Source organism: Chlorocebus sabaeus, chromosome 1 (assembly GCF_047675955.1).
Source record: "Chlorocebus sabaeus isolate Y175 chromosome 1, mChlSab1.0.hap1, whole genome shotgun sequence".
Classification (NCBI taxonomy): Eukaryota; Metazoa; Chordata; class Mammalia; order Primates; family Cercopithecidae; genus Chlorocebus; species Chlorocebus sabaeus.
This window is the reverse complement of record NC_132904.1, coordinates 32,375,611-32,447,305: the sequence shown is the minus strand read 5'-3', so window position 1 is coordinate 32,447,305 and position 71,695 is coordinate 32,375,611. Positions and strand designations below refer to the sequence as shown.

Here is a 71,695-nt window from a genome sequence, read left to right as displayed (position 1 = left end):
AGCCCAATGCTAGTGGGATCTCGCTGTTCTGTGGTTTGCAGGGGAAATGTGGGGTGTTTCCTTTTCTTTCTTTTTCTTTAAGAGGAGGAACATCTCCAGAGATTATGGGGGAAAAAATACTGGAAAAATTAAACACATGGCTGACTCTCTCATTCATGTTCAACAACAAAGAGAATCATGAAATCAACCCTAGCCCAAGGGAACACGGCTGGCAACAATGAGAAGTGAACCTACAAACCTGTATGTCTCCTTTGGTGTCTTTTGAGCTGGTCTGAACGAGAAAACCTTCGCTCACAGTCCTTGAAGTCACACTGGTATGGTTTCTCACCTTGGGGAAGACACATATTCTATTTGAAAATGACACTGGAAAAGGGGATCTCGTTAAAGGTAACCTCTCCTACTAGGACTGAACAGATCCCAAAATGCCTAAAGCACTTTGTTGGAGCTTTTTAGGGTAGGATGATCCCCAACCTGCAAGTTAGAAATGAATGAGAGCTCAGGGGCCAGAGGATTCCACCCCGAAGCTGACATCTAGCTCTGCCATTAAAAAAAAAAACAAACCCTGGGTGAGGTGTGGTTTCTTTATTATAAAATGGGTCCAATAATCCAACAACTTCAAAGGATTTATGACCCTTGCATAAAGGGCTCAGCCCAGGGCCTAGCACAGAAGGAGTGCTCAAAAAAATATTAGCAAATAAAAAACAAAATACTTAACTCCCAGGCAGAATCTGAGGCAGAATTCTGGGATGCATGTGCCTTGAGGTCAACCTCATGAAATAAGAGTTTTATGTTTTAAGGCCCAAAGATGTGGTGTTCTGTGCTACGACTCCTTGTTCTTGAGTCAAGCAAATATGACTCCATGGTTGTGAGATCCTCGAGATACACCAAAAGCACTGAGAAAGTTTTTGGTGTGCTTTATCCAAGAGAAGCCAGTAGTGGGATTACCCAACCTCCTGACTCAGAATGGAGAAGCCTCACCCCGTCCTCACTAGAGAAAGTTCAGCCAAATACTGGGACCTGAGCCCCAAGAGAAGTGAGCAACCCCAAGCCTTCCCACCTTCCTAGGAGAATCCTGAGTCACAGGCATCTGGGATGGAAACAAGCCATTCTGGAATCAGTCAGGTCCTGTTACCTTTCCAGCCTCAAAGCCTCTGCTATTTCCCTCATGAATCTCTATTCCCCACTATGCCAGAGCTCACATCCTGAAGTCCTCCTTGCAGTCTGCTCACACTAAATGTCCCCTATCTCCACATCGAAAAGTCTCCTGTATGTCTCCTTCTTCTGCAATGCCTGCTTGGAAACTGCATGGGTCAATTTCCCTTCCTTCCCTCATTACAACATTTATTCCAGGGTGTCTAATGTGGTGAGCTATGTCTGGGTCTACAATTCTACAATTCTTCCATGGCCTGGAAAATCCTGAGGACTGGAGCCTTTTTATTTCTCTTCTCAGAGACAGAGTCTCTCTCTGTTGCCAAGACTGAAGTACAATGGTGTGAGCCTAGCTCACTGCAGCCTCGAAATCCTGGGCACAAGCCATCCTCCCACCTCAGCCTCCTGAGTAGCTGAGACTACAGGCATACACCAACACACTTGGCTAAATTTTTTAAAATATTTTTTGTACAGACGGGGTCTCACTATATTGACCAAGCTGGTCTTGACCCCCTTAAGCAATCTTCCTGCCTATGCCTCCCAACATACTGGGATTACAGATGTAAGCCACTGCGCCTGGCCCCTTTCTTTGTATTTGTATCCAGCTTGGTGCCTTATGCTTCACCTCTGCGCGCTGGAGAACACAATACCCCTATTGAGTCTGATTTCCTTCCCCTGCCTTTGAGCTTCTGCTCATCTATCACTTTCTCTGCCCAACCTACCAGCCTTCACTGTTAACCCAAGCCCTTCTTCCTCCAAGAAACTTTCTCAGATGACCCTAGTCATCTGATATCCTCCAAACTCCTCGGTGCCTCCTGTCTCCGATTTAGTACATGATCATGTACTCTCTTAGTCACTTTTCATTTGTTTATATCCTCGCTCCCAAACAAACCACCAACTCTTTGAGAAGGGGGATTATAACCTGCAGTAAAAAAGCAGGAGCCTGAGTCCTCTTTCTGTTATATCCTACCCTCTTAATAAATGTTTTGTGAGTGAGGATTAAATGAAATATACATGTAGAGAGCCTGACACCCAAAAAGTACTTAATATAATAGTCCATACTGTTGTTATAAATAAATAAGAAGATATTGCTCTCTTTCAAGGGGGGCTGTAGGATTGTTAAATACCAACCTGCCCTCATCTTCTGCAAGGAAGAGTTTCTTAAAGGCTCCAGTGGGTCTGGGGTTCTGGCTATCCTGTTCACTGCCTTCCCTTCACACAGTTGTCTAATCCTCACTGCATTCTAAGTGCTTCTCTCCCATTAAAAGTTTCCACAACCATATTGCCTTCATTTATTCCTTTGCATTTTTCAAGCAGGATTTTACTTTTTCGTTTTCCTTATAACCTTGACAGTCACTTTTCAAATGATCCCATTTGGGGAAATGTATAAAAATATAACATGCCACTGGTCCCCTCCTCTTTAGCCTCAAAGTCTGTGGCCCACTAAGTGCAAACTCGGGTTGATACCAGAATTCCATCCTCTGGATACAGTGAATTAGCAAAATCCAGTGGTCTAAGGAAATCTGAATGCAGCTCACTTTTTTCTCCAGCTTCCCAAGAGCAAAATCAGCAGTAATATTACAGTTGTAACAGTCGTCTTATAATTATGCTGTTCTTTGATTGTGGAAAAGGTAGCAGTAGCTCCTCTGTAAGAAAACCTGGGTTTCACCACACTCCTACACTCCCACCTAGTGCCCACAAGGCCCAGAGCAAACATTCTGTGACATGGCTGTCCACATTCAAGGTGGCCAACACCAGACAATGCCAGTTCTCTGTTTCCCAGAAGCAGCCTCCTTGACCTGGGGGAAAATCCAGTTTCATTGGAGTATCTTCAAAAATCATCATCTCTCTCTCTCTCTCTTCTTTCTTTCTTTTTTTTTTTTTTTTTTTTTTTTTTTTTTTTTTGGCAGATTCTTGCTCTGTTGCCTAGGCTGGAGTACAGTGACGAGATCTTGGCTCACTGCAACCTCTGCCTCCTAGGTTCAAGCAATTCTCCTGCCTCAGCCTCCCGAGTAGCTGGGATCATAGGTGCGTGCCACCACACCCGGCTCGTTTTTGTATTTTTAGTAAAGACAGGGTTTCACTTTGTTGGCCAGGCTGGTCTCCAACTCCTGACCTTGGGTAATCCACCCACCTCAGCCTCCCAAAGTGCTGGGATTACAGGTGTGAACCCCCACGCCTGACTTTTTTTTTTTTTTTAAAGTGATCACAAAAAAAAAAATCAATTTTCCCCTTCCTGTCTGGTTGATTATTACTGACCTAAGCAGGTAAGTTTTTCTTTGGACCATCTCTTCCAAAATTTCACAACGATCTTGCCCATCGACCTTCTAAAACCACCTGATGACTATATTCCCAGGCTAGCTCCTCTCTCTTTAGAAATGCTAATAGTATTCTAACACCAACACGATTCCCACACAGGTCTCTTTAATTCTGTAGCACTTTCTCTCTACCACTCTGCTCTGCGCTTCTGGAAGACAGTTTGCTGACTTCTGTAATAAAGGATGGATAATCAGAATGCAAAATGGCCTCACAGCCTTTTTACATCACCTGGATCAGACCTTTCAAAGCAGTGCTTACTTTCCATCCTGGAAATGACCTGGGTCCTTAGCGGCGTGACAGCCTGGAAAAGGAGCTCTTGAACCATGTTTGCCCAAGGCTGGACAGTGGGCACACTTACCAGTGTGCTTCCTGCTGTGCATCTGTAAGTGGGACAGCTTAAAATATCTCTTATTGCAGCCTGGGTAAGCACACATGAAGGGGCGTTTCTCACTGGTCTCAGATGCCGACCGCACAAGAGTCGGGGCTACTCCAGGCACACGCCGCACATCCTGCAGGCAGAGAGTAAGAGGCAAGGAGGCTTTAAGCCATATGTGAACATTCACGTAGGTCTTGAGGGAGAGTAAGCACTGGAATATATTCAAAGAAGGGGTGGCAGGTGCAGACCTAAAACCACTCCCATTCACACTCCAGATCGCCATGGCAGACATCACTAATGGATGCTAGATCAGGACATTCTACAATGCAGTGCTCTAAGGTCATCACTACTGAGCAACCAGAAGTGGCTCTTGAGATGAAACCTACATGAAATGGCTGTCCCAGAGTCTCTGCAAAAGAAATCCTGGTGCCTCGAAGAGCTCCCAATCCATTCTATCTCTCAGTTTCTCCTCTTGAGGTAGTGATGTTTCCAAGTCCAAAGTCCCAAAACCTAACTACTCCCTCCCGCTTGGAGACATGACCACATGACCTAGAGCCAATCTGCAATGGGTGGGGGCATCCTTATTTGAAAAAAGTGGGATAATGAATGAGCCCCAAACTGACCAGATCGTCCAAGTATAGATAAATTACAAGGAAGAAGGAGCCCCTGGATATGGTGGTCCCATCTGTGAAAGGAAGCAAAACCCACCAGAAGGCCATGGTGAAGCCAGCACAACCTTTAATAGTGACACCAGAAAGCACTGGAATCCGTCTGCCTTCTGTGCACTGTACACATCCTTTGCAAGGCATCTGTTGCTCCTCTTTATCTTGTGGAAGTGCAGTGTGTGTGTTGTCAGTCTTCCAAGAATAAGAACTGGAGGAAAACAGAGAGGCAAGCTCCCCTTCCTCTTCTTGGGGTCAGGGAGTCATAAATGGGAGCTGAGCAAGTGCCCGAGTGGGCATTCAATTCTCCTCATTCCTTTACAGATGTGCAAATCAACCCCATAGAGGGTGAGATGCTGACACTAGAGTGCATCCATGTTTTGGTTTTGCTTGTTCTTAAGACAGGATCTTATTCTGTTGCCCAGGCTGGAGTGCAGGAGTTGCCCAGGCACGATCGGGGCTCACTGCGGCCTCGACCTCATCAGCTCAAGTAATCCTCCCACTTGAGCCACCTGAACAGCTGGGACAACAGGTGAGAGTCATCATGCCCAGCTAATTTTTTTTTGGTAGAGATAGGATGTCCCTATGTTACTCAGGCTGGTCTCGAACTCTCGAGCTCAAGAGATCCTTCCACTTTGGCCTCCTAGAGTGCTGGGATTACAGGCATGAGCTACCATGCCTGGCCTAAAGCGCATTCATGTTTTGTGCTAAGACCTGGAACCACTTCTGAGTATAACCAACTTCTTGCCCCGTGCATTTTCCACTCTACCCCATGCTTGTGTTCTAGTCCCTATTTCACATTACCCTGCACTGAAAGGTCACTTTCTTTTTTTGGTAGAAAAATGCTATAGTGACATACCACACAACATTGATGTTAATAGGCCGAAGTGTCTCAGGGATAATAGTGGCATAAAATTAAATGGTAAGCCAGTTGTTGGATGGGAATACTCAACACCTGTCCAGTCTGGAGTTTTTTAGAGGCCATGACAAGGGAGCTTGACAAACTGGGCTTGATGGGAAAGAAAGCAAAGGAAGCATTTTCCATTTCCCTTAATTCATCCTAGAAGCAGTGCACATGGGAACAGTTGTTAATCTCAGTAAGGGACCTGGTGAAGGATTCTGATGGTATTCGTCAGGGGACAGGCTTGATGTCTCCCCAAACCGTCGTCAGATTTCCATATTTCTGTAACTCTTGCCTTTATTCCTCTCCATTGAAAGGCTTGGGAGTAGGGAGCACACTGTTCTCTCTTTGTGACACTTCTGGAAACATTAATCAGAACATCTCAGAGCTACTTGCCCCACATATCCTGTGGGGTCTGGCCCGGATACAATTTATTTCTAGAGTACTGACCATTCTGGTGAAAGTATCACTGCTGTTACTCATGTTGCAGCCATGGATTGATGTTTATAAGCCATAAATGAAACCCTTAGTAACTGCGTGTGCTTCTGACCACCCAAAATAGAGACTCTGCAGGGAAGGTAGGCTGAAGGTCTATGGAGGTGGCAGACCAAAATGTCTATTGAATTCTCTGAAACTTTTACCTTGATACTTTACTTTCCTCATGCTCGTTGGAGACCTCTCCCTCCCCCAAAACTGTTCACCATCCTCTGCCTCCCTAAGAAGCAGTATCAGGAGGTAGGTATAAACAGGGGATCTGAAGTCAGGCAAGACCTGTGTTATTAGCCTCGGCTTCACCATTTACTAGCTAGGTGATTCTGGTCAAGTTATTCATCACCTCTGGGCTTCAGTTTCCCCACCCATAGAATAGAGAGAATAACAGTACCTACCTCATCAGGGTGTACTGCAGATGAAATGAAGGGTGAAAGGCCACATATAGACACGGAGAAACCTTACATGCATATTGCTAAGAGAAAGAAGTCAGCCTGAAAAGGCTACATCTAGTCTGATTCCAAATATATGACATTCTGAAGAAACACCAGTGATTGTTGGGAGAAGAAGAGGGAGGGAAGAATAGGTGGAGTGTAGGGAACTTTAAGGGTAGTGAAACTATTCTGTATGATACTAGAATAATAGGTACATGGCATTATGCATTTTTCAAAACCCATAGAACTGTACGATACAAAAAGTGAACCCTAAGGTAAACTATGAGCTAACAATAACTTATCAGTATTGGCTCATCAATTATAACAAATGTACCACATCAGTACAAAATGGTACTAATAGGGTAAAGTCCATTTTTTTTAAGTCTATGTATAAAACTTAGCACAATGCCTAGTATATAGAAAATGTCCAGCCATAGGCGGTACAGTTAGTATGATTATCATCAACACTTGCCAAGATGTGTCTACCTGTGGGCACTTTACGATGTAAACCAAATCTTACAAGTCAAAGGCCCAGGCGGTTAATTCAAACCCAATTAGCTCAAAAGCAAAAGCCACACAGCCCGCCCTGGAGAAGTCAAGTGGAGCAGTAAAGGCAGAAAGGAGAAGATTCTGTAGGACGCATCTTGGGCTTTGTCAGGCAGCGCGGCAGCCTCTCTGGGAGAGGACACAGCCGCGTTATCAGACCCAGGGGATGAGCAGGGGTCCCTGATGTTAAAGGAGCCTGCAATGAAGAAGAGGCTTGCCAGGGCCAAAGAGTCCATCAGTAAGGAACTAAAGGGCCGGTAAGCAGGAAGAGGCAGTGCAGCCCCCTTCCCGCTAGGGCCTCTGCGTGCTCACCTGAATGCCTCTGAAGACACCGTGCGTGTGTATTCTGTACTGGGCGCCGCAGAGGATGGGAGTGGTGTGGTTATCGCTCTCGTACCCTGTGCCGTGGCTGCAAACACAAAGAAGGGAAAAAAGGCTCAGGGTGGCTCACAGGCGACATTTGGAAATGCTTATCTGCAGTCAGGAGGGAATGATTGTTTTTACAGTTCACAGAACAAAAATAGTTGGTTTTTGCCTCCCTCCATGGGGCCACTTTAGATGCAGGGTTCTGCGGAGGGCGAGGCCGCTGGATCCTGGGGCCGCCACCTCGCAGCCCCTCCCTCATCCTCCGATTCTCGCAGGCGTGCACCGTTCAGGTCTAGGTCTCGCTCAGACAAGCCGAGGAAAGCGAGGAAAGCCGCAGTGGCAGGGTTTCATCCTCGGCAAGTTGTTTACCATCTAGACGGCAGGGCTGACAGCTGCAAGTATCTCAGGAATGAGCAGAATGCCTCAAGCTTCACGTTAAGTGCACTGAATTTTTGTCAGCACCTCATGACTCAGTTTTTACCAGATAACACCAAAAACGTGATGACGCAAGAAGAAATGTCGTGTCCTCAGAAGTGGGGATTACACATTTGTGGACCCATTCTTCTTAAACGACAGGTCACTTTTCCAGATCAACTTAACTCTTGGTAGCCTGCCTGTGCTATAGGTGGGCACTGGAGAATCTTCCTCCAACATTCGACCGACTAGTCCCCTAACTGGTGCTCAGGTCACCTTCGACTACATAGGAAGAGCTGAAAAATGTGCAATGCTGAAAAGGACAACTTGGAAGGGCTGGATGTTCTTCTCTAAAATTATTCTCTCCTTCAGATACAATGCCGCTATCTGCTCTACAGTTACTTTACTTCCAGATGAGATGAGGCGGACTGAGGTTTTTCACCCACACCAGCAGCACATTAGAATCACATCTAAAAGCACCGAGCAGAGCTCTTATGAAATAGTTCTGTGAAATGATGCAGCTGCTTTGCAAAATATCTGGCAGTTCCTCAAAAGGTTAGACATAAAGTTAACGTATGACCCAGAAATCCCACTCTTAGGGATATTCCCAAGAGAAATGAAAACAGATGTCCACACAAAAGCTTGTATACATGGTGCATTAGCAACATTATTCCTAAGAGCCAAAAAGTAGAATCAACCCAAATGTCCATCAACTGATGAATGGATAAACCAAAGAGAGTATCTGCATATGATGGAGTATTATTCAGCAGTGAAAAAGAACAAAGTACCAATACATGCTACAATATGAATGAACCTTTGAAACATCATGCTAAGTAAAAGAAGCCACTCACAAAAGACCACATGTAGTATGACTGCATTTCTATAAAATGTCCAGAATAAGCAAATCTATAGGGACAGAAACTAGATTAGTGGTTGGGTGCCTTGAACTGGGGGAGTTGGGAAGACATAGAAAATGACTGCTGAAAATGTCCTAAAATTGTGGTAATGGTCATACAACTGTGAATATACTAAAAATCATTGCATTGTACACTCTAAATGGGCGAATCACACGGTCTGTGAAATCCATAAATCTGCTTTTAAAAAATTATTGGTGGGGGGGTAGCCCAAGAGGGATGCATCAGTATATTTATTTATTTACTTGAGATGGAGTCTCACTCTATCACCCAGACTGGAGTGCAGTGGGGTGATCTTGGCTCACTGCAACCTCTGCCTCCCGGGTTCGAGTGATTCTGGTGCCTCAGCCTCTGGAGTAGCTGGGATTACAGGCGCACGTCACCACGCCCGGGTCATTTTTGTATTTTTAGTAGAGATGGGGTTTCACCATGTTGGCCGGACTGGTCTCAAACTCCTGGCCTTAAGGAATCCAGCCATTTCGGCCTCCCAAAGTGCGGGGATTACAGGTGTGAGCCACCAGGCCCAGCCGCATCAGCATTTTTAAAAGCCTTCAGGTGGGATTAAACTGGCTGCCAGCACTAAGAATTCCATTCTCTGCCTCCATTACTCTTAAGAGTTGGTTCCAGGGGTGCTGGGCAGGGAGGCAGGTAAGCTGGTGGGCGGATCAGCCCACTCCATCTGCTGTAGCGTGGGGAAGCCTGGAGCTGACCCACTACTCACTCAGCCAGCAGAGAGAGCGCCTGGACAGGAAGAATGTCTGCCAGGACAACTGAAAAGTCCACACCTCCTAGGGCCACAGAAGCTGTGGGGTTTCACATTTACTTCTGCCTCTAAGCATTTTAGAAAGAACTGCCTGCCGCTCTAAACTACCATACCTTGTCTCCACATCCTTCAAGTAATTTTTGACTTATCTGGGACAGGGGGAATGTCTCAAAGAAGTAACCCCAGGGTCAAACATGCAAAAATTGGGCAAAAATGCCAAACCAAAAGAACATATGTCCTTCTGACCCTTAGAATGTGTTTACCAGGAGAAAAAGGCTATGTCTGCCTTCCTTACAATTACTTGGTATAGACAGTGGGAAAGTGAGAGGTGATGACAATGGCCATGTGGCAGCAGAAAGAGGGCAGGACCAGAATGGTGCCATGGTGCTGCCAGAACACTTTGCCTCAAAGGTTGTGAAGAGAAGCTGCCTTTGCTTGCTTCAGTCATCTGCATGGAACCACAATGTGACTTACACATTTTCTTTCTTTTTCTTTTTCAGACCTTGCTCTGTTGCCCAGGCTGGAATGCAGTGGTGTGATCATAGCTTACTGCAGCCTTGAATTTCTAGGCTCAAGTGTTCCTCCTGCTTCCGTCTCCCAAAGAGCTGGGACTATAGGTGTCCCACACCATGCCCAGCTGATTTTTATTTTTATCTTTGTAGAAACAGGGTCTTGCTATGCCCTCCATAGGATGGTCTCAAACTCCTGAGCTCAAGTGATTCTCCCACCTTGGCCTCCCAAGATGCCGGGATCACAGGAGTGAGCCACTGCACCTGGCCTACTTTCCACATTTTCTAGGGCTGAAGGAGTTCTAGGGACACGACATTAAAGTTCTGCCATTGAAGGGTAAAAATTAGAAATCTGTCTTGACAGCTAAGCTCTGGGTGTTAGCTGGATTCCTGAAGGGTGGGGGCACGGGAACAGACTTTCCTGAAGACAACTGTCTCATGAAATGAAGCGCTGTGACACTCAAAGGGAACAGCAATCTGCAGAGCCAGATGCAAACCACAAACAAAAGAAGCAACAAGCAACAAGACTGTGCCTGCCAAATATGCCAGCAGATTCTCCTACCAGGTCCATGAAGAAAAAAAAAACAAAAAACAAACAGCCAGTCCCCTGCCTATGGGGACTTGGGTCTCCAAAAGACAAACACACCAATGCAATTCCACACTGTGGAAACCTGCGATTCAACACTTCCCAATGTAGTGTGCCCAGAACACCAAGTATAATGTACTGGCATTTGACGTGGTAACAATTCTCTCTAAATAAGTTTATAAAAAGCACCTCGGTGGTCTGGGAACCACAGACTAATAGAGATAGAAAGTACCTAGAAAGGCCATCTACACCAACCCCCCTTCAAAGCAGAAATCTCTTCTAGCTCATGCCCAACTGTTGATCAACATGACTGGTGACTAGTTTTCAAGAGAGCCCATTCCATTTTAGGAGAGCTTTAAAAACAAGCTGAAATCTGCTTTCTCGTTTCTGACTCCTGGAGAACCACTGAGAGAATATTACTTTTTAAAATATTTTTATTTTATTTTTTGAGACGGAGTCTCACTCTGTCACCCAGGCTGGAGTGCAGTGGCATGATGTCAGCTCACTGCAACCTCCGCCTCCTGGGTTCACGCCATTCTCTTGCCTCAGTCTCCTGAGTAGCTGGGACTGCAGGTGCCCGCCACCACAATCGGCTAATTTTTTTGTATTTTTAGTAGAGACAGGGTTTCACCATTTTAGCCAGGATGGTCTCAATATCCTGACCTCAAGATCCGCCCGCCTTGGCCTCCCAAAGTGCTGGGATTACAGGTGTGAGCCACCCCGCCCAGCCGCGAATATTACTATTTTACAGCCATCTGTGTGTATCTCCTCTGCCCCATTGTAAAGTTGGCCTTGAATACAAAGACTCCCTGTTCCTCTCTGCATCCTCTAAATTTAGTGACTGAGGCCAGGCGCGGTGGCTCACGCCTGTAATCCCAGCACTTTGGGAGGCCGAGGCAGGCGGATCACGAGGTCAGGAAATCAACACCAGGCTGGCCACCATGGTGAAACCCATCTCTACAAAAATATAAAAATTAGTTGGGCACGGTGGCACGTGCCTGTAATCCTATCTACTTGGGAGACTGAGGCAGGAGAATCACTTGAACCCAGGAGGCGGAGTTACAGTGAGCCAAGAGGGTGCCATTGCACTCCAGCCTGGGCAACAGAGCAAGACTCTACCTCAAAAAAAAAAAAAAAAAAAAAAAAAAGGTTTCAAACAGTTTTCATGTTTTTCTGTTTTGTTTCCTAGTAGACTTCCTTTTGAAACATAAGATAACTGACCCTGCTGAATGACAGGGAGACGGGATTTGATGAGTCCTTAGCCAAGATATTCAGGAAGATCACAGGAATTTAAAGGTGTCATAAGGCTATGGTTCCAAGTGGGGAAAAGAACGGTGAGTCTGAGGCAGGCAGGTAAAGACATGCGACAGGAGGTTCAGGGTAATATGACTGTTTCTCCTGTCCTGCCACAGAGGCCACTCTGCTAGAAGCCACTCTCCAACTTAACAAAGATACTTTAGACAACTGTTCCTTTGGTTTTATTGTTCAACCAAGCACAAATCATCCATTTAAGTATTTAGCCCATCATCCCCTTTCTTGTCCACAAGGACACCAAAAATATCAAATATTTTTTGCAATGAAGAGCCACTATATTAGTAAACTTCCACTATTGGACTGGTAATTCTACCCAAAAAGAAACGGACTTGGGCACGTGTCTTGCATACCACTAACCAATGTTGGTAATGATCCCTGTTTTCTCCCCAGCTTGTTCTCAAAGATCTGGCTTAATAACTTATCCAAGAATTCATGCTAACTCTGTGGTTTCCAGAATCCACTGGGTTTTTTTCCTACTTGAAAACTAAGACATTTATCTGTCTCAACTCTTCGGTCACCTCTCTTATTCTCCATGAATTTCCAGGTTATTGGATGAGGAGGCAGTTATTTTATGTGTTTGCTAAATTGGTCAGAATATAGATTTGACTCTTTTTAATTTAAAACAGAGCCACGAACTCAAATATTCCTACAGGGGCGAAGTAAGACAAGTAAAATGAAGGCAGCCCTAAAGAATGAGATGACATTGAACTCACAGGGACGGCCACCCTGGCCACACCACCCTCTGACCAACAGAGGCGGCCACGACTCAGCTCTCCCAGCCAATAACTGTAAACAATGTGAACCCAGCATTGCTATAGCTTTCCATTCTCAAAGAAAAGCAGGAAATCTGGACTGTTTTGAGAGCACCTGAGTTATAAGTTCTTGTAAATAATTGAAGTTTTAAAGAATCACTGTCAGGTCAAATAAAACACACATCTGGCCCAAGGGCCACCAATCTGCAACTTATTGCATGTATCTCATGAGCCTGGTGATTGAGATCAGTAACATTTAAGTTTTTAGGGCATGTGGGTGGCTCACGCCTATAATTCCATCACTTTTGGGAGGCCGAGGCAGGAGGATCACTTGAGCCCCAGGAGTTCAGACCAGCCTGGGCAACATCATGGTAAGACCCTGTCTCTACAAAAAAATTAAAATTAAAATTAAAATTAAAAAATGCTGAGTGTGTTGGTGTGCACCTATAGTCCCAGCTAGCTGGGAGGCTGAAGTGGGAAGATCACTTGTGCCCACAAGTTCAAGGCTGCAGTGAGCCATGATGGCACCACTGCACTCCAGACAGAGTAAGACTCTGTCTGTAAAAAAAAATATATATATGGCCAGGCGCGGTGGCTCACGCCTGTAATCCCAGCACTTTGGGAGGCCGAGACGGGCGGATCATGAGGTCAGGAGATCGAGACCATCCTGGCTAACATGGTGAAACTCCGTCTCTACTAAAAAAATACAAAAAACTAGCCGGGCGAGGTGGCGGGCGCCTGTAGTCCCAGCTACTCCGGAGGCTGAGGCAGGAGAATGGTGTAAAACCCGGGAGGCGGAGCTTGCAGTGAGCTGAGATCCGGCCACTGCACTGCAGCCTGGGCGACAGAGCGAGACTTCGTCTCAAAAAAAAAAAATATATATATATATATATATTTTAATATATGTGTTATATATATTTATAAATGTATAAAATATATATTGAATATATAAATATAGAGAATATATACTCATACATATATATATTTTTTTCAATCCTTAGCAGAACCCTAGGAGTCATTCATTAAGTTGTATCACCTTACACAAATGACATAACTTCCTCCCTGTCCTCAGCTTCATGTAAATGAAAATAACAGCACTTCCTCCCATCAGACTGATGCAATAGGTCAGGTAAGTAAATCACAGTACCTGGTATGCACTCAATAAGTGTTAAACTATTGCTTATATAGTATTATCCCCATTTTATAGCAAAAAATACTGAGGTTTAAGGAGACATTGCATTATTTGCCCACAGTCAAACAGATGGCAAGTGGCAGACCTAGAGTTTGAGTCCAGGTCAGTGCTTTTCTTCCTATCGAATGAGCTGGACAATCCTGGTGGTATTAACCCCACCCTACAGGTTCACTTTTATTATCATGACACTTGAATGACTCCTAGCTCTTTTCTCCAGGGGAACGAATGAAATTAGACATGTTGAAGGTTTTAAAGGTGAACTTGGCTAGAGGGAAAGGACTGGGGTAGAGGAGAGTTGGGGGAGTGGGGAGGGACGGGTTTGAAACATTCCCTCTTTAGCCTTCTTCAGCTTCTATTGGAGGCACAACATGTCGTTTTGTATAAATCAGTGGTCCCCAATGTTTTTGGCACCAGGGATCAGTTTTCTGGAAGACCATTTTTCCACAGACCCGGGGTGGGGAGGGGTGGTTTTGGGATGAAACTGTTCCACCTCAGATCATCAGGCATTAGTTAGATTCTTATAAGGAGCGCGCAACCTAGATCCCTCACACACGCAGTTCACAATAGGGTTCACACTGCCATAAGAGTCTAATGTCACCACTGATCTGACAGAAGGTGGAGCTCAGGCAGTAATTAGAGGGATGGTGTGGCTGTAAATACAGATGACACTTTGCTACCTCGTCTGCTGCTCACCTCCTGCTGCGCAGCCCAATTCCTAACAGGCCACAGACCACTACCGGTCTGTGACCCCGGGGTTGGGGACCTCTGGTATAAAGAAAGCACAAGGCTAACTGATGGAAATAGCTGCTTATGTGCAATACAGCACGATCTTTATCCCCCACCAAAAAAAAAAAAAAAAAAATTATTTCTATTGCACTGGGAAAATAAGCAGAAGCAGTTATCAGCAGAACATGCACTTTGTCACTTCACTTCTGGCAGTGGCCTGGACTGTACATTTTCCTAAACAGTTTTAAGATGCATAAAATGTATGCTGAGAAAGTTTGCTTTTCCTAGACAGCTTTAAAATGCATAAATACGGCCGGGTGTGGTGGCTCATGCCTGTAATCCCAGCACTTTGGGAGGCCAAGGCGGGCGGATCACCTGAGGTCAGGAGTTCGAGACCAGCCTGGCCAACATGGTGAAACCCCATGTCTACTAAAAATACAAAAATTAGCTGGGTGGGGTAGTGGGCGCCTGCAATCTCAGCTACTAGGGAGGCTGAGTCGAAAGAATCACTTCAATCTGGGAGGCAGAGTTTGCAGTGAGCTAAGATCGCACTACTGCACTCCAGCCTGGGCAACAGAGCGAGACTCCATCTCAAAAACAAAAACAAACAAGCAAACAAACAAAAAACGCATAAACACTTTCCTTAGGAAGTCTGCAAAAAGAGAAAAATGTGCCTCATATAATACAAATTATGAACCTTTTTACACTAAAAACACGTACATTGAGATTTGGCCCAGGAAAAAAAACAAAACAAAAAACAAACACTTAACATTGCAAGAGTGGCTTCTCTAGAAATGATTAACTTTGGTATTCCACAGGCACGTGAAAATTAATAAAAAGGAATTGAAGTTTTACAGATGAGGAAAACCAGAGCCGCCCTGAAATCCCTTATCAACAGAAGAGGTAAAAGAGAGAAAAGACAAAGAGCCTTTGGAAGGCAATTAGTATTCATATGAATATTCAAAAAGGGGGAACTTTGGCCTGTCATTTCTCTCTCCCACCTCAGTTATTGGCCAGGCAGGCATCCCCCCATCTTCACCTCTGTCTTCTCCCCTCTGCAGAGTTAATCAGATTGAAGGGAAGCACCTGGGGACATTCAAACTCTTGTGTCTCTAAAACATGCAATTTACCCATCAACCCCTCTTCTCTCCCCACCCTTGATACTCAGGGCTCATACATGAGATGCTGAAATGCCTGAAACTTTTCGATGTTGACAGTGAACCCCACTGCAAGCCTTGAGAACCATCACTCCCTTGTTTAAGGATTTGTGCTAAGAAACTATGCTTCCTTAAAGTTCAAACACAAGAGATGAGGCTGAACACAGCGCCAGTCATCAATTACATTTACCTAAAAAAGAAAGAAAGAAAAAGGAAAAAAGAAAAGAAAAAAAGAACCCAAATTGAATCAAGCCTCTAGCAAATACAGGGGAGGCCAGGCGTGGTGGCTCATGCCTGTAATCCCAGCACTTTGGAAGGCGGAGGCAGGTGGATCACTTGAGGTCAGGAGCTTGAGACCAGCCTGGCTAACATGGTGAAAACCAATCTCTATTACAAATACAAAAATTAGCTGGGCATGGTGGCATGTGCCTGTAATCCCAGCTATGCGGGAGGCTGAGGCAGGAGAATCGCTTGAACCAGGGAGTCAGAGGTTGCAGTGAGCCAAGATCACGCCAGCCTAGCAAGAAAGAGTGAGACTCCATCTCAGAAAAAAAGCCTGGGCATCGTGGCTCACGCCTGTAATCCCAGCACTTTGGGAGGCCGAGGTAGGCAGATCACTTGAGGTCAACAGATCAAGACCATCCTGGCTAACACGGCGAAACCCCATCTCTACTAAAAAATACAAAAAATTAGCCAGGTGTGGTGGCACGTGCCTGTAGTTCCAGCTACTTGGTGGGCTGAGGCAGGACAATCGCTTGAACCCAGGAAGTGGAGGTTGCAGAGAGCCAAGATGGCACCATTTCACTCCAGCCTGGGCAACAGAAGGAGACTATGTCTCAAAAAAAAAAAAAAAGAAAGAAAGAAAAAAGAAAAGGAAGGCAGGGAGGGAGGGAAATAATGAAAGAGAGAGAGAGAGGAAGAAAGAGAAAGAACAGAAAAAAAAAAAAAAGAAATACAGGGGAGAGAGGCCCAAGTTTAAAAGACTGTAAGATAAAGCAATCTGCCAAATCCAGATTGTGGGATATTCTACCAGACAACTGACCTGCTATTTCCAATAAACCAATAGCCTGAGAAGAAAAGGGAGGAGGGGGCTGTTATAATATAAGCTCGACTTAGGAGAGGACTACTACCAAATAAAACAAAACACAACAAAACAATAAACCTCTGCATAAATACTGTACTCACCGTGTAGTCGTATGAACCATAGACTGCTGGACTTGAATTAATCAGCCCTAAGGGAGTTAGGGCCAAAAGATCCAGGAGCGTTCCCTAGGAATTCTCAGTGGTTATGCCACAATGCTTAGGTTTAACACTTTACTCAATGAATATCCAATTTCCCTGTAGTCTCAGTAATTTCAAAAGTCACTTTCATATGCACTTATCAGATCTTATTTGGGCAATGAATAAATATGGATTATTCACATTCAGAGCTGGTGGCAACCTTGCACAGATGCCACTAGATCAACAAAAATATTATTTTATTATTTGCTTGAGTGTGACATGTTCCATCTCTTTATTTTAAAGAATAAAATTTTAAAAATACCAGAAATAATTAAATATTTTAAAACACTTGGGATGGGAAAAATCTAAGCATGATCCAAAAGTCAAAAACTTGAAACTGTAAGACAAAAACTTACTATTTTTACCATAAAATTAAAATATCTGACAGAAAAAAACCCATTAACAGAATTAAAATACAAACCAGAGAAAATATTTTCATTACATATGACAAGCAAAATAACTCTTATAAAAAAAGAACTCTTTTTCTTTATTATTATTATTTTTAGAGAGATGGTGTCTGTCGCCCAGGCTGGAGTGCAGTGGCATCATCATAGCTCATTGCAGCCTCAAACTCCCGGGCCCAACCAATCCTCCCACCTCAGCCTCCCAAGCAGCTGGGACTACAGGCATGCCACCATGCCCAGCTAATTTTTTAATTGTTTTGTTTTCTGTAGAGATGAGATCTTGCTATATTGACCAGGCTGGTCTTGAATTCCTGCCTCAGCTTTCCAAAGTGCTGGGATTACAAGCATGAGCCACCGAGCCTGGCAGAAAGAACTCTTATAAATTAATATTGTTACTAGATGAACTATCCCAGCTTCCAGCTAAAGCCAGCCCCACCAACTTATCTATGGAGCCCCTTCTTTCCCACCTCCTTCAAGGACACTGTTCCAGTGATTCCATCCCCTCCCAATGACCATTTTTTTCCTTTTGTTTTTTTCTTTTTGTTTTTTTGAGACAGAGTCTTGCTCTGTTGCCCACACTGGAGTGCAGTGGCGTGATCTTGGCTCACTGCAACCTCTGCCTCCTGGGTTCAAGCAATTCTCTTACCTCAGCCTCCCAAGCAGCTGGATTACCGGTGTGTGCAACCATGCTCAGCTAATTTTTTGTATTTCTGTAGAGACATGGTTTCGCCATGTTGGCCAGGTTGGTCTCAAACTCCTGACCTCAAGTGATCCACCCGCCTTGGCCTCCCAAGGTGCTGGGATTACAGGTGTGAGCCACCATGCCTGCCCCATTTTTTCCTCCTCTTGATCATTCTCATCAGCAAAAAACATACAGACACTTCTATCTAAAGATAAATAACTAAATAAAAACAGAACAATTTAAAACAAAACCACTCATTCTCCCGACCTTCTTTCCCCAGCGAGCTAGAACCCATTTTTTTTTGCTCCCTTTGCAACAGAACTCCATGAAAGCATGGTCTTTACCTTCTCTCCTTATCTCTTAAACCCATCTGTTTCATGCTTTTGTCTCTTCCCTCTAATCTATTTAGAGGTAACTGCAATTAATAGTCTGATAAATGTTTCCAGAATTTTTTCTCTGAAGATATAAATACACCTCAAAATGAAAAATTTTTTTAAACAGTTATCTCTGGGTGGTGAGACGACAGATGAATTTTCTTTTCCTCTTTATAATGTTTTGGTCCAGTCTGAATTTTTAAAAAAATGATAAGCCTGTGTGACTTTTATAATCAGGAGAAAATAGCTGTTTTCATTTTAGATAAAGTCACCATCTAGGCATACAGAACTACATCTGTTGTTTTAAAAATGAAGAGTTAGAAATAAAGCTAGAATAAATAAACTTGTTCGCTTTTAATAGAAAAACTCCTACTAAAATATGCAGTAGCTCCTCGTTTCGGAGAAACACTTATCTGGATAACTTTTTATTAGTGTAGCTTCTAGATCAATGTTCTTCTACCTAGAGGTTATGATCTTTTCTTGGGCAGATGACAGGCAGAAGGATAAATGGTGAGTACAGGGTCTCAAAGAGGTCAGAGATAGGAGAAGTCCAAATACTGCTTTGGATCATTAAGGTATCCTCAACTTATCTGATGTAACCTCTCCCTCTCCAATACACACACACACACACACACACACACACACACACACACACACACACTTTTTTCAATCCTCATTAACCTCACTTCACCTCCCTGTGCTACGATCACTGTGTTCCTCATTTCCAACTTGGCCCCCTTCTCCATCCCAACCTTTCTTTCCTGTCTTTCCCATTCAGCTCCTTTCTTCTCCAGATCTAAACAAACCTAGCATTTTTCCTCACCTCCACCAGATGAAAATAATTCCTTGCTTTAAAACAAAATAGAATCATGGTATGGAGATAAGTCTGCAGAGCCCCCAAAATTTTTTTGAATATGTTTTAAGAGGCTGAGAATATTTTCAAGAAGTCAAAGCTATCGTGACAACTTCGCGACGGCCTATAAATATGCATTTGCTGAATTCAATCTCACCTGAAGCCAATCATTTTTATAAGAAAGAAGATGATACAAATGTACATGCATGAACAGGAAAGGGTCTAAAATTGTGTGCAACATCTTTATCACCGTAGTTTCATCTGGGCTTTCGGAGGGAGTTTTAATTTCCTTCCCTGTGTAGTTGTATTTTCTAACTATTCTATAATTTATACACATTACTTACAAATGAAAAAATTCAATACATTCATCAAATGCATGTCCAAAAATAAAAGGATAGAAAAGGCCAGCAGCCAGGGAGGGGAAAGAAGAAGCAGAAAAGTGAGAAGCAAAGGAAAGAAGCTTCCGAATCAGTCCACACTAAGTGAAAGGGACACAGAGCTAAGTCACGAGTCTCCATCTTTATCAAACCCAGGAGTCCCATTCTTTGTTCTGGTTGGCAGGGTTAACAGACCCCAGGCCAAGTGCAATGCAAGGCAATAATAAAGAAAAAAAAACCTCTTTAAACGGTATTAAATGAAACTGTTTAAACGGGGGAAAATTAATAACTTGTTGCTGGGGGTGGAGATGAAGGAGTAGGCTCGGAAATGCTGATATTCACAGAACTGAGGCTCCCCACCTTCACTTTGCATCTCAGGCTCCAGGAGCCACTTAAAAGCAAGCTATCTATTTCCAAGAAGTAAATCTCTTGGACGGGTACCTTATGTTCATAAGCCTGCGAGGGAAGGTGCTGGGCTGTGTATTGGCGCTCCCAGCCAGAGAAGACAGCTATCTCTTTTGGCACAGGTTCTCAGGGATGAGACCATGTCTAGCGGGGATTTTCTCCAGATTCGACAGCCTTGGCCCTACCAAAACGCACAGCTTTGTTTTCACTATACATCACTCATTGTTGAGTCTTTTTTGTTTTTCCTCTCAAGCATCCACAGGTTGAATACTGCATGTTCCCAACAGCCTGTGAACTTCTTGGACCAGCAAAGGGACATTCATTTTGCTGAGCACTCCTTTCACATTTCTATTGTGTTCGATTTCCCACTCCCCCTACCCGAGTCCCCAGAGAATAACTTCTTCCTTGTTTTAATAACTTGGATCACAGTCAAGGTTGATGTGTTTCTCCATTTTGCAGGATATTTTCTTCAGAAGAGACAAAACAGAGGCCAACAGGGTAGGAGAGGCTTGTTCGGAAATCACCAGCCATTGAGAACACACAGAAAATGTTTTCAAAGAAATAGAAAGCAGATAACACAAGGCACCATCAATAGAAGGCTTCAAAATGGTGGAGTCATACTCAGAAAGATTCCCCAGCAACGTTTTCTCCCAGGGACCCACTTAAAAAATCTAATTTCATGTAATCCCAGCACTTTGGGAGGCCGAGACGGGCGGATCACGAGGTCAGGAGATCGAGACCATCCTGGCTAACACGGTGAAACCCCGTCTCTACTAAAAAATACAAAAAACTAGCCAGGCGAGGTGGCGGGCGCCTGTAGTCCCAGCTACTCGGGAGGCTGAGGCAGGAGAATGTCGTAAACCCGGGAGGCGGAGCTTGCAGTGAGCTGAGATCTGGCCACAGCACTCCAGCCTGGGCGACAGAGTGACGACTCCGTCTCAAAAAAAAAAAAAAAAAAAAAAATCTAATTTCATTTGTTTGTGGCTGAGGGAGAAGAAGGTGGTTCTTTCTATAAAGTACCTTCTCATTGACTTAAATTGAAATACCTTCTCCCATTGGAGGTCATAAAAGTAGCTGTGATCCCAGTGGGTATGCAGAAATTAGAAAATGAGTAAAGGGAGAAGGAGGAGAAAGGAGTGGTTCAGCCACACAAGTATATCCCACCTCTAACACAGCAAGTTTTCATTTCATCTGCCCACCTTCTTTATAAAATCCTACCCCCACCCATTGTAACACTGATCCCTGACATCTAATGAAAGATGTCTCCATGGACTTGCTTGGGATACAAGGAAACAAATCTATTCTTTGTGAAGCCACTTTTTAAAAAAGAAACATTTTCAAGGAAAGAAGACCTGAACCAGCATTCAGTGGGGTTTAGTCTGAGGTACATGATCTTTTAATAAAAAACTGATAATGCCTCTTTTTTATGAGTGATACAGAAATTACATCTTTCTTCTCTAAAACATGAGTCAAATCACCAGATTTCCTGTAATATATCTACCTCGTCACATGATTTTTCTAACCATTGATTTCAAACAGTGTCAAGGCACTAGTTATGAATGATCGCAAAAAGTTATGTGTCTGAATTTGTCTTCATGGAATATCTTTTCTCAAATGTATTCTCCATATTAATAGTTTTCATACCATGGCAAAAGAAAGTAAATCCAGTATCACAGAGAACAATGACCCCAACCCAGATTTGTCTCCCCTGGGGAAAGGCCAAACTTTCTACTGGAATTACAGATTCAACTAAATCCAGTTCCGGGCTGTTCATAAGTTTGGAGGAGACAGCCAAGATGTCACCATGTTTGAATGCTAAAAGTGAGGCAAACTGTGGGTTGTAAAATCAATCTAGTACATCACAATCAGCATTTTGAAAAATGAAATGGGAGGGAAAGTATCAGCATGCAGAGAATGTCATAAGAGTATTGCTCAGTGAAAATCTGTGGGGTGGGGGGTGTGTATGTGTGCATGTGTGTATATGGGCTGTCACTGTAAAGGGTATTTCTTTTTTTTGTTTGTTTTTTTTTTTGAGACGGAGTCTTGCTCTGTCGCCCGGGCTGGAGTGCAGTGGCCGGATCTCAGCTCACTGCAAGCTCCGCCTCCCGGGTTTACGCCATTCTCCTGCCTCAGCCTCCCGAGTAGCGGGGACTACAGGCGCCCGCCACCTCGCCCGGCTAGTTTTTTGTGTTTTTAGTAGAGACGGGGTTTCACTGTGTTAGCCAGGATGGTCTCGATCTCCTGACCTCGTGATCCGCCCGTCTCGGCCTCCCAAAGTGCTGGGATTACAGGCTTGAGCCACCGCGCCTGGCCTGTAAAGGGTATTTCTAACTGTAGTCACAGTCTAAAAGGTTTCCACTCATTTAAGAAGCTCTAATCTAGGGCCCAGGTCCTGGAGTCAGACAGAACTGATTCCAGCATGGCTCTGCCACTCACTCACTATGTGACCTTGGTTAGTTAGCTTAATCTCTCCACCCTCCTCAGCTGACAGATGGATGTGGCCAAAGTGTCCTGGAGGTGTTGTAAGATCAGATCAGAAGAGGAAACATGTACAGCCCCTCACACAGCACCCAATAATGTTAATATACATCCTTAGATGAATGTCCATTTCACAAAATGGAAGCAGAAATTCGTGGATTTACAGTATGTTCTACAGGGATAAATTCACAGTGTGAGAAAAGATGGTAGGCAATTAGCTAATTGTAATTTTTAGGTCTGCAAAAGAGTTGTTCTTTTGTGGAACTATCTGTTGGGCCATCTAGCCTTTTTTATAACAGCTCCCTGAATAAAGTTAATATTTGAGAAATATACATATATATTTTGTTTGTTTGTTTTGTTTTGTTTTGTGGAAGGGTCTCACTCTATCACCCAGGCTGGAATGCAGTGGCCTGATCTTGGCTTACTGCAACCTCTGCCTCCCAAGCTCAAGCAATCTGCCCACCTCAGCATTCTAAGTAGCTGGGGTTACAGGCATGTGCCACCATGTCTGGCTAATTTTTTTTGTATTTTTTGTAGAGAAGGGGTTTCACCACATTGCCCAGGCTGATCTCAAACTCCTGAGCTCAAGTGATCCACCCACCTCAGTCTCCCAAATTGCTGAGATTATAGGCTTGAGCCACCATGCCAGGTCAAGAAATACATTTTTAGGCAGGGCGCAGCAGCTCACACCTGTAATCCCAGAACTTTGGGAGGCCAAGGGGGGCAGATCGCCTGAGGTCAGGTGTTCGAGACCAGACTGGCCAGCATGGCAAAAACCTGTCTCTACCAAAAATACAAAAATTAGCCGAGTATGGTGGCAGATGCCTGTAATCCCAGCTACTCAGGAGGCTGAGGCAGGAGAATCACTTGATCCCAGGAGGTGGAGGTTCCAGTGAGCCAAGATCGTGCTACTGCACTCCAGCCTGGGTGACGGAGTGGGACTCCGCTTCAAAAAAAAAAAGAAAAAAAAAGAAAGAAATACATTTTTATTTCAGAAATCCTTTCCAAAATGTAAGTAACAGACCAATGAAAACTCTTCTGATTTTTTTTTTTTTTTTTTGCAGTATTGAACAGAACAAATTGTTCACACTTTGTGCTTCATCCTTAAAATATACCTTCTGCCTCCTCAGCAAGTGACTAACAGTATGTGTCTAAAGACCTTAAAAAGTATCAAAATTATCTCAACTATGGAAAGATCCGGCTGCAAATACATGCCAAAATTCCTTATCTGTAAGTTTTGTAACTGAACAAACAAACCCCTTACAGCATGAAGAAGTTTTTGAAACTGAAATGTACTGCTCACTTCACAATCATGTTCTGTCTATCCTTGCTATTTAACTTGGGGAACGTTATCAAGTTCTGAGGAGAGGAGAAAGGAGAAAAGGAAGGGAGCCAGAAAGAAAGGGTGGGACCAAGAAGTCAAGGAACTTAAGATGAGTTAAGAACAGGTAGAAAGGCCAGGCGCGGTGGTTCATGCCTGTAATCCCGGCATTTTGGGAGGCCGAGGCAGGTGGATCACCTGAGGTCAGGAGTTTGAGACCAGCCTGACCAACATGGAGAAACTCTGTCTCTACTAAAAATACAAAATTAGCCAGGTGTGGTGGCGCATGCCTGTAATCCCAGCTACTCAGGAGGCTGAGGCAGGAGAATCGCTTGAACCTGGGAGGCAGAGGTTGCAGTGAGCCGAGATGGCGCCATTGCACTCCAGCCTGGGCCACAAGAGTGAAAACTCCATCTCAAAAAGAAAGGACAACAGGTAGAAAGACAGAATGCTAAAACTGTCAGCAGCTCCTCAGATGGAAGACGGGAGAGAAATAATTTGAAACAACAGAAAGCCTTTTCTCTGAGGTCCAGAGAGAGGAAGAGGAGATCTGGATAAAATTGCTGAAAAATTTGGGGGTGGGGGTGGGGGCGAGGTGAAGAATTCAACATTAAGTCTTGGAAGATGAAATACAACTCTATCGATTACTGAAGGATGAACCAAATAACAGGACTGGGCCAACACACGGAAGAAGAAAAGAGGGCGGCTGGTTATGGAGTTTAAGCAGAGAAAAGAAAAAGAAACAGCTACAGAAATGCCCCAGGGTGCAGAGTATAGGGCTGGGGAAGGTGCGAATGTTTGGGAATAAAAACAAACTTTGAAAAACAACAAAAAACAACTCTTTTCAAACCTAGCCTTAGACTTAGGGTAAGTTCTCCCTGAGAAATTGAAAGGTAAATAAAGAACAAGCAAGTAAGTTAAGACTGAAAGGCTTGACTGATCTAACAAGAACGTGTGGCATTATGGTTGTAATGCCACAAATTTAGTATTTAGTATTTCGTATTTTGTGAAATACTCAAAAAGAAATGAACAGGATTCCTATTGCATAATTTTTAAAATTGTTTTCCAGGGGCACGTTGATGAGAAATGCCACTCCCTCCATTTCGTCCCCAGCATGTGTATGATGAACAAGAAGAGGTGGGGGTGGGGGAGAGAGACTCTTCCCATCCACCAAATGCTACCCTGATTACCCACATCAGTCCTAACTCCTGCATTGCCCCAGGTGCCAGTCAACAAGGCCTACGCCATTTGCTTTGCCATCTCCGCATTGTCCACTCACTTGCTCTGCCCTTCTGTCCATTTCACTGAGCTGGAGCTCCCAGCAGCAACTCTAGAAGAGAAGAAGAGGTGGGGAGTGGGGAATGGAGCATGCATGGATCTGGCAAGCCCCCCAGATCCCAGAATCCAATGAAAAGCCCCTCAATATACAGAGACATCAAGCTGGCTTTCAAGAGTGCTGAACTAAGTCCCCAGTCCCACTGGGGCCAATGGTGGGATCGAAGGCACCACCAGAGGCTGCAAAGAGCTTGGGCTTTGGAATCAGATCTGGACTTGGAATCCCAGCTCTAACACTTACTAGGATGTGAACTTGGGAAGTAACTTAACTCTCTGAGCTTGGTTTACTCATCTGTAAACCAAGCAGTACTTAGCCCTCATCAGAGTGTTGGGAAGATAAGATGAGGTAACCTGGAAGGGCGCCTGACACGCTGCAGGCACTTCACGAGTGCTCTATGCTACTGCCCATCTCTTCACACTTGTTAGAAAATGAAAAGTGAGTTCTTTCAATGGTGAAAGCAAGTCCTACCTGCCTTCTTTTTTTTTTTTTTCTCATTTTTAGGTGCAAAGAGTAGCCCCTTCCAACATTTCCTGGCTGTATTCTCCCTATTCAGGTTGTATTATCAAGTATGGAAAGAAACACCCTGTTGGTGCAATCAGGTATGGGCATATCTGACTGTGGATTGCCCAGATCAGCGCCACACAAATAGAATTTAGACCCTGGAGTTTGTACACCCAAAGCACTTCTTGATAAGATAGTGGAACGGTTAACAACTGTGATCTTATAGTAAAACACAATTATTAAATGAGGTTGAATGGCCTTTGAAGAATTATAAAACATTCAACGAGACCATAATAAGTGTCCTCAATATTCTTTGTTCCAGATAGAAATACCCCCTATTTATATTTTTGAAAATTTAATACTGAACACAACTCACCAACTAGGGGAAGGAGGAAAGCACTCTAATGCCACAGAGAGCTCTGCCCATTCTTCAAAAACTGTACTGTCTTCATAAGTTCTAAGCACCTTTAAAATGGTTCAAACAGGTATAAGTTACTGTGGAAAGGCAATGAAATAGAGAAAACCTTACCCCTTTAAGGTGGCTCCTAAGTTCATCTGATTCCAGGTCATGCATTCAAGCTGGGAGGTCATTTGGTATAAATTGTCACTGTTAGAAAAACATCCAGAGTTAGGACACATAACCACAAAATAATACACAATTGTTTCTTCAAAAGCAATGGAGTTTTAACTTTTCTTGAAAGTACAAGCCTCCACATTTTCCAGAATGACAGAATATGCAAGTCTGAAATTATTTTCACTTCATCCCACTGATCTCTGCACAGTCATACACTTCATACACAGCAGAAGGGATGTGAGAGTAACTCGGAAGCATTTTTTAAAACCTTTGTATAGCAACCATTGAAGTTTCTAAAGAAGTATTAAACTTTTGAGGGGAAAAGGCTAAGGGGAGTGAAACTTTGAAAGGCAACACAGGCTGGATAACTCAACATTAAAGTTAAAAGCCTGGAGCTGAAAGTAAAGACGGCAGATTAATTATTCGTGAAAAGGCCATTAAGTTGTTTTAATCAAAAGGATAAGTATCATGTGGATTATGAGGGTCTGAAAAGTCAAAGAGTGATGGCTGATAAATGGTCTAAAAAGCAAGGATGTGACAAGCAGAAGAAAGATGATGATAAACTCTATGCACAGCTGAAGGAATCATTTTCTATATGTTTTATAATCCTGGTACAAGTCAAATGTTAAAAAAAAAAAAAAAAAAAAAGAGCCCAGTTCTGTAAGACTCTATGAGGGAAATGGCTGATCATTTACATAAAGACTCCAAAGAAGTCTTACACTACCATGTAAACCAACCAAAAGCTGTTCTGTCCCCTCTGTATTTATTTCATTCCTAGAAAATTAGCACATGAATCAATGGCCAGAAATCTCCTAAATTGCCAAGCTCCATCAGGAACAAATTTATGCCTGAACTGAAATGGTTAATTATGAAATTTGAGACCTAAGAGACCAAGAGTTTGTCTGGGACCTCTTGGTCTAAACACTTTACAGAAGAAAAATTTTACTCTACCTTCATGGCAGAAATGAAAAAAGGTAAGAGGCATTTAATATCTGATGTGTGGTATCAGATTGCAGATCTCAGACCATCTCTGTCTGGTCGTGGCATTCTTTTAAGCTGCTTCACCAGGCAGAGGCAACACCAAATTTTAATTCAGAAAGGCTTTTTTCAGGCCAAGCATAACTGGGAACTTGAGGAGGGGAGAGGGAAATTACAGTAACTCAGAATAAATGAATTTTGTGCTCTCTTTCCGCATAGCTTGATAAATCGTGGCAGAGTTCATCTGACTTTCATATAACAACTCTGAAAATTATTTGGAACTCCTTAGTGGTGGATACACAGGATAAGGAGGAAATCAGATTCCAGGAGCGCATTTTGCATATGAAAAGTGAAGTGACTTCAAACTCAAAGTATGTGCCGTTTCATTAGTCAGTGTATATCTGGACGCCGTCACTCATCCCCGTGTCTGACTGGCTATTATGCTACTACAATATCCTACATATCAATGAAAAAAAATGATGAGTTTCTCCTGCAGCTTCCCCATTTGTAGCAGCAGCCCGTGCTGGTCTGTGCCACAACGTTTTGCAATTCCACAAATTCTTGCTGTAAGGCTGGAGTAATTAATTCCTGAAGGACCCCAACTTTTATTAGAAGTGCCAGCCTGCTGCATTTACCACAGGAGAGTTTCTTGAACTTTCTTTGGGCTGACAGTTCATTAATAAGCGACCTCCTCCACAATCTCTCTACTGGTTTTTGTTCTCCTGCGCCTTTTCATCAAGCAATCCATTTATTAATCTTACCATTAATCTCAGCCAACAGGCATTGTATTCCCCAGGCAGCTCTATATTTTTGTCACTAATTTTTAAAAAATTGTTCACCAACTAAAATCACTCAGCCCCAGTTGACAATTTTCCTAGGCCCTTTGGGGATATGGGATCTTTCTGAAATAATTTCATTCTTTCATATGACTCAGAAAATCATAATTTTCAAGAGAGCTGGGAAAGAAAGATGAGTGACAGACACTGATGCAGAAGGGTGAATGAATCCCAAATATCTAACTTTACGAGTTGGAAATTTTCTCACAGACTTAAAGAATAGTTTGGTTGATTCCTAAGGTCTCTATAACAAAGTACCCCAAAGAGAAAATAAACATTTTTTTTTTCGTTACACAGAGTCTCACTCTGTCACCCAGGCTAGAGTGCAGTGGCACTATCTCAGTTCACTGCAACCTCAGTCTCCCATGTGCAAGCAATTCTCCTGCCTCAGCCTCCCAAGTAACTGGGATTACAGACATGCACCATCACACCCAGCTAATTTTGTATTTTCAGTAGAGTCGGGGTTTCACCATGTTGGTCAGGTTACGTCTCAAACTCCTAACCTCAGGTGATCCACCCGCCTCAGCCTCCCAAAGTGCTAAGATTACAGGTGTGAGCCACCGCGCCTGGCCAATATTTTTAATGGCATTTTCTTGGCCCTCAGAAGGCAAACCTTCTCAAATACAGGGTCTATGTCTTACACATATGACTTGTTCTAGTGTGTGCTTAACAAATACTGTGTATGGTACTGTCTAATATGGTAGCCACTGGCCACATGTGACTCATTCCACATATTAAAATGGTAAGATTTTTTGCTATATTGAGTCAAATATGCTATTTGAAAAATTAATTTCACAGTTTCTTATTTTTTGAATGTGGTTACTAGCGAATTTCAAATTACATGTATGGCTTATGTTATGTTTCTACTGGACAGTGATGTTCTATACGTTTTGGAACACTGAACAAATCAGTTCAGCTCCCTGACCCTCAGTTTTCTCATCTGTCCACTGGGAATATTAATCTCCATCAGTCTAACTGTACAGGAATGTTGTGAAGTCCGTAGAAGGTAATGCCCTCAATGGTCCTTTGAAGATGACACAGATAATATACTTTAATTACTTTAATTTGTTCTAATCTACCAAATTTTGCACAGCACTTTCACACATTCTCAATACTGCTCACAACGTTGTGAGGTAGATGTAATTATGAGTCCCCATTTATTAGATGAGGATTGAGGCACAGATAGATGCCCAGTGCGGGCATGCCTGGTGCCCCCACCCTCACTCTGCCCTGCCCCTATGAAGGCATGCTGAGCCTCATCGTCTCATTATCATGTATATAATAATAATAATACAGACAAGAGTCTGGAGATGAAAGAGAATATGCTCAAGGGAACATCGTCACCTACTCAGTCTCCAGAAAATGATGATACTGCAACATGCCCCATGCGTCCTCTTCAGCTCACTAAGGACAGTGTGCCAAGATCCCAGTAGAAGCCCCCTTTGCGATTCTAGCTGTCCTGATAGCTCAGCCTGCAAACTCTCAGAAGAGGAGAGAAGGTGGGGAGGGTGTATGGGAGAGAAGGACTTTCAGAAAATCCCCAAGCTACTAATAGGTTTCCTGAGGCCAGAGATAGGATCAGAGCACAGTTTTAACCACATCCTGCCTTTTGCTGGCTAGGGCTCCTCAGCTGCTCAGTCAGTGGGCCTGGCTGGCACAGCCTTTCAAATGGAAGTCAATGACAGCAATGACAATAACGGCTGCTGAGGAGAGGATAAAAATGTGAACTGGAGCTAAAAAAACCGGGCCCAAGCATGCTCAGGCTCTGATCTCTTTGGGCAATCGCTCAACACCCAGCTCTCATCATGGAAGCCCATGGAAAGAGGCAGCTTCATTCAAGGAATATACAGCCTCTGGCAAATGAAGCATCTAATTACTCAATAACCACTGTAGGTGCCGACCACCTCATTCCCAGAGGAGATCAGATAAGCAGGTGGTTTGGCTTACAGCGACTATTGTGGTCACGTAGGCATTTCAGCTCCAACCGTCTAACTCTGCCTGTTCGGAAGTGAACTTTCAAATTGCAGGCTGCTAAAATGTATTCCAAAAGTCATGGTGTCCTTTATATTTTTTAAGTAGATCTTTAAAAAAAAAAAAAGGTCACTTATTTCCTATGTAAGAATGTTTGAAGTTGGAGGCAAGGGAAAGAGGAAAGAAACTTCTATAACTGGGATTAATGCAAGTTGGAGTAAAATAAAAGGAAGTCAGTCCTAGCAAAAAGGGGGAGCTTAAAAGGAAATCAGTAGTAGATCATATAGAGTTTGTTTTGGCCTGAACTGCAGTATTACTAAGTTCTCGACCTCTGCACAAAAAGAAAGGAAGAAAAAAAGCCTCAGCTATTATCTAGACGAGAACTCCTCCACTCTTCAAATGCATGTGTGATTCAAGCACATTTTTATCTTTAAGTCTGTTTATTATATTCAGCAGAATAATTCGTGTCATCAAGGGAATAGAACCATCTAACCTGGCTAAGATTAGGGTCACCTCTGCCACGCAGTTGCTGGCTGGCCAGGTAACATCTTGGAAGAAGTAAAGAGCTGCCCCCACTGGATAAAAAATAAAAAGGCTCAAAGTGGAGATAACTGGCATCTGTCATTAGAATTTATGTTTCCAGCTTTTTTGGTAATAGCTGTGCCCCACACCAACAGAAAGTCCTCTGTGGGTATACCTCTACCTAATAACCTAACGGAGGGTGCAGCCAGACTTCCACACACCCTTTTCCTGTGCTCCTCCCTTTGAGGTGCCTTGCAGCCTGCCTGCCTAGAAATTTCTGCCCAGCAGGCCACGATGAATAATTATTTCACAGTCACTCTCTTGGTATTGTAATTTCTCTCAAGCTCACCAGCTAACCAAAGAAAAACCCACTGGGGATTCCATTTCTATTAATAAACACTTGGTCAGCACAAAAGTTACAGGAATATTTGGAACTAGATTTTTCCTCCTCCCTGGAGACGAGTTTAATTCAAGCCTGTGGCTTTGATGACATTGCCCATCACCCTGGAAGCCATTTCAAACCTTCCACCTTCTGCCTATCTACACACGAAACAAATATTGACTTTGTACTAAGTGAAAAGACAGTGTACAATGTACATAGGTACACAAGTGAAAAGAGGCATTATTAATTACAATTTTATTTTCCTGGGCATGGGCTGTCATCTGATTTACGTCTATGTTGAAGGCCAACCCAAGTGGTGGATCGGCACTTCCCACTGAGTTGTGGAACCCAAGATTTCCCAGAAACTCTATGGCTGCTAAGGAAATTTCTCTCACATGAAAAATAATCTACTTGTAACAGTCTCCACTGTCAATGTCACCATTTGTGAATCATCAACATTCAGTTCAAAACAGACTAACAATGATTGCTTCCAGAGTCGGAGTGGTTTTACCTGCTAACAGGCAAAAGTACAGCAAAAGGAAATATTCTCATTTAAATTCGTAGCACAGTTGCTAAAGAAGAATATGCAAAACTAATAAAAGAGCAAAAGGAAAGGGAAAGGGTTAGAATGCCTAAAACAAATAATCAGTGTTCATGGGAATATTTTTCAAACACAGTGCACAGAACTTTTCAAAGTAGCCATGAGGATCATACGTGAAGTTGGCATAGTCAAGGACTGGCGGCTCCAAGGAAGTCAGTAAACAGATGAGGCAAAGGGACTCTGGGAAGGAAAGAGAGCAGAAAAGGCCCAGTTAGCTGCCTTTTAAGGTAGAAATTAGGGGGGAAATTGTGCCTAGTAGGGGTGGACCCCACTACTCCCTACACTGACAGAAGAACTTTTCCCTGGGACCTTCCCTCTGGGAAAGCCCAAACCAGGGTGGTCCTGGAAGCTGTCATTCTTCCTGGGTCTGGATGTACAGGGAGAAAGGTCTCTGCCCTGTGATTGTTTAGGTGCCTGGGCTGAACTTCACCCCAACAGCTTATACCCGGTGGTAAAGACAAAACTGGAGGAGTCTGGAGTTTGAAAGACAGCTGCTCTGTGAGTTAGAACTTCAGGAGAATGCTCAAGTCTGCTTCTGATAATGGCCTTGAGGGAAAACGCTGTCCCAAACCAAGAACTTTCTATTGAAAGCTACAGGTAAAACTAATGGATAACTGGACTTCTTTCACAACAGTGGGAAATAGAAGACCATCCTCTAGTGAGACTGAGGACAGATGCCACCTTCAGAAAGAGAATGGCACTTATCCATCTAGACGGAAAGCAAGTGCAGAGGGTAGGAGGATAGATTCTGGAGCTGTATTGCCTGAATTTGAAAACCACTTCCATCCCTTAACTGTGTCACATTGGGGAAATTTACTTCTCAGGGCCTGAGTTTCTTCCTCTGTAAAATGGGAGTGATAACCTGTTGTGTCCCTCAGAGTCACTAGGTGGATTAAATACGTCAATACTTGCAAAGTGCTTACAGTGGTACCTGATACATGGTAAGTCCACATAAGCATGTGCTCTTACGATTTATGAGCAAAACTGATACATTGGCCGGGCACAGTGGCTCTTTACGCCTGTAATTACAGCACTTTGGGAGGCCAAGACGGGCAGATCACAAGGTCAGGAGTTTGAGATCTTCCTGGGTTAACACGGTGAAACCCCCCTCTCTACTAAAAATACAAAAAATTAGCCAGGCATGGTGGCACATGCCTGTAGTCCCAGCTACTTGGAAGGCTGAGGCAGGAGAATCCCTTGAACCCTGGAAGAAGAGGTTACAGTGAGCCGAGATTGTGCCACTGCACTCCAGCCTTGCAACAGAGTGAGACGCCGTCTCAAACCAAAAAAAAAAAAAAAAAGTGATACATTGACTATACAAGGGGAGTAATCAGATAGGGAATCCTGCATGGTCCAGTGTCACTCAGTGATTCAGAGCACAGCTGGGCTGTGAAGTCAGAGAGACTGAGGATCAAATCCTGATTCTGACTCTCACTTGGCATGTGACCTTGAGCAAGTTACTTTGAGACTCCAAACTTATTTCCTCATCAGTAAACTAGAAATTATAGTACCTGCCTCAAAGAGTAGTCAAAAGGGTTCAGTGGGTAAACTAAGTGAACCATTTAACATCATGCACAGCAACATATAGTCAGCATACAATAAATTCCAGTTATTACATTACAAGGACTCATGCTTTCATCCAACAATGATCACTGGGTTCCATAAGGGCAGACACCTGGTTTCAGAAACCCTAGTGACCTTTACACAAAACTCCACCCACCTTCTATATGAGAGGAGAGGGTAAGGAGGATGGAGAAAACCACCTCCTGCCACTTCCCATAAGTTGTTGATTGGGTACATTTTCTATTCACTGTTGTTCATAGCCATAACAAATATAGATGCAGCTGCAACTCCTCAGGTCTGTCACCCGAGAGAAAGGAGGGAATTGTGCAGGCCACAAGGAAAGAACTGGGATTTTGCGAACGTCCTCAAAGCACACTCCACACTGTATTCTGCTTATTTAATGTCAGATCTGTACCATCACCTTTCTTTTAGGCTGGCAAGGGAAAGTATACCCAAAGACTGGGGAGAGGCCCAGCACAGTGGCTCGCCCCTGTAATCCCAGCACTTTTCGAGGCAAAGGTGGGCGTATCACCTGAGATCAGGAGTTAGAGACCAGCCTGGCCAACATGGTGAAATCTTATCTCTACTAAAAATACAAAAATTAGCTGGGCGTGGTGGCAGGCACCTGTAATCCCAGCTACTTGGGAGGCTGAGGCATGAGAATCACTTGAACCTGGGAGATGGAGTTGCAGTGAGCCAAGATTGTGCCACTGCACTCCAGCCTGGGCGACAGAGTGAGACGCTGTCTCCAAAAGAAAAAACGAAAAAAAGAAAAAAAAAGAAAAAAAAACAAAGACTGGGGAGGGAAAAAGTTTGGTGAGGGAGGGAGAGAAAAAAGCTGGGCAGTCAGCCTCAGGGAGTCAAACGCAGCAAGGCAAACAAAATATAAGCAAGCTTTCCCCAGAAAGTCCCAAACTTTAGGCAGAAAAATGAATGAAACCAGGGACCAGTAGAAGCACCACTGAATATCTAAAATCCAAAAGTTAGGGTGTTAGGCAATTAAAATTTAGTCCTATTTTTTATGCTTTTTCAAACACTGCATTCACAAAAGCATTTAAATACCCTTTCAAACTTGTTTAGGAGTAGGAAAAAAGGGAAACCATATTAACTGCAGTAATGTTGGTGCACAGATCCAGTTTTAAAACATCCCTACACCTGCCCATTCATCTTTACACTGCAAGGGAGGCACATGATCTTTGAAAACTGATTGGAAATGTTAATTTAGAGTGAATGGAGCTTTCAAGATCCAGACAGTACAAATTCCAAGGGAACAAACTCTTCCTACAGGGGTCACAAATTCTTCTTTGAGATGTTACTACTTGGGAAATGTTCTGTGAGAGGGAAAAATAGTATTTTTATTGGATTCATGTAAAAATAACAGTACCAAAGAAAGTTCCTGAATTATAAAGAATGAAGACAGAAATAAACAAATACTTCTGAAAGGTGAATTTGACAAAGTGCTTAATACAGTGGCCAATCAGAAGCTGGATTAGAAAATGTGAAAATTTATGTGATGTTTCCTACTTCCCTAGCAACCACAAAATCAGACTTAAGTCAAAATCCACCATAGGCACCCTGGAGAATTGCTATTAAACCAGTAGTAGTGATCGCTTTTTCCTGGACTCCTCTTTCTAGGCTGCCAGGTCCTCTAATGGACGCCTTCCTAGGGTCCCACAGGGTGAGTCTCGGCTTGGGAGAGGGGAATAACCGATGCGTGTGTAGCTTGGAGTCACTGATGCATCGGACTGCAATGTCTTCCAGTCCCCAACCCCCAAGAACACTTCCCATCTCGACAGTGCCCACTCCCGCATCAAGGTCTCCTCTCAGCCTAGTGTGACACATCAACTGAGTCCACAGGGAGCTAAGGAGGAAGGCGTGGACCAAGGTCATTACGTGGGAACCATCCCAACAGCCCGCCTGATGGCTACCAGAATAACAGCAATGACACCCTGGCAATGGGCGCGAACAGCTACTCAAGAAGAACTCAACGGCCCTGCTGCCAGTTTTGCTAGGGAAGGAGATTCACCTCAGAGAATAAGTGCGAATCCTGCCTCCATTCCAGAGACTTGACCCACTGAAGGGAGGCGCTGAGGTGGCAGGCTTGGGGCAGCATGCCGCGCCTGTTGTGCAGAACAGGAATGATTTCTAGCTAGGGAGGCAGAAAAAGAAGGATGGAAAGGTGCGACCATTTCGTGTCCTTGCCCACCGCCTGCCTCCCCCCGCCCAAAAAAAAAAAAAAGTGTGATGAGGAATCCAAGATTCGAACAGATAAACCGGATGTTCTGGGGAGACAAAGAAAAAAAAAGTTTCCCCAGTCCGCGCGCCTCAGGCGTTAGAAACAGAAGGGGCGCGTCCCTGCACTCTCTAGAAACTCCCAGGAAGGAGAACCCTAGATGCGAGAGCCAGGCCAGCCCCGGGCTCACTCTTCTAAGGGCAGCAAGGGCCTGGGGCTGCGCCTCGCTCCGGATCCAGGACTCCCGCCCCTCCTCCACCTGCGGGACTGGATAGTCCCCCAGGCGCAGCCACTCCCCCACCCAATCTCCCAGGGCAGACGCTTTTCCTTCCTTCATGACCTCACTACCTCCTTCCCTTGACGTCAGCCCCGGGTCCCCGCGCGGAGGGGCGGGAGGATGGGGATGGGTTTGGGGGCAGCCGGTGTCAGGATCCCCGAGCACCCGGGAGGAGGGGGCTATGAGGTCATGCGCGCCCAATCCCGGGCCGCACAGGCCGCGCGCCGTGGCTCCACGGCCCCCACCCCACCTTCCAGCCCCGTGCGGGCTGGTGTGCGCCGCAGTTACTAGGCAACCCTATCGCAAACGCGGGCGGACGGCCAAGTTCACCCAAAGTTGAAGAAGAAATTTGGGGGAGAGAAGGTGGAGCAAGAGGCGAGAAGAGGAAGCACGGAGCGGGAAAAAGCTTGGAAGGGAACGAAGCTGGCCTTGGGCCTCCCGCGCACAGGAAGAAGGTCCCACGCAGGCCAGGGCAGCCTCCCCGCAGGGCCCTGTTGCAACCCGACCTCCGTCCCGCACCCAGGCCGGAGGCCCACCCCAGAGCGTAGCAGGGGTGCTGGGAACCACGCCCACAAATCGCTGCCGCGGGCCGAAACCCTGGAGGGTTGAGGTGGGGAGAAGACTGTGGCCAAGGCTGTGGCCGAGGGTACACGCCTTCGCGGTAGTCTGGCCGGTGTAGTCTGGCCACTGGATGGGTTTGAGGTCTCAGAACCGAGTGGGAGTGAACTCCTTGTTTAATCTTTAGTCCCGATGAAGGTAAACTCCTCCCAGTAAAGACCTTCTAAAAATAATAATAACTTTTCAAGCGCCGCTCCCTCTTCAGCTCGAAACAGTAATTGCCCTCATTTGTGCACAAAATAAGAACAACTCAGAGATCAGGAAGATCAGCTTTAATTTCCCCTAAGTAGTAGAATGGAGTCGAGGCGTCCCGTGCCTCCAAGACCCTGCATGCCGCAGTCAGGGCTGCCCAGCTGGGGTATTCTAAAGTCTGCCGGCTCGTGCGTCCCCTCCGGAGTCCCAGGGACCCAGATGCAGAGCGCAGCGCCTTCCTACCTGCTGTAGGGCGTCCTCAGCAGCAAAGCCTGGCTGCCGGTGCAGCTGTCGGTGGGGGTGTGGCAGCCGTAGACCGGGGGCGGCACCGAGTACTGCTGCTCACCTGCAAAGAGAACCGAAGACAGCTGAGCGAGTGCGCCCCAAGGGCTCGGGGTGCGAGGCTGCGGGCAGCGGTTGGGGGATACGCGAGATCCTACTGGGGCCTGGATGAGCGGCGTGCAGAGCGAGGCGTCCAGAATGCGAGAAGCTAAGCCTCTCACTTTACATTCCCCTAGCAGTCGCTGCGCGGTGCGCCCAAAAGGCCCTCCGGACATTCATAGACTTAGTTGGATGGCGATGTCCCTAAGGTACTTAGGATGGAGGGATACCCAGTCTTGTCCTTTAAATACAGTGACATTGGGGTAATGATTTCTAAGGTCCTTTTAGTTGTTCTCCTTTGCCTAATTTGCTGTGGGTTGGGAACTCCTGGGGGAAGAGGGGGATAGCATGGAAGAAGGGGAGGACTCCACTTGGTTCCCGCTCGCTTACCCAGAGAGCCCTGCTGGCCCATGGGATCCTCATGCTTGAAGGAGTGGTTGGGGAACTGCGCCGCGTGGTGTGAGGGCGTGTGACCGTAGCTGGGCGTCCCGTCGAAGGTGACCGTGCTGTAACCTGTGGGAGCGGCGGAGAGAAGCACAGTGTTAGCGGGGCTCTAGCAAGACAGGGACAGTGGGTCTGAACCAGCCACAGGCGGGGGATGTGTGCTGAACCCCGCATTCGGACCCCCAGCGGAGGAGAATCCAGCCCCACCAGCCTCCAGGACTTTCGGCGGGAAGACGGCCCAAGTCCCTGGATGTGACCTCGGGACAGGCTTCTCCATCCTTTTCTGACTAAAACCCCGACCTCGCTTTTTCCCAGTTTATTTATGCCTCAGTCTTTTTTTCTGGGCGGGGGATGGTGGTGTGTGTGCATGAGTGTGCGTGTGTGTTTCGAAAATGGAGGTAACGATGCCCTGGGCCCTGCTTATTTAAATAAGCCTCGGTCTCTGCCGCTTCTGCAGCGAACCCCTGGCAAGTTAAATATAAAACTCGTTGCCTGATCGATAGAGAAAGTTGGTCAACCCCAAAAAACAAACTCCGCAGCTCTCCCGCAGGAGCAGCGCGGGCAAGCGAAATGAATCTGCTGGGCTAACCCCGCGCTGACTCCGAGCTGTAAATCAGGGGCCCGCGCACCAACTTTCATTAATTACTCGGAGCCAGTTAAATGGCCTGGTCTTAAAAATGGGAAGACTAATTACCGAGTAATGTTATCTGTCTGGGACTACCCAACCCGACACCACGACACCCAAGGCCCAAAGGAAAGCTGGTGAGGGGGAAAACAAGGGCCCCTTCCAGTTGGGCCTTCAGATGGCGACCCTGCGCTCTCCTTCCCCTCCCCCTATGGGACCCACCTTGAGCCCAGGGACCCTCCTTGCGCCCAGGGATCCGACCCTGACCACTGCTGTAGGAGCCAACTTCCTTGCTCCCCAGGCTGGACAACCAGTTTCCTTTAGAGTATGCCTGACACTGTATCTCCCTTTCCCTCCATGGTAGTGCTTGGGTCCTTTGCCTCAGTTTCCCCCCCAGGGCAATCCTGGCATTTTTCCCCATCTCTCCTAAAGTGAGAAAAAGAGCGTGGAGCCTCAGTCATAGTCTTTTATAAGTTTTGTTATTAAATTGCTTTAAACATATGCCCCACAAGCTTCTGGAAAGCTGTTGCTGCCTCTGGGGAAAAGGATCCTTCCGCTAAAGATCCTCACTGGCCCTGGAACCCAAGGTGGGGTCCCATTCCTCTACAAGTTCGGGAGTCTGTGGCCTGAGGTCCAGGCACAATGGCAAAGGAGAGCTGCTCCTATGGGATCCTGGCAGGGCCACCCCACCAACCTCAGATCCTCCTGGCCCAGCGACTGCCCTGGGTCTCCAAACTTCACAAAATTCTCAGGAGTAAGTTGGGGCAGACAGCACCCATTCTCCCACTCTTGCGCGATTCTATCAAAAGTGCCTCCAAAGACTTAAGCAGGACTCAGCCGATGAGCAGGACCCAGGGTATCCTTACCTCCATTTTCGAAACACACACGCACACTCATGCACACACACCACCATCCCCCGCCCAGGAAAAAAAAAAAAAAAAGCTTCTCCGGGACAACAGAGGCATAAGCCTGGAGGGTGGTGTGGCAGAGTGCAAGGGAGGGAAGAAGGGGACAAATCATAACTCCCTGGTAGTACAGGTCCAGGCTTAAGTCTCACACACCGCTCAGCACCACAAGTTGGGGATTTGAGAAGCCACCAGCTTTTATCATCTGCATGACCCCGAGGGCCTCCATTTCTCGCCTGCTAAGTGGGCAAAGATAACCCCGGGCCCCGTTAGCTCTCGGGCGTGGGTGAGCACGTTTGGGCTTCCAGAGACTTCCTTTTGAAACCTGAGGCCTGGCCCTCTTTGAGGACTACAGATCAGCTTACAAACGAAATTTGGCTCCGGGCACCCACTATTGCCCGGAGGGAAGGCCGATTTTCTGAAAGGACACTAAAAAGAGAGAGAGAAGAAACAGAAGCTACTAAGAAGTTTTCTCTAGGCGAACCCTTCTCCATTCCTGAGCCGAGGAGTAGGCAGGGACCCGGGGCACTGCACAATCCTCAGAGCCCTGCTCCGCAACCGTCCGTGCCCGGTGAGGGCCGTGGGACCCAGATTGGGGCACCCACTCTCGCGACGTCCGTCCGCACCCCAGAACTCGGGCCCAAGTATGCTCGTGGCCCGCGAGGCCTCCTAGGCTCCCCTCCCAGACGGGATCTGCAGACCTCGGCGGGCAGAGACCGGCCTCGAACCCCCTCCTTCAGGTTCCCCCGGGAGGGGCAGTGGTGAAAGCGCCTGTGGAGCGGAGGGAGGTCTCTTTTAATTAGAAGCTTATCGGACGCGGGTTTGATTAGAGCGCGCTGTCCCTGGGCCCAGCGCTGGGCCTGGCGCGGAGAGTGCGGGGGCAGGGGCCGGGGGAGGTACAGCTGCTGGCTGGAAGGAGCAGCGTGTTCAAAGGCTCCTTGTACAGGCCTTGTGGGGAGAGAATCGAGTGGCCAAGGTAGCGCCTTTCCCACGGTTAGTCCCAGCCCGGGAGGGGAGCGCAACCTTGACCGCGAGCGAAGAGGCGAGACGCGCTCTGCGCCCTCCACTCCCGCCCGCGGCTGCAGAGAAGCTGGGAACCGCCTGGCCCAGTCGGGCCGGGAGAGCTGAGGGGTGAAATGGACAGCAGGCTCAGCCAGGAAGGTGCTCAGAAGGCTGAAAACGATGACTGCAGCTGCACGGTGATTGGGGAAAACCTGTCCCCCAACAAAATACCCTCTTCTATGTGACCGGAAGGGGGAGCCTTTGCCCTTCGGCTTCACAGCCCTCCGCACCTGACCCTACGGTGGCCTGATGATCCCAGGCCTAATCACGCGTTAGGCGTCTGCGAGCTTGCGGGGCTGCGGGATCAGCAGACTAGCAAGCAATCTCTCTCTCTCTCTCTCTCTCTCTCTCTCTCTCTATCTCTCTCTTTTTTGAGACGGAGTTTCGCTCTGTCGCCCAGGCTGCAGTGCAGTGGCGCGATCTCGGCTCACTTCAACCTCAGCCTCCCAGGTTCAAGCGAATCTCGTGCCTCAGGCTCCCGAGTAGCTGGGATTATGGGCGCCCGTTACCACGCCCGGCCAATATTTTTTTGTATTTTTAGTAGAGACAGGGTTTCGCCATGTTGGCCAGGCTGGTCTCAAACTCCTGACCTCAGGTGATCCAACCGCCTCCAGCCACTGCGTCCGGCCCAAGGAAGTTTTTTTCCCCTCCTCAAGCCTTGCATCTAGTCTGGGGCTACTCAAGTCCTCGCCCCACATCTGCCCTCACAAACCCGTCAACCCCCACACAAGGACTAAGAGTTTGCTGCCCCTCCCTCGGGCCAGAAGAAATCCATCTCAACGGTGGGGCCAAGATCCCTGGAAAAGGAGTAGAAACACCCTAGAATGGTCTGGGTTCAAATACCACCTCTGCCACCTAATCTCATAGAACCTGTATTTCCTCATCCAAAAAAAGGGGCTTCTCCAGGATTAGCTGGTGAGTTTCTTGCAAAGGTTCTTGAGGCCATTGTATTCAGTACCCAGTGCCTGGCCAGTAGGCGATTGATGTTTGCTAAATTAATGTTTACAAGATTAGGATGCCAGATATAATATTTAAGAAATTAAAATATGAACGTGCTTGTGAAGTTTTGGGCGGTTGTGACTGGGCACCAGCAATTGCCCCTGCCTGTGCGCCACGGCTAGGCTGCCCTTGGGATCCAGAGACGGCCTTGATTCCTCTCCCCTGGGGTTTGGCCTTGGCGCTCTGATGGCCATTTCCACACTTTTGAGAGAGTTGATGCCCTTGCCTCTCACAGTCCAAGTCTTGGGCCAGGCCCTGCATTTCCTGGGGAAGCAGCAGGAACCCTGGAAATCAAAATAATTGTTGCCCACTCCAGGATAGCAGCCGCAGCACTCCTCACATCCAAGCTGCCCAGTGAGCCTCAAGGGCTGAGTAAGCTCGACCCATCTGTTTTCATTGCAGGACAAAACTTAAACCTGGAGATAGTGCTTCCAGGCTGTATGACTTGAATCTGGGGCCCTCTCTCCATTGGGCTTTTTCTCCAGGGTGGAGAAGGAGGATACATTCACCTGCTAGTCCTGGTCCCCTTTTAACTTTTTCTCTGTGACAGCCACGCCTGTGTATTACAGAGGAATCCAGATATTTTCCAGAAATGTAATGCCTACTAACTGCAAAACCCACAGTCCCGCCCCCCACGATGTGTGATAAGATCCCAAGCACCAGACCTGCCCTGAAGAGGGCTGGACAAGGGACCCAAACTGAAGCGACAGAGCCCAGGTTTCAAAAATCCCCTAGAAGCACTAAAAAGATAATGGCATAGTAGTATTTTGTACCCCAGGGGCATGGATTCGATGGTTTCTCAACCACCTCCAAACAGCACACATGCAGACAGAGATTCATGGCTTCTCAGTCACAGATGTTTAGATGGGTTGCCGAGTTCCATATTTAAAGCCCCAAGAGGGTGGTGGGTCGCGCTTCTGCATCTGTGGAGTATAACTTCAAGCCGGACCTCATCTCCAGGTTGCCCATCTCAGCTGTCGTCTTATAGACGGGGATACTGAGACCTAGAAACTCCCCAAAAGTAACACCAGCCTGCTAAACAAAGGTGGCGCGATCTGATCAAAGAACACAAGCCTCAGCGACAGTAAGTTGCCCCAACGCCCCTTGAGTACAAAACACTAATTTCACTAACTAAGGGCATAGAGTGGAGGCAACCCTTGGGTCTGCTTGCGGTTCCTCCGCAGGACACTGATCCCAGATTCTCCGGAAGAAAAGGCCGGTTTCGATTTCTCCAAGGCTTCTGGTGGGCCCGTGCTCCTGGTTAGGCTAAGGTAGGAGCAGCCTGAAGACGCGCGTTTAGAAGGCGCGGGTGAAGGCGGGCAACAAGGGCAGAGCCCTTCTCCCGAGCCTTGGGCGAAGGTACCTCCTGCAAAAGATACACTCTGCTTCCCACGGATTCCAAAAACATCCCAGTCCCGAGGCCCTCGACTAATTTTGCTCCAGGAAAAGCATCCGCCACTGTATTAGTAAAGCGTTTACTAAATTACCGAATCAAACCGAACTGGCTTAGGTTCTCAATAGCGCGGAAATCCACTGAAAATAAGAGAGGGCAAACTACAGTGGCTCCGCAGGATCGGGTCCGCGCAGCCCAGACTAAAGAGAGGTGGGCGGGCGCCGGCACAGGATGAGAAACCAACCTGATACTTATCGTGTGCAGAGTTCCCTCCTTGTATCCTGACTAAGCACAGCGAATAATCCTGTCTTTGTTCTAACCCCAGGTCTTGAAGAAATACTGTCCCAGCTGAGCCCTGCGTTTACAAGATTAAGAGGCGCCCCAGATGGGCTGAAAGAAAGGCCAAAGCTCGTGCCTCCTTCTCCTGCCTGTGGTACAGCCTGGTCCTGCATAGCTTGGAATCGGACAAGTCAAGTTCTCTTTCATCCCCAGAACCTGTGTGGCCGCCGCCTAAGCAAAGCCCAGAAAAGATCCACTTCTGTATTACCACACGCGGGAGTTATCCGCGGACACGGCGCGGTTCCAGAAAGTCATTTAGTTACTGGCAGTGCATTTGCTCATTCTAGCTCTCCACGATACTTAATATGAACCTAGTGTGTGCCAACACCGTATTATAAGGGCTGGAGGTGCTCCTGGACATTTTGGCGCAGCGGAGGCAGCACAGCACAGGCGCTCACTCCGCGCTGGTCCCACTCCGAATCCAGAGTCCGGACGTCTGAAAAGCCCAATGCTTGGTGACAATTTGGTGTTGCCTTAATCAACAAAACCTCTTCCCGAGGCAGAGCCAGACACTGCGCTGGTTTCCTGGTCCCACTCCCGTGGGGACTACCAGTCCCGGAATCTCTCGGACTCTCAGGGGCCCCAGACGACCTCCCGGCTCATGCGAACAGTCAGGCTCCCAGCTCTGCCTGGCTTTGGAGAATGTCGAGGGCCCGTGCCTGCGTTCACTCCCACTCCCCGGCCTCCTCCCCAGCCACCGCTTCCGCTACCCTCACGGCCCTTGGGAAGCAGCTGGGTAAGAGCTGCGGTCAAAAGGGGTAGGAGGAGGGGGATGTCCTAGAGCGGCGAGCACCTGGCGCCACTGCCCCGCGCGTAGGGGGCGCTCCCCGGCCTACTCACCCTGATTGCGAATAGCGGGCTGGCTCTCCAGGCAACTGGGCAGGTAGGGCGCGTTAGGAAACATCCTGGCCTGGCCGGTTGACGCCTGGCTGGGCGGAGGAGGACCGAAGGGCCCGTAACGACAGGCTCCGGCTGTGCCAGTGAACTGGCCGGAAAAGTGGACAGTGAAGGCGCTCAGGCACTGCTCCTCGTGCGGCTCCGCGCCGCCCCAGCTCGGCTCCTGTTTGATGAAAGAGTGAGGCGGCGGCGGCGGCGGCGGCGGCGGAGCCGGGGGCGGCGCGGGGCCGCCCAGCGACCCGTAAGCCGAAGCGCCGGGGGGCGCAAAGTCCAGCACTGGCGCCCACTGCGCGGCGCCGCTCACAGGCAGGGCGCAGCCGCCACCGCCACCCAGCGAGGGGACGGCCGGCAGCAGCGCGTTCAGGTCCCGCACGTCGGAGCCCATTTGGTGCGGCTCAGACCCGGACGCCCGGCGGCTCCTCCGGCCCTGGAGACGTTCACCGCTGGCCTCGGCCGCGCCTAACTTGGCCCAGATACCGCCCTGGTCCCGGACTCCCTGCTGCTCTGGCTGCGGTAGGCACCCAGGCCCGGAGCGGAGCGTGTGCTGAGACGCCGGCTCCGGGGCACACGTGGAAGCCGACTCCTGCAGCAAGAGGAAGTCCAGGATCGCGGCGAGGAGACGGCGGGGCCCGGGTGTCTGGGCTGCCGTCCCGGCTCTGGGTGGGTGGGTGAATGAGTAGGTGAGAGGGAGGGCGGGAAGGGGGGAGCGGACAGGCGGTAGGGTTGCAGAGAGCCCCCGGGTGTGGGCGCTGCCTTTAACTCCTTACCCCAGCTGCCTGGCTGCCCTCAGCTTCCCAAAGCTCAAATAAGAGGGGCCGGCGGCGCGGGGAGGAGGAGGAGCCAGGAGGCTCGGCCGCTCCATTCACTAAGCAGCCCAAGTCCGGCGAGGCAGCGCGCGCTGCTCCTTGGGGGCGCCCTCGCAGCGCGGGTGGGGGCGGGTCCGAGGGACCGTCCCTCTCGGAGACACCCTCCTCTTCAAGCCCACACCCGCTCTCAGCTGGCCGGTGTGGCACAACCCTACCCCCACCTCCCCTTCTTGGCCTTCGCCAGTGTGGGAGCCTCGTCTCACTGGAGAGTCCCTTCAGGTAAGCAGTGAGTCCGGGCAGGGTCGAATGCGGTGGGAGTAGAGATGGGGTTATTAATCTAAGAGAGTGGTTCGGAGGGAGGAGCAGGTAGGTTCCAAGAGGGCGGGAACTTCAGGAAAGCGCAGAGAGAACTCTCTCAGGCTTCAGAGAAGTGTATACTCTTACTTTGCACCCTTGAGTCTGGCTCTTGCTTCTAGAGCCGTCGGGTAGGGAGTGGCCATGATCTTGGGGTCACCGGGGAGAGAGGTGGCCCTTTGTGGCTTCCAGAGGTCGGTACTGAAGGCGAACGTGCTTCAGTTGGGTGGCCGGGAGTTGCACCAGTTATAAGCCGGGCGTGTTTCGATCCGCTGGTAGTTGTTTACTTGGTGAGGTTTGCGCCCGGCGGAGGGCGGTTGCCGTATACCTAAAATCGGAGTCAGCAGCACTTTCCCTTTCCAGTGAGGAATATCAATTCTTCTACGGTTAAGCCGGGAAAACAGCGGCTAGTTTGGGAGGGAAGAAACCCCTTGGGCAAATGCCCAAAGCCTGCATATATTCCGGCCGGAGCATCCTGGCGCCCAGTTTGGGGAGGAGGGGTGAACGGGAAGATCTGGATACGAAGCCCGGCAGGGAGAGGGTAACTCCCGGAGCCACTCCGCCGAGCACTGCCTGCGACCCTGATCGAGGATACCATTCTGGTTGCTCAGTGATTGACCAGGAGGTGGAAGCCAGTTAGGGGGACCAAGGAGTGGAGTAGGGAGAGCCTCCATCGGCCCACGGATGCGAGGTAGTGTTCGAATCTTTGGGAGCTCGAAAAGCTTCGCCAAATCTGACTTCCTTCATCTAGTCTCTGTTTGGCAGCCCCGCGCCCCAGAGCAGGTGTTTGGGGCGGGAAGGGGGGTTGTTTTGGTTTGGTTTTTGGATCTTCTAAAGGAGTCAGGATCTGTTGGGAAGCAACCCCTAGGCAAGGAGAAGAACTGGGAGCCCGGAGCGGAGCGTGTTTCAGAGGTGCGTATAAAATCCCAGGGGCGCCAGGAGGCAGCAGCGACGGCGCAGCGTGGGACGGCCAGGCGCGACGGGAGGGAAGCAACCGGTTGCAGTCCGGCCTCCTGTACCTGGCTGGCCCGGGCTGGGGCTCCAAGCTTTCCAGCCAAACATGTGAAGCAAAGTAGGTTATAGTTTTGACAAAGAGTGGCGTTTCAATAAATGACATAGTCATTTTTTACGCTTTGGTTTTTTGCTTGCATTGCGTAAACGTTGTCGCCATTAAATTCTGGCTGCGGACCCGAAGTGTGTGCGGGTCCAGGACTTAGTCGAAGGGCGCACTTCTTGGGGATGCGCATCTCGTAGGCGCCGGAGACCCTGAGGGTAAAGGTACGGAACTTGAGCACTCCGCTTGCCCCCCAGGCCACCTTTGCTGCTTGACTTTGCTTCGTCTGCACTCAGAAGTTTTAAAAATCATTATTGAGAAAAGAAAGATTCTCCAAGACACTGACCCTTATGCTGTCTGCCCAGTCCTCTCCCACACGCTCTATCCCTAAACCTTTCGCGGGGCTCAGGCGTTTGGTTTGTTGAGTGGAGACAGGACTCGCGAGACAAAATTCACTGCCAGTTGCCCTTAGGACCCCCCAGATCCCTGTATCTCCCTTCCTTCTCTCCGCCTATTATTTCTACTTGGAAGTCGTTTTTCTGAACTAGGACTCAAGCACTGAGGGATGAGGAGCCCTTTATGAAAAGCCAGGGGCTTTCATTTCCAAAGGAAAAGATTGAGATTGTTTCTTCTTTTACCATCCTTGGCCCTTTTAGCGGGGGGAGAGGAGGTTATCTGAAGGGAGGCAGGCTTGAATATGAGTCTTTGTGAAACCCAGGTAGGGCAAAGACACGTAAATCTCTGCCAACATTTTTTAAAAATAAGTTTTTGCCCCGGATTAAGGGGTGTAGGGGTGGGTAGGAGGAAAGGGGAGCCAAGCAAATGTAGGACTCCTCTCTCCTCTGCTATTTATTTTCTCAGAATCCTTGTGGGGGGGGGAGGGGAAGAGCACCGGTGCGAACCCCGGGGTGCCCCCTCGCCCGACTTCGACTTCTTTGACTTAAGAGGTGGGAGGAGTTCCCTGCAGCCTGCGGGGCCGAGAAGTAAGTGCTAAACTCAGGAGCCGCAGTCGGAGGACCCTAGGGACCCGACAGGAAGTCTCCGTTCGACCCCCACGGATCCACATGCCCGGAAACCTAGGCGACCCTAAGCCAGCGCTGGGGAACTGTCGTACTCCTGCAGTCGCAGGGCGCTCCATGCCTCTCTCTCCTTTTCTTTCTTGGGGATAACGTTCTCTGCGGGAGACCTGAGGTTACCCAAGGGGAACTCGCCTTCTACACTGGCCTTGGCGCCCTGAGATAAGCACCAGGACTCACAGCCTAGCTCGAAGGCAGGTAGCACCTTCACCCGCCGCGGAAGATAGGTGCTCTCCTGCACCTCCTTTAGCTCTCGAGGCCCGCCCTACGCGAGGTCCCAGGGAAAAGCAGGCTGTGGAAAACTGGGCGCTCCCTTATTTCACCCACCTTCTTACCCCTGTCAGCTCCGAGATCTGTGGCAGAGGTTCCTGGTCTGAACCACCGATTGGTAAAGAAAGCTGCAGATTAAACTCCTCGTTTTACAGAGAAGGAAACTGAGGCCCAGACAGACGAAAGAGAGGCAAGCTATGGAGCGCAGCGGTAAAAAGCAAGGGATTGGTGGCCCCAGAATGGAACCTCAGTTCTGCCAGGTAACCAACAGCTGTGTGACCCTAGACGAGTTCCGCAGTCTCTCTGAGCCTCAGTTTCCTTACTGGTCAAACGGGATAATGGGATACTAGCGCCCACCTCATAGAGTTGTTCTGAGGATTAGATAGGAGAATAGTGTTGACCTTGGACTCAATTAACTTTACAGTTTTTGTTACTACTACTGTTTAAGGACAGGAAACAAGTTAGTGGCAAAGCCGAGCTGAAACCCAGGTCTCTCAACATCCGGTTGGAGGTTTTATCCACCACCCTTCTGCCTCTTTAGAGCTAGTAGGATGCAGAGGCAAGGAGAGCCCCTGGAAAACCATGTGGCGTTGATACACCGGCAAAGCGCAGGCATCCCCGCCTCGAAGGTGCATAATTATTGCCATATGAAAAAATCGAGGCTGGATGGGAGCAGGGCAGTGAGGATCTCTCAATCCCTACTTTTACCCCGGAGCTGTTCACTACATCTGACCCAGCGCGGAGCTGGGCTGCTATACAGCCGCAACCCCAGGGACCAATGCGCACGCCCGGGCCGCCCTCCGGGAGACACCCTGCGGCCATGGACAACTGAATAAACACCCCGAAGCACTGCGATCGGTCAAGGGCGGTGACAGCCACCCTGCGCGCGGGGCCCGCCGGCTGTAATAAAGAGTGGCTCGACCTCGCTGCCGCCTGTCGCGGGAGAGGAACAGGCGTTCGACTAGCACCTCTCTCCAGGACCCGCGCCCGGAGCCCCATGCGCAAGACAGCCCTACAGCTAGCTGCTGCTCCCCTCCCCGCCGACTCCAACTCCTCGGAATCTGCCCACTCGGGGCTGCGGGGCAAGTGTTTAGGATGGTTCCCAGCCCCGCACTGGCGGTAAAAATTTCAACGTCATTTCTTTAATTAAAAAAAAAAAAAAAAAAAAAAGGCAAGGGAGGAGCTTTTCTGATAACTACTCCCAGCTTCTTCTGATCATTTCAAAATGAACTCAATTTTTTTTTAACCAGTCCCTACTTACGGTTCTAAGTCTCCTCTCTGACCCTGTCTAGGGGCCAGGAACCATTAGGTACTGCCGAGTGCGGTGCAAAATTTCCCCCTTTCCCCCAGTTCGCAGTGCCTGGAGCCACGGGGTTACCCGTCTGTTCTGATGCCACCGCGAGATGGTCCCCGAGCTCCCCGAGAGTCCTCACTGAAAGGATTCCGCGGCGCTGCCTCTATTATTATACCGTAAATCTTTTTAAATTCTGGAACTAATTATATAGAGGATATGTCTCAATTTGTTCTGCATTAATGCCACAGTGGGGATGGAGGCCAGGCCGTGGCCAGAGCAGATATGTAGGCCCATGAAATTGATGAACTGAGAGTTGCTTCCAGTCCTGAGCGCACCATCTGGAATTCCAGTCTGAGGTTACAATTAGAACTCCTGACCCCAGATTCAACTTTGCAAACAACAGGAAAAAAAATGGGGAAAAGAAAAACCATGAGAGAGGGAAAAAAAAATTATTCTGCACCTGTAAAAAAAAAAAAAACAAAAAAACCACACACAATCTTAAAATCTTTCCATCTTAGACAATTCTTTCCAAGTATTTCTTTTGTGTTTTTTAACCTATAAAAGATAACGGGATATGTTTTATAGACTGGATTTTATCTCATCCCCTTTCCCTCTCCCAACTGCCCTCAGTTTAATAGTTGTCAGTTTTACCTCAGTGTTGAATTTAATTATATAGGAACAAAATATTCCTCGGCAAATTAGCTTGCTAAATATTCTGTCACATTTACTTCCCCTTTGAGAAATGGCTTAATTACAGAAATCTACCTGCGTCTAGGAACTTTTTTTAACCCTTTTTTTTGACTGCCATTCCAGCTTAACTGTAAGCAGAGATTTTATTTGTGTAGTAATTTTATTTGTGTTCTAAATTAGTTTGGCCAATTTCTTATTTCTTTAGTAACACCTTGCTTTATTTTCCTCTCACTTTGACCCCCTGAAGAAAACGAAGGACCAGGCAGTGCTGGAGAATCTGTTAAATTTATTAGCATAAATGCTTAGACAAAACGAGATATAAATCATTCAGATGTATTAAGCCATAAAGTATCCCAATGAAGTCAGTCCCTTGCCAGGGTCCTGGTGTATAAATGTTCATATAAAACAAGGTATCAGTATTATCTTTCAAACTGAATATATGTTGTAAAAGTATCCAAGGTTGAGTTAGGAATATGGGGGGAGGGTGCAGCAGGACAGGAAGGGGATATTCTTTAGAGCAGTCTATTAACATAGTGGTGGCTCAGAAAGTAAGGTGGAAAGGAAAAATCTCAACCGTTTGCATTTGGAGTCTTCTTAGATAATATGTTTTTAAAGAAAAGTATGCAGGATATATTTGAGAGCAAAGGAATAAGAGGAAACAAAAAAAAAAAAAGATGACTAGAGGGAGAAAGGCATTGCTTTCTGTAGAATGCATTTCCCCCAGAGGTCAGTTTAGCTTCACAAAAATCCACCCAGAGGAGGCACTGACTCTTCATTCAGATAACGGATTCGCCAGTAGTGAAGAGCTACCTGGGCCTTCGTCTGGGAACTGGGATATGCAGCTGCTGGTCAGCAGAAGGATGTGTATTCATTAGTGGTGGAAGAAGAGGAAAGCGCCGGGGAGTGAGAAAGGGGAATGGACAGAATTCCTGGCAGAGGCTTACCAAGACAAAAATCAGACACAGTGTTTAAGCAGCAATTGCTCGTGAAGTTCCTAACCGTGGCTCTCCGTAAATCTTGGCAAATTGGGGCATTCTTTGCCTTTTGGAAATGATTGTTTTCAAGCCTTTTTTTAAAAAAAGTCAAGTTGTCCACCAGAAAAATGGAATAGCTCACCTTCCCCACCCTTTTTATAAAGCATCCTTTCGGTGCCATTCATTCATTCATTCACTCACCATGCAACAAACGTCTTGCACTGTAGCAGCAAGTAGGAGCACAAGGTAATGACAGGTTCACCCTGTTCTCACAGTTTTTTTCCAGTAGGTATGACAGATACATTACAAGGAAACAAATGAAATATTTTCATATTGTAGTAATTGCTATAAAAGAACAAGGAGGTCTGTAAGACTAGAGAATGACTAAAGGTGAGATGGGAATGAGGAGCAACAGATAGCCCTCACTTCCTTTTGCCCTCTGCCCACACTCACATTTCAGTGTGTTTAGGAAGTATTCCGCCTTACTGTCCAGATGCAGGAAGGGTTCGAAGGATTTGGAATGGTTGGTCTGGATAAATCTCTGCCTACAAGACTGGGCTTTAGGGAATCGGCAGGGCAGCTGTTTAAATAGCTGGCTTAAAATCACCACTAGTTGAGTGACTCTGAAAGCTATTTAACCCATGAGAAACTTCGTTTTCTGCTCTTCAAGATAAAAAATCATGGCAAGTTATGAGGACTAGATAAGGTAAGGCATGTAAATTTCTTAGCCTTTAGGAAGCACTCAATACATGTTGGCTATTATCTATATAGACATAAATTCTATACTTCTAATTAATTGGTAAGTTATAGGCTTAGTATTGATATTGGTGTGAATTCAGAAAAGGTAGTAATCTTCGTTCTTGTTGGATCAGGGAGAAGGGCAGGAAGAGAAACCTTTCTGTATCTGACCTTAAACGAGGTTGTTGCCATCTAGAAGGAAATTTAAATCATTTTACACTACATCAGGACCCTAAAACAGGAAATATGTGGCTTTTGCCTCAAAATCAAGCTTAGGTTTCTTCTTTTAGTACAGAAGTCTATAGGTTAACAGTCTGAAAATCTTAGAATTGCATTGAAAATCTTAGAACTGCATTGTTCCTTAGAGCCACATTTCAGGTTTGCAGCCTTGTCCAGGATAAATAATTCTGGGGTAGGTACAAAAACACCTGAACTCAAGTCCTATCTTTGCCAGTTACGGTGATCTTAGGGAAATAGCTTCAGCTCTCAATTTTTCAGTAGCTTTATCTGTAAAACGGAGATGATATAAAACAAAATAAAGCATCCATAGGTGATTTGAAAACTATGAAGTGCCGGACAGTGCAGAAGACCATCATAGCATTGTTACATGTGAACATGTGGAAAGGAGTATGTCTATTCAGAACACCGGGGCACATTGCTTGCTCTCACGGTTCCTCATTTTTAAGTGAGTATACTATCTTTCATGCACGGCTGTTGTGATAAGTAAGTGAGATCATATATATAAACTTTCAAAACAATACATAGCATAGAATGTGTGCTATCTAAGTGTCACTGCTACGGTTATTGTTACTGTTCTCTGGCCATCTTGTTGGGCCAAGGGTTGAACCTTATAATTTTCACATAGAGAGCTTCTTACTGTAGAAGTTTACAACAGTATAGAGAGCAGGGCTTTGGGATCAGATGACTGGAATTTAAAGCCTCCTCTGCTACTTATTTTCTGTATGGCTTTTGGTGACTTGCTTATTTTCTCTGAGCTTTAATTTTCAAAACTGTAAAACAGGGCTAATGATACCACCACCGCACAGGGTTGTTTTGAGAACAAATTAAAACACAATATGTAAATTGCTTTCATAGTGCCTGGCATATAGTAAGAAATCAATAACTGGTAGTTATTAAACCTCCAATTTTTCTAATCAGAAAATATTAACTATGACTTAAAACAGGTGAGCCTGCAAGAGCTTGAATTACAGCATGATTCTGAACAAACACAGAAAGTAATTTCTATCTTCTTTTAAACTCACCTATACTACACTGAAATCTCACTCTTTCACATATGAAAGACTTTGCAACCAAGGCACTGACAATGATTTCCTTTTTGACTATGAGCCTTTTGGTTAAAATTTTGAATCTCATTTATTTTTAATGAGTTTCTTTACAAAATACCCAGCGTATGTCAAGGACATTGGTAATCCCATGTTTTTCAAAATAAGCAGGAAATTGGTTTCAGCCAATGGGGAGAAAAAGTAGTTTGATCCTCTTCCTGGAGTTACCACGTAGCATTTATTAATAGCACTGTAAATGGTCTGGAACACAGTATCAGCTTGCTGTTCAAAATATGACAAAAGTTTATGAGAAGTTGCTTAAGAAAAACAAGATCTAGTCATTAGAAATCTGACACTGGTCAATAGTACATTTATTCCAAGTCTCCATAAATCACAAACAAATGAAACTTCTATTGTGATCACTGTTCCAGATCTAAAAGAAGCGCCCCCCCACCTTACCTCGGAAAAATTAAATACATTTTAGAAAGCCCAATATTTTTTTCTCTACCAATAGAGGTTAATTACAAAATTTCCCAAGAAATGATAAATATTAAACTCTAATCAACAGATGTGACACAAGATAAATAAGAAGCACGTAAGTTAGCTTTCATTCTCTATGTAGGGCATATGTTTATCTTTAATTATCCCCAACCTGGGAATGGCATAAATGTTATCTCTTTTATTTATTATTTGTATCTAGAGTGACACCACATTTTGATTTTGCCCAGGACAGTCTCAGCTTAAGCTGTTGTCCCAGCTTAATTATTAATTTCTCTCCATTTACTCTCAAAGTATTCTACTTTTGATGGTAAATAAGGACTTCACTTGCTTAAAATTTTGTTTTATTAAAAAAATGACAGATTTAAGAAAGCCATTGGAACAAGGGTAAAAGATGGGCTAAGTGGGGCTAATGAGAAGAAGAAAAGATTGAATTAATATTAGAATCAAAGGATGCAGATAGTTACTATAATTGAGTGTAATACAATTCTGAACTTCCTGACAGCCAAGTAAGAAAGGGGAAAATAGCACTGCTTATGTATCTTTCATGATGCAATAAAGGGAAGTAACCTAGTTTTTCAGAAGAGATGAACTTTTTCTAGTACTAAACTCAAAGAGGAACTTACCATACTAACCTTTCTATAAGAGTTATCAGACAATGGTTAGTGACTTCAGCAATAATGTTTCAAAAGATGCAACGACATTCTCTGGTAGTTTATTTCAACCCAATGTCCACAGCCTTAAAATTATGGTTCTGTAAACTCTTAAGAGGAGAGAGGCAATATGTAGTCACTTTTTGTAGTTTTCTGGGAGATCTGACCTGATTCAAATTAACCTGATTTGTTAATTTTTAGAGTGTACCTATTGGTATGTGTGTGTGTGTGTATATCTATAGAGAAAGAGAGAGAGAGAGAGACAGAATCTTGCTCTGTCACCCAGGTTGGAGTGCAGTGGCCCGATCTGGGCTCACTACAACCTCCGCCACCCGGTTCAAGAGATTCTCTTGCCTCAGCCTCCCAAATAGCTGGGATTACAGGCACCCACCACCCCACCTGGCTAATTTTTGTATTTTTAATAGAGATGGAGTTTCATCATGTTGGTCAGGTTGGTCTTGAACTCCTGACCTCAGGTGATCCACCTGCTTCGGCCTCCCACAGTGCTGGGATTACAGCCGTGAGCCACCACGCCCGATCCGGTAATTTTTTAAAAGCATCTTTTATTCATTAATCATCAGTTAACTTGAACCCGAATCCAAACGCTGCGAAGGACCTGACCATTGTTCTCCAGAATCTGCGAACAATTTGGTGAGAGCTCTTGGGCAGTGGTTGTTCTCAACTGAGATGATTTGCTCCCCAGCAGACATCTGGCAATGTCCAGAGATTTTTTTTGTCACAACTTGCAGTAAGATAGGATCACTAGATGCACAGTCCTGGTATCTAGTGAGTAGAGGACAGTGATGCTGTTAAACATTATGTAATGCACAGGACAAACCCCCCAGAACAAAGAATTATCCAGCCTAAAATGTCAATAGTGCTGGGACTGAGAAACTGTGCCCTAGGATACTGTTAGAAGAATGGATGGAAGGCCTGGTGCGGTGGCTCATGCCTGTAATCCCAGCACTTTGGGAGGCCGAGGCGGGCGGATCACAAGGTCAGGAGATCGAGACCATCCTGATTAACACAGTGAAACCCCATCTCTACTAAAAAATATAAAAAATTAGCTGAGCATGGTGGTGGGCGCCTGTAGTCCCAGCTACTCGGGAGGCTGAGGCAGGAGAATGGCATGAACCCAGCAGGCGAAGCTTGCAGTTAGCCGAGATCGTGCCACTGCACTCCAGCCTGGGTGACAGAGGGAGACTCCATCTCTAAATAAATAAATAAATAGAAGAAGGGATGGAGACATCGTTTTTAGCTGGAGTCAAAAGAAAAAAACCTCATGGTGAAGGGGAGTTGGGCTAGATTCCTCCATCCCACCCAGTGGAGCTAGAGGGTGTCCCTCCCCAAGCTCAACAAATGTCAGGGAAAAAAAAAAAAAAATACAAGAATAGGCAAGTCATGTGGAAATGCAGTCCACAAAGGGAATTGTGGACAAGCTCATTTAACTAGAAAGGAGGAAGAATCTATGGAGAGCAGTAAGAAAGAAAGCCAGATAGCACAGGCAAATTTAGGGCAAAGAGTTTCTGTTCTGATGTTATGCTCTAAGATCCCTAAATATTGCCGGTATTTTTTAAAACCACACAAATCAAGGGCAGCATAAACTTTTATGTTCCCAGAGATCATCTTTGGAATACTGGCTTATAGTGTATATGAGGATATGCATGTATTTTGCTTCCTCTCCTCCACATCATTTTTTACCACTTACATAATAGGGATTCCTTGGAACTCAGTTTTATATCACATTAAATTTAAAAATGGGTGCCTACTTAAAAATACAACCTATCAAGGCACAGAAAATTCTGAACCACTGCTGTAATGAATACATCATAGGAATCTCCATTAAGAAATATTATTCTGACCTAGTTCTCTGTGTCATGCTGCAGATTGTCCTTCTCTTGACTCATGGAATGCTTTGTGAGAAAGAACTACAAAGCCAGGTCCCTCGATATTAGCCATCTCACCCTTCAAAGTTCAGCCAGGAGTGGGACAAAACCCTCGTCACCATGTTGACATGTTTACTTCTGGCCTAGGAAAATACTGCTGTTGCCCAATTTGGCTTCCCGGTCCATTCACTTGCCTGGAGACATATATTTTATGCTTTCCTTTGATGATTTACAAATAAATTAGCTTGATTCACTAAGGTCTGCCAGCATATATGCATTACTGGAGAAATCTGAGATGTTGAAAAAGTATTGTAATTTATTGTATCCCAGTACTTTCTTAAGAAAATTTCTTAAGAACCAAATAAATATCATCAGCTAGTTCATATACCTGACATATTTATTGCAGTATTCCCGCTGAGCACTTCCCATTGTCATGTGTTCTCACACATTGTTTTCACAAATTGTGTTTTGAAAGAAGTCAAGGGAAATTCAGGCCAGAGAAGCAAGATGTTATCTTTTGGAAAGGATGAGCCCACTCTAATGGAAGAGGATAATCCATTCAGAGGTTTGTGAAGCCAGTAACCCCCAGTGGGTGTGATAAATCCACAGTGTCTGAATCCAGAATTTTGCACTGGGACCTTGAAGTTGCATGAACAATTTACTCATGTTCCAAATAAACACAGCATATCATTATTATTATTGGATAAACATGAACATCTGTTAGGTCAAGTTTGCCCTATTTCCTTAAAGGCAACTGGAGTCCCTGAACACAGTTCTCATATGTCTATCACAAATGGATCTGAGATGGGTGTATGATGCCAAAGCAGCTCCTTGACCATCTCTGTGTTTGGAAACCAGATTTTAAAAAGAAAAAAAATCACCTGTTCATCTGAGGTGGCTAACATGCCTAGAGAGGGCCATAAAGACTGCAGTTCCCTTCTGAATCCCGTCAACAGAGCTCTTGTCAAAAGATGAGAATATTTGAATCAGCCAGCCTTGTTCGTTTTTAAAGCAATGTTGTACATATTTTAAGTAATTATCTGGGGCAAGAGGAATCTAAGTGTCACCATTCTGTTGTCCTAACTCAGCCTGGCACCTTCCCAGCTGTCACTCAGTGAGCACAGGATGCATAGGACGATTTCTCACCAGGCTGAATCAGCAGGTTGCAGCAGGTTACAACTACAAGGGACTTTACAAAGCTTCTAATCCTACCCCTCATTTTTCAGATAAGATATTATTGATACAATCTGCCCCAGATCATGCACTTAGTTAGTGGCAGAGCTTTGCCCAAGGCCAGGAAATAAAATCTATCTTTCTGGAACAGCATTCATTGGTTTCCACTTACCGAGTACCTTTTACAGGCCCAGTAACTAAACCAGGATGCACAAACCTGGCTCTCAACTTGCTTACAGTCTGGCTGTGCTTCAGGATTGGGTCATCATTGAGGCAGGATGTGCAAGTTCTTGTAAGAAGTATCCTTATGGCCAGGTGTGGTGGCTCACACCTGTAATCCCAGCAATTTGGGAGGCCAAGGTGGGCAGATCACGAGGTCAGGAGTTCAAGACCAGCCTGGCCAACATGGTGAAACTCGTCTCTACTAAAAATACAGACATTAGCCGGGCAATGGTGGCAGGCGCCTGTAATCCCAGCGACTCGGGAGGCTGAGTCAGGAGAATTGCTTGAAATCAGAAGGCGGAGGTTGCAGTGAGCGGAGATCGGGCCACTGCACTCCAGCCTGAGCAACAAGAGTGAAACTGTCTCAAAAAAAAAAAGAAGAAGAAGAAGTATCCTTGTAACAACCCTCACTTTTACCAGATCCAAGAATTCTCTCCAGTTCCTCCCTATGTTATTCAGGGAGACTGAAGCCCATTTCATTAAGTTTTACAGAGAAGGCCCCTGGTGAGTATGTAAATAATTAGCTCATCACTATATTGTGAAAATTAGGAAAGCATCCTCCTACTTCACGGAGGAAGACCTGACGTATAAAGATACCTCAAGTACTGACAGCATCTTTTTGCCTGAATTAAGTCAATGATGCCTCATACAGGTTTAGCAACAAGGATACCCGAAGGGGGAGCTCTTCTGGTTTGGAACTGTATTGAAGGGACTGGTTGATCAAACCCCAAAGCACATGTGTTTTAGAGCTGCATTTAGTAGCACAGTCAAAGGAAGATAACCAGAGGGCCACACGGAAATTGCTAATCTTCTTTACCCTGTATTATTTGCCTATTTGATGCTGATGAAATCCTGACAGCATTGGCCGGGGGGGGGGGGGGGGGGGGGGGGGGGCGGCGGCGGTGCGAGGGGGAGTGAATATTACGCAATGTGCAAACATGCAGACATTTACCAAAGATCAAGTTCCAAGATGTAAAAATCAAACAAAAATCTCTCCTAACAACAAAAAAAAAAATTCCTAATTTGACTCCCAAAAGACCTGAAAAGCATTTCAAACGTGTCCAGTAAGGCATTAAAAATAATTATCCCAGAAAGGAATAACTCCCTTGGTTGTTTTGATGTATTTTTGTCTACAAACAAATTTTCTAAACCTCTGCCTTGGCTTCCTTTAAAAGGTCTTTAGAACAAAAGTACTTTGGGTGACCCCAGGATTACTGAGCAACAGTAACCAAGGATGTGGATGAGGCTGAAAAAGATAAAAACAGATGATGCACTTTTTGATGTCAACTCTAAAATATTATATAATTAAAACAGAATAAAATGCAGAAGTTTAGAAACAAAGAAATAATCCTATCGAGAAAATTAGCAAGCTCGTTTAAGAGAACGTTAAGATTTTTTTTAAAGCATCCTATAAAATCACTCTTATGCTGCCCAGATGGCTCTGGGGGGTGACTTCTTTATGTAATTAAAGTTCACTGTCCTCCTCTTTTCCTCCTCCTTCCCTCCTCCTTCTCCTTTTTTTCCATAATAGTAGTTATTATTATTAGCCATCACTAATTGAGTGTCTAGGCTCTCTCGTACATTCTCTCCACTTCTCACAGCAACCATTTCAATTAGAGGTTGTTTGCCGTTTCCTAGATGAGGAAATGGAGGCTGGGAGGTTTGGGTTTCCCACAGTTAGCCATGTAGAATGTGGGGTAGCCAGAGTAGCAGTCTTCAGTTTCGAGGACCCAGCATCAGAATTCCAGAAGGAAGTGAGCTGGAAATAAGGAAACGGGAAACCTCTTTGGCACCAGCGCTTGGGATAACTTATGCTCAGAGTCAAACCTACTGTGCGGTCCAATTATGCCAATGTCCACAGCCCCAAGTACAATTAAATTACATTGCCACAGAATCTGTTTTCACCGTACAATGTCAACGAAAGTCCGATCCACCTGCTTCTTGTTTGTATCAAATTCTAGCATACCTTCTTCGTACAGTAGCTGTGCTGTGTGCCTGAAATTATTATTTTTTTGTTAAATACAGTGAACAGTAGTGCCAGTGCACTGTGGGGAAGTTGCAAAAACAATTTGCTCTTTCCGGGAATCCCAAGGTGATGTTGCTTTTCTTCAGTATCATTCCTCTCTCTCCCTCTCCCCGAACTTGAATTTTCATCTACCAGGGTTTAGTAGAGCGGGGGTGGAATGCATGAGCACACCAATATTGTATCTCAATAAAGCAAGAACCAGCTCTACTGAAACGTCCACTTGGATTTTTAATATGGTAGCTCTCAGAAGATCTCAGAGCTAGGCTCTTTCTGATGGTCACAGGGAGAAGAAAATGCAGAGGTTTCCGCATTTTTAGAACCCAGAGGCTCATAAGTAGCACTGAGTTAAGGGAGCCAGACTGTGTGCTGCTGAAGTCTTCATCCTTTCTCTCTGTGCTCTTAACATGAATCCTGTCTCTGCTCTTCCCTTTCACAGTGACCTCTCATTTACTGAGCCGGGCCTTCTCACTCTCACCTCTCCCTTCCACACCTTCCATCACACAAGCAGTCCTAAGGGACTGAGCTAACGGAATATTGCAAAGAAAAAAGGAAAGTGGCTTCACAGGGCAAACTGGCACCTTCCACATTTGTTAAAAGACAGAACTCCATCAAGGTTGATTTTCTGGTCTTCTCATATAGTTAGATAGAGGAGTTAGATGCCCCAGGCAGGGATTCAGATGCTCAAAACTGAAACAGTTCTGGCTGTTTGAGAACATCAGGAAGAGAGCCAGAGATACTCAGTCAGGTATTTGGGATCACATCTCTTCTAAGAAATGTGCCTTGGTTCCAGTTACTCCTTTATCTTTGGCAACAAGCACCAGGGTCATGAACTAAGGACTGTGGGTGGAACTTGGAGCCAGGGCCAGAGGATGCCCCACCCTGCCTGTCAGGGTTTAACCCAAAAAAGCAACAGCAGTGTTCCTCACCCAGGATACCCTTCGAGGGTTAGAGGCAGGTAGCTTGCCACTTGGTCCAGCTTTCTTCTGCACCCCTTCAGGATACATAAATGAAAGTTTGGGGCTTCCTTCGGACCATTTGGCCTGTTTGTGCTGCAGGCAGCCATTGGCAGGCTAGCAATGGCAGGAGGTTACTAATGATAAAGAGTAACTACCTTTTATAGATGCTTCTTAAATGACTGGCACCGCGTTACAGGTTTTCTTAGATTATCTCATTTGATCTTCACAAAAATCCTGGGTGAAAAGTCATTTTAAAATTTTCATTTTATAAATGAGACATGGAAAGCTTGTCATTTGTCCAAAGTCCCACAGCTAGAATATGGCAACGCTGGCTGGCCGCGGTGGCTCACGCCTGTAATTCCAGCACTTTGGGAGGCCGAGGCGGGCCAATCACAAGGTCAGGAGATAGAAACAATCCTCGCCAACATGGTGAAACCCTGTCTCTACTAAAAATACAAAAATTAGCTGGGTGGGGTGGTGCGTGCCTGTGGTCCCAGCTACTTGGGAGGCTGAGGCATGAGAATCGCTTAAACCCAGGAGGCCGAGGTTGCAATGAGCCGAGATCATGCCACTGCACTCCAGCCTGGCGACAGAGGGACAATGTCCCAAGAAAAAAAAAAAAGAAAAGAAAATGGCAGAGCTCAGATTGAAGTGATTCTAAAGCCTTTGATGCTAATTGCTATAGCGTCTTAGAGGAGTGAGTAAAACCATTCCCTGTCATCCAGGTACCAGTGTTAGTCAAGCTCCTGTGGAAACACATTCACATGGGATAATCGAGGAACACTTAATGAACAGTCTGGTTTTTTGTTTGTTTGTTTGTTTGGTTGGTTGGTTGGTTGGTTTTTTGAGAGAGAGTCTCATTATGTTGCCCAGGCTGGAGTGTAGTGGTGCAACCTCCACCTCCCAGGTTCTCCTGCCTCAGCCTGTCAAGTGGCTGTGACTACAGGTGTACACCACCATGCCCAGCTAATTTTTATAATTTTATATTTTCAGTAGAGAGAAGGTTTCGCCATGGTGGCCAGGCTGTAATGAAGGGTCTATTTTAAAAGGTGTGGGCAGGGTTAAGGGAAACGAGTGAGGGGTAGTGAAGTCCCCTGGCTCTAGACACTGTAGGGAGTATGTTACCATCCCTGTGGCTGAGAAAGGAGGGAAGAGGAGGGAGTGGTTCTGGAACCCAGACAGAGGAATTGGAGTTGCTGGAGAGAGTGAAGAAGCCTACTGTATAAAAAGGCCGAACTTCTGAAAGGAACATGGTTAACTTGAGCTGACTTAGCAGGGAAGGAGCCAAGGAACACAGAGCCTGACCTCATTCTTCTTTCTCCCTCCAAGTTCTGCCACTATTTCCCATTGGCCAAACCCTACTGGAAGTGGAAGGCTAAGAAGTCCACTGGTGCAATCCATACAAGTCAGTCCCGGGGCCCAGAGTGGGATGAAAAAAGGTGGGGATGCACTGGAGGGAGCTTTGTGTATCTGAAAATAACTTTATTCTAGCCTTTTCTTGACTGATATTTAGCTGTTTATATGATTATACATTGAACATATTTTTTTTCTCAGACGTTGCAGACATTGCTCTTTGCTGTTAACTTCTAGCATTGCTTTTGAGAAATCCAAATCCATGATGAGTCTTGAACCAATATGTGCAACTAACATTTTCTCTCTAGAAGTTGATAGGCTATTCTCTTTATGAGTGCACTAAACTGCCCAATTCAGTTCCCAATAATCCTTGTTTTAAAAAAAAAAAGAATCAATCTATTTAGTAAATAATCCCAACAAATTTTAGAATGGTAATTTACAGGGACAGAAAAAGGTATTACTTATTGATATTTGAAAAAAATCACTTTTCCCTTTAAGCAGCATTTAGAACACAACCTAATGTAGGTCTTGAATTGTAAATTCTGTTGTAAAAGGCATTCTTTGGGCAAATAATGTTAACAATGGGGAGAAAACAATTCATGATTGCGGGAGCATCCAGAATTATTTTCTCCTCAGCATCTAAAATGTCCTAGTTATCCTGTCTTCACATGAAATTGCTATTGGGGTTCCTGAACACAGGCCCAGGTCAGTACTAAACAACGTGTGTCTCTAGAGCAACAGACCCTTCAAAACTCAGACCTACCAGACATTTCTCTTAGAAAAATAATGTATTGTTTTTGTACTGAGCTTACTATTTAATGTAAATATATTTTAGCTGGGAAGAGAATGTGCCCTGTTATGGGAACCCACCATTCAGTATGTCGTGGCCCCAACACAGAACAATTGGTGACAGAAATTCTTTTGTGAGTTGTAGGCTCCTGATGGAGCCTGAGTTATTTGGCAGGAGATGATTTCCACAGTTTGTGAACACTGAAGATGAGACTGGCTTGGCGGAGACTGGCCAAACTGCACAGCCAGTAAGACCTGCTTCCATCAACCCACAGCAGTTCTGACTTTTTATTTTATTATCTTTTCTAACAATAGAAAAGAAACTACCACAGGGAAGAGAGAAAACAATGGCGTTTTGACAAATGGAACAAAGATGGAGTGTGACTGACAATTCAGGTCAGAAAGAAAATTAAGGCACAGGAAGACTGATGTTGGTCGGCCTCCTTGCCAAGAAGCAGAAATTCAGGGGGAGGCATCCAGCCACAGGCAAACTGGCTCAACACTGGCCATTTTGTTTGAGCAATTTTCTTGGATGTTTTCTACAAAAGAGTACTTTTTCTCGGACTTCAAACATCCTTATATGCAGGATCAACACCACACACTGCCATCATCCCCTGGAGTAGTATCCTTGAGACCTGAGGGAGAACTGGAGGGAGGTTGTGGGACTCCACTGAGAAATATGGTCCTTTGTCTCCTTGGAGATCTTTGAGGATGGTTCAGATAAAGTTGCTGCCAGTGGAAGCAGCTAGGCTCAGAAACCTCTAGTTGCCCTTTCTAGACTTGTAATCCTCTGAAAAATGGAAATTAGGAAGCGTTCATTTATGACCTTGAAAAAAACCGTTTACAAAAGTATATTATATCAGTAAAACGAGCTGGAAAGAGGGTTTATGTGAAAGTTCATGGGAGAAACACAGCTATTAGTACGCATGCCATTCCCCACCTTGACCTCAGCAGGAATGTGTAAATTGTAACATATGGAATGTAAGCCCTGTCGAGATGTTTCATAAATCTGCCTGGCAATGAGCATCACAATAGCCTGCATGAGAACAGGCCCCAGAAACGGAGAGACAGTGAGTATTGTGCCTGACAAGGTCTAATTTTAATAAGTCCAGATTCTGACAATCGAAAATTTCCACACAATGTTCTTTAATAATATTATTTCCTGACAAAGGGGCACTTTTTCATGGGACTCAGCCCAGGTAATCCATCCGTCCATCCATCCATTCATCCATCCATTCCAGATATAGCTATTGAAGGCCTACAATGTTGCAGGTGGCATGCTAGGCACTGCAGATACAGTGGAGGACAGAAGGGATGGTGTGTTGCCCCTATAGGGTTCACTATATGTAGGAAAACAGATATGGAACAAATAATAGAGTTTGAGACCAGCCTGGCCAACAGGGTGAAACCCTGTCTCTACCAAAAATACAAAAATCAGCTGGGCGTGGTGGCGGGCGCCTGTAATCCCAGCTACTCAGGAGGCTGAGGCAGGAGAGGCGGAGGTTGCAGTGAGCCAAGATCGTGCCATTGCACTCCAGCCTGGGCGACAAGAACTAAACTCCATCTTCCAAAAAATAATGATAATAATTTTATAATGACAATTTTGATCAATGCTGTAAAGGAGAATAATAGCTTCTACTGATAGTAGCACTCTGCCAAACTCTCTACATGCATGATCTTAGTTAATCCTCATAACAATTCTCTACAGTAGGTACTACCATTAGCCCCATTTTAGACATGAAGAATAGAGACATGGAGGTTTATGTGTATCTCCCAAGGTCACACAGCTCTGAAGTGTGGAGTTGGAATACAAAGTCAGTCTGAGTCCCCACCCCAAGTTCCTGATACCATGCCATTTTTTTTTTTTTTTTTTAAATAACCTAGGTGAGGAAGTGGTTGCTGATTTAGATTTGAAGCTTAAAGAAAACATGTTTCAGGATGAGATTTTAGGCCAAGCCTCAAGGATAAGTAGGAATTAACTGGGCAAAAGAAAGTAGCAGAAGTATTCCAGAATTAGGGAATTGCATGTCCAAAGGTCCTGAGGCAGGAAGGTGGTTGGCCGTGGGTGTTCATGAGGAGGCCAGTGTGACAGGATTGGGTGGTATGTGGGGCAAGGCTGGAGGGGCAGAAGAGAGTCAGAGTAGGTGGGGCCTTATAAATCATGTTAAGATATCTTGAACTAAATCCTGACCAGAGTGGGAGCTCCTGGAAGACCTGACTATCTGGGGCTGAGTGGTGTGGCTCCAGGCAGAACTACTGCTGCAGCGACTAGCCTGTTCCTGGGCTCACTTCTCACCCCTCCTTCCCAGCATCTTCCATAGAAGTGAGTGGATTCTATATACTTCTCCTTTAACAGACTTCTGCCCCCTGGGCCAGTTAAAAGACAATGATGTCAAGAAAAGACTGGCAAATGCAGAAGTTCATTCAGCACTGAGATCTACTTAATATTAATCTCAGTGGCTGGGCGTGGTGGCTCACACCCGTAATCCCAACACTTTGGGAGGCCGAGGCGGGTGGATCATCTGAGGTCAGGAGTTTGAGACCAGCCTAGCTAACATGGTGAAACCCCCTCTCTACTAAAAATATAAAAATCAGATGGGTGCTTGTAATCCCAGCTACTTGGGAGGCTGAGGCAGGAGAATCGCTTGAACTCGGAAGGCAGAAGTTGCAGTGAGCCGAAATCATGCCACTGTACTGCAGCCTGGGTGACAAAGGGAGACTGTGTCTCAAAAAACACTACATATATTAATCTCAGTTACCACCATTAATTTTGGCATGGCCCAAACTATGGAATCCCCATTAAAATTTAAAAAAAGATCCTCTCCAACTTTCCATGTTAAAAGTGGCAGTTCCTAAGACAGATAACCTATTACTATGTGTATTTGTTTTATCAGTTCTTTCATTTATTCATTCATCAAAGATGTGTACATCTACTATGGCAGACATGAAACATACCAAAGTAAATACGACTGGGGTCCCTGTGCTCTCAGGGCTAGATAGAGCCTCGTTCCAGGGGAGCACTCACACCACACGATGCCATTAGCCCCTGGGGTAGACAGAATAATGCTCCCTGCCAAGAGATCCATGCCATAATCCCGGGAACCCGCAAATATGTTAGCTTACATGGTGAAAGGACTTTGCAGATAGGAATATGGCATGGGCTTTGAGAGGGGGAGATTATCCTGGATTACCTGAGTGAGCCCAATGCGATCGCAAGAGTGCTTTTATTTATTTTTTGTTTTTTGAGATGGGTCTCACTCTGTCGCCCAGGCTGGAGTGCAGTGGCGGCGATCACAGTTCACTGTAGCCATGACCTCCTCGGGCTCAGGTGATCCTCCCACTTCAGCCTCCTGAGTAGCTGGAACTACAGGCGCACTCCACCACCCCCAGCTAGTATTTTTTGTTTGTTTGTTTTTGTTTTTGAGATGGAGTCTTGCTTCGTCACCCAGGCTGGAGTGCAGTGGTGCAATCTTGGCTCACCACAACCTCTGCCTCTCAGGTTCAACTGATTCTCATGCCTCAGCCTCCCAAGTAGCTGGAATTACAGGTGTGCACTACCATTCTTGGCTAATTTTTGTAGTTTAAGTAGAGGTGGGGTTTCACCATGTTGACTAGGCTGGTCTCAAACTCCTGACCTCAGGTAATCCGCCCACCTCGGCCACCCAAAGTGCTGGGATTACAGGCTTGAACCACCGCGCCGGGCCTAGTTTTTGTGTTTTTGTAGAGATGGGGTTTTGCTGTTGCCCAGCCTGGTCTGGAGCTCCTGGGGTCAAGCCATCCACCTGCCTCAGCCTCCCAAAGAGCTAAAATTACAAGTGTGAGCCATCGAATTGACTGCAAGAGTTCTTATGAAAGTGGGAGAGGGAGGCAGGAGGATCAGAGTCAGAGGTGTGAGGACAGACACAGAGTGGTGCCATTGTTGGGAGGAGCCAGGAGTTCGGCAAGACCCGCAGGCTCAGGGAGCTGGAAAGGGCAGGGAACGGATTCTCCTGGAAAGCCTTCAGAAGGAGATGCAGAGTTGCCAACACCTCGATTTTAGCCTAATGAGACCCATTTGGGTCTCTGGATCTCCATAACTGTAAAATAATGAATTCGTGTTCTTTTAAGCCATGAAATGTATGGTAATTGGTTGCACCAGCAATAGAAAACAAGTATCCACCTGACTCAAGCCAGGACCCGGCCCGAGACAGACCTCCCCCTTAATCCCTCACAGTTTCCCACTGGGCCCGGATGTAGCTTCGCAATTGTTCACAGCCCAGACACCTACTTCCAATCGATTGGTAAGAAAGTGACTCGCCTGCCATCCTGTGGGACCTGTACAACAATTTATATTTGATTGTAACCCCTCCAGCATTGTCAAATATACACACATTAATGCCTGGAACATTTTTTAAAATAACTCTTACAGATCTGAGTTCCTAAAGCAGCCGCTTACACTGCTGTGTGTCCTTGGGTAAATTACATACATCTCTGTGATTCCACGTGTTCATCTCTAAAATCAGAATAATATTAATCATCTAGCGTTATTGTAACGATTAAATCAGTTAGACATGAGAACATTAAAAATGGCGCCTGGCACACAGTAAGCACTCAGAAATTTTAACAATGGTGATGACGATTGTTATTATTATTTCCTACAGCATTTGGCATGAGACTTAAAAGTCCTTTTTTCTTTTTTTTTTATTTTCTTTTTTGAGATGGAGTCTCGCTCTGTCACCCAGGCTGGAGTGCAGTGGCATGATCTCAGCTCATTGCAACCTCTGCCTCCCCGGTTCAAGCAATTCTCCTGCCTCAGCCTCCCTGGAAGCTGGGATGACAGCCACACACCCCAAGCCCGGCTAATTTTTGTACTTTTTTTAGTAGAGACGGGGTTTCATCATGTTGGCCAGGCTGGTCTCAAATTCCTGACCTCAAGTGATCGCCTGCCTCGGCCCCCCGAAGTGCTGGGATTACAGGCGTGAGCCACTGCGGCCAGCCAAAAGTCCTTTTTTGATTGCTCGGTCTACAATGTGGAAAACGCACTACAGGGGCAAGTTGACAGGAGCCAACTGGGGGAAGACTGAATTAGGGTGATGATGGCTGAAATGGAAAGAAGTGGATAGACTTGAGAAATACTGCAGAAGTAAAAATCAACAAGGCCTGTTGATGAATTGCATCTAGGGGTTGAGGATGTACCAAGGATGACATAGTCAGAAGCCTTATAATGATGTGTTAATACACTGTAAAATAAACCCTTAGTTTGAGCTTCCCTCCCCTCTCCTATCATCTTTTCCTATTGTGATATCTTTTTTCTTTCTTTCCAGAATAAAGAAACATCAGAAATATAAAAACCAGGACCAAAAGGAGGCCCAGGTATAGGAGGATAAAACATCTGGCAACATGTAGCAAAAACAGGAGACTTTTTTCTTCTAACTGAATTTTGGCCTCTTGGTGCCAGTATGTGAAAAAGGCCTTGTAGGCCAGGCGCAGTGGCTCACGCCTATAATCCCAGCACTTTGCGAGGCTGAGGCGGGCAGATCATAAGGTCAGGAGTTCCAGACCAGCCTAGTCAACATGATGAAACCCTGTCTCTACCACAAATACAAAAGTTAGTGGTGGCACATGCCTGTAATGCCAGCTACTTGGGAGACTGAGGCAGGAGAATTGCTTGAACCCTGGAGGTGGAGGTTACGGAGAGCCATGATCGCGCCACTGCACTCCAGCCTGGGTGATAGGGTAAGACTCCGTCTCAAAAAAGAAAAAAGAAAAAGGCCTTGTAATTAGCCAGAATGAGGGGAAATAAGACAAGAGAGGAATAAATATAAATATAATTAAAATGTCTGAATTGATTGTTTTTTTGTTTTGTTTTGAGATGGAGTCTTGCTCTGTCGCCCAGGCTGGAGTGCAGTGGCGCGATCTAGGCTCACTGCAAGCTCTGCCTCCAGGGTTCACGCCATTCTCCTGCTTCAGCCTCCCAAGTAGCTGGGACTACAGGCACCCGCCAGCACGCCTGGCTGATTTTTTTGTTTTTGTATTTTTAGTAGAGACGGGGTTTCGCCGTGTTAGCCAGGATGGTCTTGATCTCCTGACCTCGTGATCCACCCACCTCAGCCTCCCAAAATGCTGGGATTACAGGTGTGAGTCATCACAACTGGCCAATTTTTAAAAAAATAAATAAATGTGTAATATAACCAGATGGGCTTGTTTGTTTGTTTTGATTTTTTTTTTAAATGCCTGTAATGAGATTGGACAGGGGTGCAGGAAGCAGACCGAGAATAGAGGACCCAGGCTCACTATGGCTCTGCAGGAAATAGCATAGGTCCAGGGACTCATGGGGAAAAGGAAAACATCTGGAGATGGAGTCAAGAGAGATGGTTTGTAACCACCAATGAGCATTTGACGAGGAAAGCCCCATAACCTCCCTACTCAGCCTACCCTGCAAGGATTCTATGAGAGGCACCTGTGTTCACGGACTCTGTGAAGCTCTAGGGAATCCTCAGGAGAAGCCTATCTTACTGGCACGTGATCTCACCAGCCCCACCAGCTTGAGAGTGGCCCCAGAAGGACCTTCTGCCGCTGTCCTCCCAAAGTGACTCCTATTAAAGGCAAAATGTTTCCGAGTCAGCCCACCTTAAATGGCTGACTAGTAAAATCTATTTCTGCATGCAACAGAATACCTTTTTTTTCCCCTCCCTTCTGCCTGGGTCTGTAACTTCATTGTGCTCAGCAGAAGGAAGATAGGAAAGGCACACTTTGAAAGTGTAACAAGCATTTGAGCAGACTGAATTCAATTTTGGATACAAATGTCAAGGAAAGGTTCCCTTGGCTCCGAGCTCCTTACTCACTGAGGCGCAGTGTGATGCTCCATTGAAAGACCTGCTGATCTGGCCAGTGCAGGGCTGATGATGATAAAGGGGGAGCGAGGGGCGGACCACTGAGCAGGAGGAGGAATGACCTTCCAGAGGATGTCTTGGGAAGATTGCCAGGCTCCCCTGCACACCCTGGACAGAAGGCAAGAACCTGGAGATCTGCTTCAGTCCCAGCTGTGCCATGAACGTGCTATGCATATAGCCCCTTCCCTCAACTAAAGCTTGATTTTCCTGGCCCATAAAATGAAAGAACTGTAATAGATGATCTCCAAGGCTTTTTCTTTCCAATATTTTATGATTCTGGCATTTAAAGCATCTGCAGGTGCCGGAGAGGAATGCCAGCAGAGTGTATGAGAAAGATTGGCACAACTACTGGGAGGGTAATTTGATATTAGCTTTCAATTATTTTATTATTTTGTTTAACTTTTTTGGGGGGACAGCATCTTGCCCTGCCATTCAGGCTGGTGTGCAGTGGCATGATCATGGTTCACTGCAGCTTCTACCTCTGAGGCTCAAGTGATCCTCCCACCTCAGCCTCCTGAGTAGCTGGCACTACAAGCATGTGCCACCAGGCCTGGCTAATTTTTTTTTTAATCTTTTGTTCAGACAGGGATCTTGCCGTGTTTTCCAGGCTGATCGCAAACTCCTGACCCCAAGCAATCATCCTGCCTCAGCATCCCACAGTGCTGGGATTACAGGCATGAGCCACCATGCCCATCCAGCTTTCACATTTTGTAATGGGCATACCCTTTGGCCCAGAAATGTCCATTCTTGGGAAATACTATGGAAATACTAGCACAAGTATGCAGACATGGATGTTTATGACTGCAAAACACCAAAAACAACTCATATGCCCATTAGTAGGGAAGTAGTTAAGTAAATCTAAGAATGCGGATCCCTATATATATATTGAAAAGGAAAAAGATCCAAAATATAACTAAGTGAAAAAATTAGACTTTTGAGTAAAATAAATAATATGATCACATATTTTCTGAAGCAAAAATCCAAATATGTGTAATATATATATTTGTCTAATTACATCTTTATTTTCATATAGATACATAAAGAAAAAGCAGGAAGATTCTGCATCAAACTTACAATAGTTATTTCCTCTAAAGCCTCATCGTATAATATGATAGTCACCAGCCACACGTGGCTACTGAGTACTCAAAATGTGTGACTGGTGTGAATGAGAAGCTGAATTTTTAATTTACTTAATTTAAATTACTTTTTTTTTTTTTTTTTTTTTGAGATGGAGTCTTGCTCTGTCACCCAGGGTGGTGCAGTGGCGTGATCTCGGCTCACCACAACCTCTGCCTCCTGGGTTCAGGCAATTCTCCTACCTCAGCCTCCTGAGTAGCTGGGATTACAGGCGTGTGCCACCACACCCGGCTAATTTTTTTTGTATTTTTAGTAGAGACAGGGTTTCACCATATTGGCCAGGCTGCGTCTTGAACTCCTGACCTGTGATCTGCCCACTTCAGCCTCCCAAAGTTCTGGGATTGCAGGCGTGAGCCTCCATGCCCAGCACAAGCACCAGTTCTTAAATATGTAGTAATTGGCTGGGCGTGGTGGCTAAAAATAGGCCTCTAAAAATGTGTAGGTCTCGCCGGGCGCGGTGGCTCAAGCCTGTAATCCCAGCACTTTGGGAGGCCCAGAGGGGCGGATCATGAGGTCTGGAGATCAAGACCATCCTGGCTAACCCGGTGAAACCCCGTCTCTACTAAAAACTACAAAAAACCACCCGGGCGAGGTGGCGGGCGCCTGTAGTCCCAGCTACTCGGGAGAGTAGCGTGAACCCAGGAGGCGGAGCTTGCAGTGAGCTGAGATCCGGCCACTGCACTCCAGCCTGGGCGACAGAGCGAGACTCTGTCTCAAAAAAAAAAAAAAAAAGTGTAGGTCTCTACTAAAAAATACAAACATTAGCCAGGCATGGTGGCACACACCTGCAGTCCCAGCTACCGGGGAGGCTGAGGCACCAGTACCACTTGAACCCGGGAGGCGGAGGTTGCAGTGAGCCGAGATCGTGCCACTGCCCTTCAGCTTGGGTGTCAGAGCGAGACTCTGTCTCAAAAAAAAAAAAAAAAAAAAAAAAAGAGAAAAGAAAATGGAACTCTCACTGCGGTGACTGTGGTGTCTCTGTGATTTACCAACAGCTTCTAATTGCCTGATCCTTTTTTTGATGACTGCTATCCTCAACAAGGAACGCTCTGCCTGACGGCCATCCCAGCTGTGTTGGAAAGGGATCCTTTCTCAGAGTGTAGGAGTTAGGCCCAGGAGAGTTAGAAGGGGAGGAGGGGAAGATAAATAACCCTTAAAGAAATCTCCCCTCTTCTCTCCAGTTCCCCTCTTTCCCCCATATCAAACTTCCCCAAAACTTTAGGGATCTGTAGTCCTAGGTTGAACTTCCTACCTTACTAAATGACAAGGCCAGGATGTTAACGTTCCCCACACAGACACGTCTTCATTCTATATGAAGATGTCTGTGTTACACATAAACACGTTATGGCTGTAACAATATCACTTTCAAAGGAGCACTAATCCGCTGAAGTCATCGAGTCCAAAAACATTTGCTTCTCTGTGTCTTGTGTCTGAGCTCTGTGTGAGAGACACAGAGAAAAGGAAGGAGGGAGGGAAGGAGAAAAGGATGGAGGAAAAGAGGAAGAGAGAGAGTGCACTTTAGAAAGCCCTACTTTGCAGAAATTGCTTTGAAAATTATCCCTCTGGCTTCTTAAGTTCTTTATGGTGTCAGTCTCTTATATCAATTACCCTCTGCTTAAAACGTTCATGATGGTCTTTCTATTGGAACTTCCAGATATATCAAATCGACATTTTGGATATGAAGTGATTTGGTTTGAATGGATGTCTCAGGGTGACTTAGCAGAGAAAAAATCAGCTGCAGGAAAAGCTCAGAAAATAGCTGCCTCAGTGCTCCCCTAAACCCTGTATTACCCAGATCATAGCCTGTAACTCCCTAGATCATACTCACCTGTTTTATCTTCTTTGCTAGACTGAGCATTCCATGAGGCACCTCTGTCCCCATCACCTAGCACAGGGTCTGGCAAATAATAGGCTTTTTTCTTTTTCTTTCTTTTTTTTTTTTTTTTTTTTGAGACAGGGTCTTACTCTGTCACCCAGGCTGGACTGCAGTGGTGCTCTCTCAGCTCACTGTAACCTTGGCCTCCTGGGCACAAGCGATTCTCCTGCCTCAGCCTCCTGAGTAGCTGGGACTACAGGCACCCGCCACCACGCCCGGCTATTTTTTTGTATTTTTAGTAGAGACAGGGTTTCAGCATGTTAGCCAGGATGGTCTCAATCTCCTGACCTCGTGATCCGCCAACCTTGGCCTCCCAAAGTGCTGGGATTTCAGGCGTGAGCC

At 46.0% G+C, this 71,695-nt stretch overlaps 2 protein-coding genes across 3 annotated transcripts in view; both read right to left on the bottom strand.

Annotated features, from left to right (window-relative positions):
* Positions 1–7,579, bottom strand: part of WT1 (WT1 transcription factor) — a 12,428-nt gene extending 4,849 nt beyond the window's left edge. Inside the window, exons 1-3 of one of the 2 annotated variants that reach the window (XM_008002762.3) lie at positions 7,189–7,579; positions 3,827–3,977; positions 239–328 (exon numbers count right to left, since the gene is read on the bottom strand). In XM_008002762.3, the coding sequence (XP_008000953.2) occupies positions 239–328; positions 3,827–3,902 (166 nt within the window). In that variant the 5' untranslated portion in view covers positions 3,903–3,977; positions 7,189–7,579. Of the gene's footprint in view, positions 1–238; positions 329–3,826; positions 4,093–7,188 lie in introns of those variants that run through there. The other variant, XM_073017506.1, reaches the window with a different exon arrangement.
* An 18,527-nt stretch (positions 7,580–26,106) lies between these two features.
* On the bottom strand, positions 26,107–44,128 carry LOC140712138 (Wilms tumor protein-like; the record flags this gene model as incomplete). Its single annotated transcript, XM_073017859.1, is given in 5 exon segments — positions 26,107–26,188; positions 36,572–36,674; positions 37,100–37,222; positions 43,317–44,071; positions 44,073–44,128. Coding segments are annotated over 5 exon segments (1,119 nt in total), but the record flags the coding sequence as incomplete, so codon positions are not given.
* Between the last annotated feature and the right edge of the window lie 27,567 nt (positions 44,129–71,695).